This window comes from Nannobrachium achirus (assembly GCF_963921795.1).
Source record: "Nannobrachium achirus genome assembly, chromosome: 12".
NCBI lineage: Eukaryota > Metazoa > Chordata > Actinopteri > Myctophiformes > Myctophidae > Nannobrachium > Nannobrachium achirus.
The window spans coordinates 36,334,607-36,396,450 of NC_137832.1; the positions used below are offsets into that span (position 1 = coordinate 36,334,607).

Genomic DNA, 61,844 nt, shown 5'->3' on the forward strand with positions numbered 1-61,844 from the left:
TACCCAGGGATGTTAAACTTGGAAGTCAATCATAGCCAATTGGAGTGAGATATGAAAAATCAGACTGATACATCTTGACCGCATCATGACTGCAGAGATAATGTGTACCAATTTGTGTGAGTTTTGTACAAAATCTGTATAGGAGTAGTAGCGAAACATGTTGGAAAATTGTTTGGCGTTATAGGCTTGGCCTAGTATATTGGGAGTCACGGCATGAGCCAAAAATCAGGGGAAAGAACTGAATGTATGTCCTATGGCTAAAGAGGTATAGCTTGCGGAGGTTGCCCTCCTGCCTCGCAATGCAGATGCCCCAGAGCCAAAGGGGGTGTGTACTGTACCTTTAGGCTCATGTGTGACGCATCATGAACCTCTTAATGCCTCCCCCTGGCCAACCGGGGCACTTGATGGAGGGGAAAGGAACTGGTTGGAATAACGTGTTCCTTCCACTCGCTACCTCCATCCCGGGGAAATCCCCCCTGTCAGGTGAAAAGAAACAACTTGGACTACTCATGTATTGAAGGAAGCATGAGGTCAGTCCGTTGTCTCCCCAGACGCGGCAGAGGGAGAGCAGAGCCCAGGATTACATAGGCAATTGGCACTGGGTGAAAATGGGTTGCAAAATCGTGGGATAAAAATTATATATATAAGAGAAAAAAAAGGAACCTCATAACGCCTGCTTCATACTCACGATAACGTCATTGAAATAGCAGTTTAATCTATCTATAAATGCGACAAATCTCTGTCTGCGTGTCTGTCTGTCTGTCTGTAATCCGCATATCTCGAGAACCGTTCGTCCCACCGGCTTCAGATTCGGCGCAAGCGCTGACTCATTGTGACATCACTTCATAAAAGGCTCTGACATCACGTACGCCACATGAGTCAACAAAAAATCTCTGTGAGTGTGTATGTATGTATGTAATCCGCGTATCTCGAGAACCGTTCGTCCCACGGGCACGCGCGTTCTCCATATATGGGCATAAAATGAATGCCCCCATATATGGGCATAAAATGGATGCAGCCAGACAGATACAGATATCTCCATATATGGACATAAATGGACACAGGCAAACAGATGGTCAAAGATCTCCATATATGGGCATAAAATGGACGCAGACAGACAGATACAGATATCTCCATATATGGGCATAAATGGACACAGGCAAACAGATGGTCAAAACGGGTCCTATGACAACAGTATAATGGGGTTTGCATTACAGGGTGGGGCATTCATTCCCTATTTACATCGTTCCCGAGTTGGCCAGGTCGCCGACTAGACGCTTGCTTCTAGTTACTTTAATGTAACGCATCGAGCGATGACAGCAAAACGCGGTTGCAGCTAGTAAACACGCGCACCAACTTGTTCGAGGTAGCAGCCATGTTGAATAGTGAAAGAACTACAGTGCAACAGGCGCTTCTCGATGCCGTCACACCCAGTCTCGCCAAGATCCCGCCTGCAACTGCCGACGATTGGTTCGAACTGGGCTTGGGGCGGTGTCAGCGCCAATCCCTGAGCGATACCAGATGGAGGCTGCATGATGGACGGTATTTTCTATGAACATTCCTCAGTGTCACACCAGCTTTAATCACTGACATGATTGTGTCACACACACCCAATAGTTTTTGTTTGCAAGACAAATTAACATGAATAAACAAAGAACTGGCTTGCTGCACAGTCATTACAGATAGTGATCATTTGACCAGGCCATCCCACGGCTATGACAAATTAGGCCTGGGACAAAGAAAAAAGAAGAAGAATTTCCAAAATATGCTTCTGATGACAGACGCATGGCCAGGATTAGGCAAAATATTACAGACCTCTGATCTTGCATAGCTGAAAGGCGGACCGCCTAAATATCTCCCTGACTTAGAATAGCAGAAGTGGAAAACATTCTGCCTCATGCAAATAAGATGAGAATTAACTACAACTACTGGATACGTGCACTCCTTGGAGGGGAAATAACTGTATGTCCTACACTAAAGATATACTAAAAATATGAAGTGGCCGGTTATAGTGGTAGTGGAATGCCCTACCGACGGCCTAAAAGGAGTGTAAAAAAAAAATCAGAAAAGTCACATACCGGCGGCTGCAACTTGAAACTGGTAAAAAGACAAAGCCTATCCTTACCTCCCCTGACCTTTTTATCGTAAATACTTTTTTTAAAATGTTTTCTGACTGTCTTATGAGGATTGTTTTTGCATAGTGCTTTGTTTTATGTCTGTCATTTAATTTTGTATGAACTGAGTACAAAGGGACCCCAAGCCTTACAGCTTTCACGATCCTATTAGTTGACCTTGTATCAGTGTCAGTGTATACTGTCCTATACTTTTTCCTATGCAAATTTCCAATAAAGTATTGAATCAATCAATCAATCAATCACTCAATCAATCAATCAATCAATCAATCAAAAATAGCACCACCATGGGGCGTCCGCTGGCCTACCGGTCCAGGCGCATGCCAAATAGTCTCTGATGCCTTGACAGCGTATCACAGGTTTGAATCCCGATCCCGACAACACTTGCAGCGTGTCACTCCCCATCTCTCTCCCCATTTCCTGTCAGTCTACTGTCCTATCAATAAAGGCAAAAAAATAAAAAATGGCCTACTGGCCTACTGGGAGTGTACGTGCAAAGTTTCACGCCATTTGGTCCTGTGGTGTCTGAAATTAGCTGTTAAAAGGCATACAACATAATCTCTGGCCTTCAAGCCTTACGGAGATCATGTATAGGCACATGCTAAATAATAATAAAAGTATGTTAGCTATGCCATGTTGTTGCTTGGCAATACCTGTTATACCCTGATGAAGAATTCAAAGCTCTGTGTTTAGTTATGGGATGCTTGCCAAGTGTTACACTATACTGATTGATTTCTTCCATTTCTGCCATTAGTTTTTTGAACAGAAATAAAAATGCCAGAGCTAGTAATAATGAAGACAGATTTCACAGTTTGCACACAGACTATAACCCCTGATTTGTACTCGGTTGCACACAGTGTGCAACCGAGGAAATAGCTGATCTACAAGCTAACAACGCATCAAAGTGCAACAAGTTCTGAGCTTGTACATCTGCTTTTTTTCGTGCGAGACACTGGCGTGCAACTAAGAATAAATCAGGCTTAAGAAGGCTGGAATGCAGGGTGAGAGAGTGAGCTTTTAGGGAGTAGGGCTAAAAGCTAAAGGACAGGGAACTCTCTAAGCTCCAATCTCCCACATCTGCAAAACAGATTACTTCTTGTGGTGTATGGGTAAGATTAACCCCTAATAAGACTCTGCATTAACACCTCACTGCCTCCGCCATGACAAATCCACTGCCAAAAGCCGTAGAGATGACATGGCCTTATGGCACTCGCTGACACACAGCGCTGAAGGGAAGCATGGGAGATAAACTTTGGATTTACAGGCTATGCTTTAGTACTGTCCTCTTTTCACTCACTTTCACTCCATCATGACCACATACAGTATATAAACATGCACACATCACATACACTCTTCTGAACCTCCTGACAGGCACGCACGCATGCACGCACACACTAACCCTCACACACACACACGCACTCACACACACACACACACACACACACACACACGCACACACACAAACACACATGCATGCAATATCCCTTTGAGAGTTGCGTTTCTGACTGCAGCTGCATCGTATTGACTTCCAATGTGTGAATTATGAATTCATGGTGAACATCTTGGACTCCAGCAACCCATGATAAAAAAGACCCGCTAAGGCAGAATGCCACAAAGAAATAGCCAATATTGGAGGGACATACATCTCACACACACACACACACACACACACACACACACACACACACACACACACACACACACACACACACACACACACACACACACACACACACACACACACACACACAAGCATAAGAGTCCTTATCTTGCAGGCATCCACATTAACTCTTGTTTATGAATGCTCCAATGTAACAGTCATAGGCACAGTCTATTACCAAGACACAGTCACATGTACTGTACAGTCCACTTTCCTGATGGACACATGCATCTCTAACTCTCACACACGCACACGCACGCACACACACACACACACACACACACACACACACACACACAAAGACAATAACAAATCAAGAAACCCAGCCCTGAGGTTTAGTTGGACTGTGTTTCTGCAGCTATTAACACATTAACACGTCATGGGCCTTCCATCCCTCTCTCCTCTCCCCTCTCTCAGGACATGGGTTGCCTCTACTTGAGGTGGAAGTTATCCATCACCTTCTTTTCTTATTCCCTCTCCCTCCATGGAGCCCCCTCACTATCACCTCATCTTTCTTCATCACATCTGCCAAAACATTTCTCTCACGCTTCCAACACTCCGAGGCTTTCAAGCATTCCCCAAAAGTAAGGTTCTGGACCTAGTGACAAAGGCCTTGCATCATGTCAGTGCTTAACATTTTCACCATATGAACAGATTTGATTTGATAATAAGCAGGCTTTTATGTAAAACACACCGGTGGGATTCTGCTAATAGGTGTTGGCCAACTCTCAGGATGTCACTTCCTTCGTGCTGCGTGCCTCAAGCAGTTGCTCATGTAATAGTGAACATCACAGAATTGGATATGGTACAGTTCCACGAAGCTATCAATCAACATCACCGTGTCCAAATGGAGCAGCTAAATCAGAAAACAGACGTATTTATTTGAAGGAGAGCCTTTGGGACAAGTTTCATAAAAGACAGACTGTCAAAAAACTGGTTCAAGGGCTAAAGATGAGACATCATTCATATTTCAAATGGACCTGAAAAGTCACCAAGAATGCGGCAGCAGGTCTGCAGGCTGCTAGAGTATACACAACTAGAAACATAGAAGAAGAAGAAGAAGAAGAATAACGTTTCCCCAGGACTATAGTGTGGTTGGGCAACCACATTAATAAAATCCTCAGTGTTTCTTTATCCATTTGTAACTCTGCGGATTGTGCAGAGTATTGGAGAAGGCATCTGTGACCAGACATTTTGCTTTTTCACTAGCTAGTGATTCGGTTGAGAGAATTAATATGAGCTAGAAAGATTTGTCTGTCAGATTTCATTTAACCTTTTGTATTTTCCGATTCAAGAATGGAGACAATTAATTAACTAATACATTAATATAAATTAAACTATATAATGTATCTCTTAGCAAAATGTAAAAAGACAATTCCTGATGAAGGCCAATTTTACATTTGGCCCAAGTGCGTGCCACCAAAACAGTGGGAGGAGTAGTGTGGCAAAATAAAGTTTATCCGAGAAGATGGATGGAAGAAAGTGGACAAGTACTATTGTCTGGTTGCCCTGTTAGGGAACCCTCTATAGCTAAAGGTTCGACACAGGACCCATGGCCATATGGATCTGGCTCTGGACAACCTGGGTTTGTTGGTTAGGTCTGAGCCATTTAAACCTTTTATTCTGTGAAAAATATATTTGAACATTTAATTATATGATATAGCCTACTACATTTAAGTACTTTGTTTAGGGAGTTTCATTTTTTTCTTCTTTTCACAGAACCAAAATCATGGATCCTGGATGGTTTGATTCTAGGCTTAAAATAATTGATAGAAATATTTTTGTAAAAGTCTATTGGGGGAAATACAGATAACAGACTCCACCCTCCCATTAACCAATTAACCCAGCAACAAAGCCATTCTATCTTTCTCATCAATCAATAGGGTTAAGGCACAAGCATAGTAGCCAAAAGTAAGTAGGTTCTGTAATTTTTGCGAGGTCAAAATTGCCCTGAAAAACCACTTACAGGCAGCAGCCGTTCGCAACTGGTAAAAAATAAATCAAACCCAAGTTTGAAGTGAGCGGTGGTGCGTGTGTGTGTGTCTGTGTGTGCGCGTGCGTGCGTGTGTGTGTGTGAGAGAGAGAGAGTGTGAGCCATACTTGCTCACTCAGGCTGCCACTGGTATTGCAGTTGATGCTCAGGGCAGGCTAGACTCAACAGCACCTCTCTTTGGTCACCCAGAGGTACTCAGGTTACATACACTTCAGGCTACATACAGACACACATACATACACGGATACACACACGGCCACGCTATGGAGACGGTGTGACCACCGCTCAAAAACTAACCTAGCCCAACCCTACCCTCCCCTGCCCCTTCTTTGTATATACTTACTGTTTGTTTAGACTTACTGTTTTCTTTTTTTTGTTCTCTCATTTTCTTTTCTTTACTGCATAGTACTGTGTTCTATTCGTCTGTCATTCAATGTTATATGCGATACTTTAATGGTTTCCTGTGGAAATAAGCTTAGTCTTTTCATGGATGTCCTTTTAGTAGACCTTGTACCAGCGAACTGTACCGTCATGAAACTGTACCTTTTCCTATGCAAACTTCTAATAAAGTCTTCAATCAATCAATCAATCATAGGCCTAGCTTCAGTAAATAAAAAAGATTAGCAAGCCAATAATAATAATACTTTCATTGATATCTAACATATAATTTTCCGAATGTCTGTCCGTCCGTCTGTCTGAGTGTCCGTCTGTAACAGTGTTTCTCCTCAGTGGCTGGAGCAATTGATCTGAAATCGCATCACCATTAGCATATGAACACACCTGACATAACTGTGAAGCCCGTTTGTCACTTTCACAAATCGTATGCTGTATATTAGCATTTTTATGGTGTATCTATATCTATTTAGCCTACAGTACCTTTTGTGACCACACATGTTAAGGGAGGGGCGCTGTTGTTCAGGCCATGCACAATCACACACAAACACACACACACACACACACACACACTCCCCCCCCCCCGGGCGGGCTGGGGGGGGGGGACAGTATCTCTGTAGCCATTAAACGAAACGGGTTTCTTACATTGATGCTCCTACAGTACATCATGCAAGCACCAGTAGCCATTAAACGAAACGGGTTTCTTACATTGATGCTCCTACAGTACATCATGCAAGCACCAGTTAAAGTTACTTTCCATCCCTCATATACTGTGTGCACAGTGCACATCCCATAACCCACACACTGCACATCATTTTGGAGCTCATATCTTTGAACGGGTAAGGGCTAGTTGTATAATACACACTGCTACACACCGAGAGCCTGAGACTGTCATTTTAGATTAGGACTGACAGACAATGTCGGTGGTAAACACAAACTGAAGAGAAAACAGATGGACACCGGACAACATCTGTTCTTGCATTTGCTGTTCCTAACTAGTATTGTTAGACTAGGCAACTTGTGCTAACAGAACACCAAAATTGCCAACGCCATGTGTCTCGAAATTGTCAAACAAAACCAGCAAGGTGGACATTTGAAGGCCACTTGAGACGCCTTGTTAACGTTGAGCAGACCACAGCAGGCGCGACAGGCCGTTGGCAACAATTATACACTAGTGTGTAGCCATTCAAAAAGTGAAAACGTAGGTATAGAGGCCTTCAAAACATTGTCATACAGGATCTGATACATTTTAAAAACATATCTGGTCTTGCATGGTTACAATTACAAACTAAAGTAGGCTACTATTACCAATGTGGCCTCTCGCTTGCTCTAAAGGGGTGACGGTTACCATCTAGTGGCCATTCTGAGCATAACTACATCTCTAGGTTATAGAAGGGAAAAACAGAGCCTTTACAATTCGCTCTGGAAGAAACGAACTAGAAATAGATGAATTAAACGGGAGGAAAACTGCATTGACATTTGGGAAGAACTATGATGCATTTGGTTTGTACAAACCAAATGCATCATAGTCCTTCCCATTCAGCCAAGTGAGCTAACGGATAAAGGTTCAGCTTTACAAATGGAGACACTAGCAGTATCATTATACCAGCTTGTTATGGTTAATTATTAATAATCCATATTACACACACACACTTTAGTTTGTTCTTTATTGAAAAAATACAAGGCAATAATGAAAAATGGGTCAATAGCCTATATAAAAGCATGCAAGGGGGGAGGGGGGTCAAAACAAGGGTCTTGCTAAAAGATTGGAGCAAATAGATCCTAGACTGTTTTTTTAAATAACACGCTGTTCTCAGATCGGTACGGACTGATAAACAAGTTGTCAGTATCATGGTAAAAAAGGGGAGGAAAGGTGTTAAGAGAGCAGTGCTTTTTATGAGTTAATGAGCCAAGTGTGGGACATACTGTACATATACAGACCAAGCCAGATGTAGGAGCGGTTAGCACCCCTCAAAAATGGTTTCGGTACCTATCTCTAAGATGACATTGATAACAGAAAGTAAAGGGAGAGCAAGTGGGGAAAAAAGAAAGACAAAATCAACAAAATAATATCTACATATATACACAGACACTGTATGTCCATGCTATAAAATGCAATTAGCAGGTTTATAGTACTCTGTATTGGTAATCCTATAGACTATTTTCTTTGGAAATGAAGGCTGAGATCATTTCCCGGAGCTGCTGGAGGTATACTTGGTACTCTTCTCTCGCCTTAGAAGTCTCACGCTGCATTCTGCTGTGTTGATCCTCCAGGAATTTCTGTATTGGATGAGGTGGGAACACAATAACTCAGATTAGGCAAATACATTTGAACCCTGAATTAACTGCTTGCCTTTTTTCTATGTCTGAATTACTTTTACATTTTTTATAAGTCCTTCGGTAATGCTTCTTCAACCACATGAACCCCAGCATGCCTATTCTGGGCATGTTATAACCATGAATTGAAGCAAGAGAACATTCCAGAACTGAAAGTCTTGTTAACTGTGAAACAGTGTGAAAGGAGCCCCACTTTAAATCATTATTTCATTATTTACTTCCTTCTCTAAGAGATAGGTCTATAATTATACACTATAATTTAATTTAAACATGTTTGTTTCAATTTCTGTCACAGTGACATGGGGTTGTCTGTCGATTACAATTCCTGCTCAAATCTCTTTGGTGTCAACAACCTACGTAGATTGCTGGTTTAGTTAGATTAATAATTCGGAGTGACAGATGAGTTTCAAGTTATTAAAAGGATCCCTGGCTAACCTTAATCTATCTATAAATGCGACAAATCTCTGTCTGTCTGTCTGTTTGTTTGTAATCCGCGTATCTCGAGAACCGTTCGTCCCACCGGCTTCAGATTCGGCACGCGCGTTCCCCGCCGCCGCGCGGAGTGCAGTGCCGGGCCTCGACCCGACCCGACTCGCGGTTTTCCGAAACCGGCGCGAAACGTTTGGAATCTCCTTATGCGGAGCTGATTGTTGACATCAGGCTGTTCCGGAGGAAGCGCTGACTCATTGTGACATCACTTCATAAAAGGCTCTGACATCACGTACGCCACATGAGTCAACAAAAGATCTCTGTGAATGTGTATGTATGTATGTAATCCGAGTATCTCTAAACCATTCTTCCCACGTTCTCCATATATGGGCATAAAATGAATGCCCGTATGCGGAACTGATGTCTGACATCAGAGTTTTCCGCAACCGGTACTGTTTGTGCAGAGATCTCCATATATGGGCATAAGGGGACAATGGCAAACAGATGGTCAAAACGGGTCCTATGACAACAGGTATATTGGGGTTTGCATTAAAGGGTGGGGACAAAGGCTAACAGATGGTCAAAACGGGTCCTATGACAACAGGTATATTGGGGTTTGCATTAAAGGGTGGGGCAGGCATAAAATGGACGCAAATAGACAGATATCTCCATATATGGGCATATGGGCATAAAATGGACCCAGAACTATATCTGCAGTGATCTCCATATATGGACATAAAATGGACGCCGACAGACAGACAGATACAGATATCTCCATATATGGGCATAAATGGACACAGGCAAACAGATGGTCAAAACGGGTCCTATGACAACAGGTATAATGGGGTTTGCATTAAAGGGCGGGGCATTCATTCTCTATTTACATCGTTCCCGAGTTGGCCAGGTCGCCGACTAGACGCTGGGCCGCCCGAAGGGCGGCCCAGCTTCTAGTACATTATAATTGTCCTCTATAACTACAATGTAAAATTCAAAACACCTAAATATTTTATTATTATTTATATTTAATTTTGATGCATTAAGGCATATTTGTCGTATTAGCCAGGGATCCTTTTAAGTTAGCTGTTAGATAATCTTGTACAGTACCTCTATAATGAATACGTGGTTGGTAGCAGTGGTGAAGACAGAGGCCAAGTTGTTTGTTATGGTCCTTCTCTCCTCGCTGGTCTCCTGCAGCACCAGGTGGTACCTAGGGTACACAGAGGAACACACAAGTCAATGTCTCCTATTATAAACACTCCTAACTACATTTTAGACTGACAATGTTCTCTCTCTCACACACACACACACACACACACACACACACACACACACACACACACACACACACACACACACACACACACACACACACACACACACACACACACACACACACACACACACACACACACACACACACACACACACACACACACACACACACACACACACACACACAAATGCTTCCCTCCCTTCACCACAAATTTGGTTTTGAAGATATAGCACTAATGGTGAAAACCAGAGAGAAAAATACTAACTGCTGCTGTGTTGCCTTCAGTTTCTGCACAGCATCATCATAACCATGGGTAACCTTGTCCTCAAGGAGCTTCTGGTGGTTTTCAATCGAGTCCTTCTCTGTTGCCCATTTCTGCTCTTCAACTGCCATCTCCTACAAACACGCACACACGGAAACGATGAAATGAAAAAGGGATATTTACTTGTGACCATAATGTTGTGAACCACTGCTGTTTACTGTACATGATATACTTTACCTGCATGTCTTGTTCTAATCGTTCATCCAATCTGCGAATCTGCTCTCTCAGCTGTTTCAGCTGATTGTTCTTGTCCAAGATGTTAGAAGTCATCTGAGAAACAAACACATGTACTTTTGATCATTCCAACAATGTGTTGCAGTTAGTTTTGAATCAGGCAATCATAGTTGTACATAACAAGATAACAAACTTTGCCAGCCTGGACAGTTTGTTTAAACACATCCATACAAAGAGTCAAGCATACTGTACATGTGAATCGATAAAATGTTATTACTTCCAGATTAAACACCTGAAAGAGGGGGAGAGATACGAAATCAGCAGCACAATGCAACAAATTGGCAACATGATGTTACCTGCTCAATAGACTCCTGGACACAGAGCTTCTTGTTGGCCAGTCGACCACTCTGCTCCTCCATGTCAGTGATCATCTTCCTCAGGGGTATCTAAACGTGCAGCATACACAGTACACCAGTATGACTACAATAGCAAAGATCTAGCCATCTTTTAACAAAAGGCAATGCCAGTATGAGATAGGAATAGAAATAAAATAGAGGAAGTTTCTAAATGCATATATACACTCATGAGCCAAAGCACTGGCACAGTGATGTAAACCTGGGCTATGTTGCCCTGTTGTTCTAATGACTTTCAAATTTATGCTGAAATGAGTCAAGATCTATAATCAAATGATAGATACAGGTACCCATCAACTGAACAAAATCTATAATGTTATTCTTTGCTATATGTAGGAGTTCATCACAAATACCCAAGACTGGATTATATCATATTGCCAATACAATAACAGGTGACAATCAAGCAATCGTATATGTGTGTGTATGTATCAATGCATATACATTAAAGCTATGATATTAGACAAATAAATAAATACATACACAGATCTATAAAAACTACCGATCCGTACCTGTATCTGTGCTTTATACTGGAGCATTGCTCCAGGTTGATACATGGATGTGGTCTTCATCTCAAAATCATGTCCACAGGCATTCTCTGCAGATGCTGGTATGAGCTTCAGCTTACGGGCCATCTTATGGTACTCTGCCAGCTTCAGTTCAACCTGTGATGATGTGGAAGGAAGATACGAGAGGAGGCGGGAGGTATAGGTAACCATATTTTACTCATATGATTTTTCATTTGAAAAAATGAGAGAAATTAGGTCAATGCATACAAATATGAAAATGGCTTCTAGTTTTAGGAAAATGGCATGCTTGGCCTATAACCACCCAGCACAGTATTTTCTCCAAGTTCCCATCAGAGCAAGGATTCCCAAGTATTGTGTGACAAAACCATTGATGAGGATTTAGAGTTCCTAATGTGGATGAGTCTGCACTATTCTGCTCACATTGTGCAAGTTTGGCTGGAGAACCACTTCAACTGGACCCATCCTTCCTTCTCTTAACTTAATCCATTGACAGTAGAGAACACATAGCTCAGGACCTCTGCCCCATAGTATTTGAATATATTGTTTCAGGAGAACAGTATCATAATAGTCAATCCTGTCATACCACACGTTTACAAATGGAATTCATGCTACTGCTTATATACTAAATATAGAGACCTTCTCCTTGATTGTGGCCAGACCCATCTCTTCGTGCCACGCGTGTTGCTCTGCCTCCTCCTGAGCCTTGCTGAGAATGGAGATAGTCTGCTGGAGCTCTATCTTCTCCCTGTTGATCCTTTCTATGTCAGCTGGAGTGTACTTCTGATTATCCAGGAGGTGCTGCAGTCTGGCCTGCTCCTGCTTTAGAGAATCAAGATGACGGCCTGTAGAGGTAGAAGGGGACAAAAACACATCACCATGTTTTGAGATAAAGTTGAGATAAATCTATTTCAGCAGGTCTATGGAAAATACTTTATTCAGAAACTATTTTTTAGTATACATCCAGTTTAATAAATACAAGGCCATGTACTGTCAAGGTGATTGAAATACACTTTACAAATCCACAAAGGGTTCAAATAGTTATTGATGTCCATTTACCAGTGACCTCCACCTCTTCAGCCAGCCTGGTGTCCTTGGTATCCAGACTGGCTTTGTAGGTCTCTAGATTGCCGTGGTAAGTGTCCAACTTCTGGAGTTCTGTCTGCAGTTTCAATTTCTCCATCCTCTTGTTCATGAGAGGATCCTGGTGGAGAAAAGTAGAGAGATGAAAGATCTGCTTTCTGTTTCATTGCAAAATACCATGTATAATTGCAAAATTGCAATGGTACAAACCGATTGGTTCTCCTTCTCCAGCTGCTCCACCTGGTCATTCAGCAGCCTATATTTCTCCTCCACTGAAACCAGCTGGGCTTCATCCACATTGTAAAGTCGTTCTATGGGAGACAAGCAGACACACCAACCAAACTGCCATCAATGTATATTCATAAACAATTTACCTCTGTAGAACAAACAGTTCACTATATAAAAAAAAAAAAAAAAAAGTTCAATCATGAAACTCCAACAAACAAATGTTACTTTGAGGTGTGTAATATCCACTGAATACTTACTTAATCTATTTAAGTGTACATGATCCTCCTCTTCAAAAGTGTCTGCACCCTGCATAAACTTGGTGTATGTCTCACCTATGTAGTCCAGGTAGAGCTATATTGACAATGGAAAGAGAGGGAGAGAAAGAGATGCAGAGGAGAGAAAGAGGCATGAAGACTCAGAGGTAAGATACAGACAGGGTGTGATAAGACATAATCACATAGGACGGTTTGGGAATTTGGAAAGAAAAGAACCACAAAAGGAAAGAAATGAGGGGGGAAAACATCTTACAGATATATTTAGTTGTAAAACTTTGCCACATCACATGCATCGGATTACTTGTATCACAGTATAATGCTTACCTTGTTACGCTCAACCCCATCTTCAACATTAATCTTGTCTTCAGAAAAGCCCTTGAAGAGTAGGTTGTCCTCGTTCACACAGCTACAGTAGATCTGACAAACACACCATATTTTAAAAGGAATATTTATACAGGACATAATGTACAGTAGATCTGGAATTACAAGTGTTCAATACCTTACGTCAATAATAAAAAACACAAGGCTCCTACAGTACAGTACAACATTCGTCCTTACATTGACTGTGTCGATGAGCCAGATGAGAGAGCCCAGCACCTGAGGCCAGGTGTGTGGAGCTCCAACAGAATACATGGAGCTCTTAGATAGAGCAAATGGATACCTACATCACAGAGGGAGACAGAGACGGTAAGCCATGGAGTAATGAAACTGCCATTTTATTTAAATCATGAATCCTGAATACTGCGATAGTTCTATTACACATGTAAATAAAAATACAAATTTACCCAAGGTCTTTCAGGATCCGTGGCACTTCTTCCTCTACTTTGGATTTTGGCAACTGAAAGGTTGGGTCCAGCTGACTGTAAATAAACTCAAACAGTTTCAGGAACTCCTTGGTGGAGGGAGACTGGAGGGTTTTAGTAGAGACAGCTCCTGGGAAGCCCTTTTCTGACAGGAACTACAAAGAAAAAAGATAATCAAGACACGTGACAGAATCAAATAAAGGGTCAAATACATCACACTTTTGAAAGCAAAGAGAACTTTGTGTCATCCATCATGCAAACACAGTACACACATAGTCACACAGTCACTTTAATGTTGACCAGGTCCACAAAATGTAGATCAACCTTTTTTTTTAAGGCTAAGTACCTGTACCGGCCACAAATCTGTTTGGTTAAAAGTGGCCTTTAAAGTTCTGAAAGGTCGAAGGGGTTCAGACCTACAGGCTCCTGTATTTTGTGTAGTGTCCTAGTGAACTCTGAGGAGTCCAATGTAATTCACTTGTGAAGTAATATAAATACATTCATGATTCTGAATTGGAATTCAATTCTACTTTCAGAGTAGAGGCTAAAGGTGGTCAAGCCGATCCTGGTTGATACAGAACTGAAAAAGCTCTTCTCTGGTAAGAGTTTGAGGAATGTATTCTCAAAGCTTATACATGAACAAACTTACAAACACCAAATTGAAAAAGAATTAGAGGTAAGTTTAGAATTAGCAAACACTGATATAGTACCTCACATAACTTTCTGATACACTGCTGTACAAAGGATTTATCATGCAGAGGTCTGCTGTCCTTCAGTTTCTCAGTTCCTCCAAGACCTCCAAAGGTGCTGTTGCGATGCACACCCATTCCACTAGTCCTGCAGATTAAGATAAATAATATTATTCATTATTATTATCATCATTCAATATGAACTTGGATTCAACTGACAGAAAGAGCATCACCTCACTTTTTCAATGTGTAATGATATACTGTATGTTCTCATGTCTGGGATGTACATACCGAGCTCCAAAGAAGGTTGTCCGCCTGTCAGAGGTCGCCGACGGGGGTTTGGTCATATTGAGTTTGCCAAATGAAGGCTGTTTACTGTAAATAAATGAAACCACCTCATGAACAATAACAATCACACCTGTGTGAGGTGAGTGGTGCTCATTTCGCACAATATATACACTGATATCCTGTGACGTCATGTCCTGTGTACTAGTTATAATCTAACCCCATGGTAAACCCCTTAAAAAAATACAAATACAAAAGCCACTTATTGGAGCGGTTAGCACCGTTCAAAAAAGGTTGAGAATCACTGACATAGACAAATTGAGGAACAAACATCAGACTAATGGGCTGTGGCATCATGGCTGTGGCCCATTTAAAAGCAGGGTGTGGACTCTGTAGTAAATAGCTACCTCTGTGGTGTGGTATACATGCTCATCCTGTTGACATCAGCCACCCGTAGAGGCATCATATCCGATGGTCTGCTGCTGGACGCTCGGTTCATCCTCCCACTAGAAGTGATGTCATGACATCATGTTAACATATAGAGACCAGGGGTTCCTTGGGGGAATTCCAGGGAACCTTTCACTCTGTACTTAGTGTGCTCTTCTTTCCCTCTACACCAAACCTCTTTGCCGAAAATAGACGATCCACAACAACGCCTCGCAGCGCAACCATACCTCCTGTTGAAGACCCTTGTTATACAGGCTATTTGAAAACAGTAGATCCGCAAGCTCACAACGCATCACACATAGTAGATATTTACTGGTATGCTATTTTTTAAAGAAACACAACTCTTGCCTAGTTCTTCCACGCGCCAGAATGGTACCCCCAATCCCGGCAGAGTAGTTCCGGTGCAGCACATTGAGTGACCCTGTCTTTCCCTAATAGGACTGATCGTGGATAGCTACTGGGACGTAAGTCGGGACTTGATCAACCCCGGCTGGGTCACCTGGGCGAGGGTGTATGATGTTGCGAGACCCGAAACACCCGTCGACCCCAGGCTACATCACTGATGATACGTCCCAGTTGCATCCTTGTGATGTTTTTTTTTTCATTATTAGTTCTATTTATAGTGGCTCATAGGAATAGACTATGTGACAACCAGGAATAGTTTGGTGACCACCGGAGACTCGGTTGACGGCCGGAATTTAGACGGCACCCGGGAGCAGGTTGGGTTAGCGCCCCAGCCTGTGTCTTCCGTGAGGAAGAAGCCCAACAAATCCACGGTCAGGCCTTTAGGAGGGCCATTCAACTGCAGCAGCTGAATGGAATGTTTGGATTGGGGTCTGGTGCAACGCACAGGTTCTGAACCTGGTGAGAGCAGGAGAGGACCTGGTGAGACGTAGGAGGAGCCCGGCCAGGAGTCAACCCATAGAGCCTAGTTCTTCCACGCGCCAGAATGGTACCCCCAATCCCGGCAGAGTAGTTCCGGTGCAGCACATTGAGTGACCCTGTCTTTCCCTAATAGGACTGATCGTGGATAGCTACTGGGACGTAAGTCGGGACTTGATCAACCCCGGCTGGGTCACCTGGGCGAGGGTGTATGATGTTGCGAGACCCGAAACACCCGTCGACCCCAGGCTACATCACTGATGATACGTCCCAGTTGCATCCTTGTGATGTTTTCTTTTTTCTTTCTTGTATAGGCCAGGCCAGGGTCCCACTCCTGGCTGGCAAAACATTTTAAAATGGGAGTTGTTGGGAAAGAAAAGGTTTGAGAAACACTTATAGTAACCTGTCTAAGACCAAATGACACATTCAAGAGTGAATATTCGTGAATATTCCAAAGGATTAAGTAAAATGTCTGCGCTTTACATGGCCAACATGGATGCTGATCAAAAACGTCCCATGGACGTTTTTTTATCATTGTGGAAGTGTCTGTTATTGTTCAGTGGTGGAAAAAGTACCAAAATGTAATAGCTGTTACAAGTAAACGTCCAGGATTCTAAATTGACTTGAGTAAAGGAGGTACAAAAGTATTGGCATCAAAATGTACTTAAAATACCAGAAGTAAAAGCACTCATTATGCAGAATAATTAAACAAATCTTTCGGAAACAATTTGTTATAATAATCTACAAAGTAAATAGCAACTAAAGTTTTCAAATAAATGTAGTTGAGTAAAAAGTCCAAGATTTGGACAGGAAATCGGGAATACTCCAGTAAAACAAAATAAATGTATTTGAGTAGTGCTTGAGTAAACGTACTAAGTTACTTTACTTACACCACTGCCCTAACTGTACAATCACATTCAAATACAAAAATTCTGTGTATCGAGGGCTTGACATACTTAGTCCAGTTACATCATTTGCTTAAAAATAACGTTATTTACAAATGTCTGCTAGAGTACTTAGAGCAGCGTAGGCTAGCACTCAAGGCACAGTGAGGATGGCCGTTATGTTAGCATAGCATCACTAACAAAACAAAAGACTGGAATTAGTTACCGCCACAATTTCATACAGTTAATTCAAGCTAGGTTACATTTTTATCACAGTGTATATGTTTTTGTTAGCCTTATTGTTCACATACCGATCCATTTCTTCCAAATGTAAAGTAATCCGTCCTTCTTGTTTAATAACACATTCAAAAAACTCCGCCTAAACAACGGCTGTCAGGAAACGGAAGTGCTGCTTGTTGTTGGTTGGCATCTTCTTATTATAACTCTATGGTTGGCATGAAGCTTACTGGCGCATTACCGCCACCTTCTGCTCTGTGGGAAATGAGGAAAACTGCAGAAGGAATAAAATACTTTATTATTTTTCATTGAATTCTTCTCCTTATTTTTTCTACTTTACATCATTATTTGGTTGCTGGAAATACCAAATTATTTGAGCAACGGCAAGGTACTTTTGTTAAATGTGACATTGAGCGATTAGTGCTAGACCGACTGATGACCAACTGACAGGCTGGGAAAGAGGAGCATTATTGTCTCCACCAGCCGAAGGCAGGGGGAGAGTATGTTTTCGCCCCTGTCCGTCCCGTCCGTCCGTCCGTCCGTCCGTCCGTCCGTCCGTCCGTCCGTCCGTCCTCCAAGTTTGTTAACAGCTAATCTCCGGCACCGTTGGCCCGGTCGCTGCCAAAATGAGCACACACACTCCCTGGATGCCAATTCAGAACCTCTGCCCCACATCTTTCAAATGGCCCTGTTCTAGCACCACCATGAGGCCGATGTTTGCAAAACACATTTCTGTACTCTACTCCTACAGATTTTGTCCAAAAATCACGCAAATCGGTAGACAGTATCTCTACAGTCATGTGATCAACACGGATCTGTCTGATTGTCCATATTCCATCCTGATTGGCTGATATTGGCTTTCAAAGTTTGTAAGATTGGTCCATTTTGGACAAAATGCCTCAAATCACAAACGCAGAGTGCAATTATCACGAAATCGCGCACACGTTCCCACTAGGATGAGGAAGAAATGCCACATAAAATTTCGGAAATCAGCCTCATGGTGGCGCTATAACAGGCCAATTTGTGGTTTTACCTATAACTCCACCAATCAGTTTCAAACTTTGTAAGCGCACTCCCTATAGGCCAAGGAAAAACCATTTCCTTGCATTTTTCACATCAGCCTTTTATAGCGCCACCAGGAGGCCGACTTATGTAAGACACATTTTTGGATATTACTCCTTCAGATTTTACCCACAATTAACACAAATCAGTACACAGTATCTCTACAGTCGTCATATGATCAAGACGGATCTGTCCCATATTAAATATCCCATCCTGATTGGCTAAGATTGACCTCCAAACTTTGCAGGATTGATCTGTTTCGAACAACATGCCTCAAATCAAACACAGCGTGCAATTGTAATGAAATTGTGCACGCACATTCGCAAATAAAGGCCAAGGAAGAAATTACACTACAAAATGTTCAAATCAGCCTCATGGTGGCACCATGAAAGGTCTAAGATTGGTGAAGAACCCATGCCACCCTTTTTACATTTGCCTATTATAGCACCACCAGGACGCGTGGCCTGGTGGAGACATGTGCTCGGAAGAGCACTTCTTCTAGTTCATTCTCAGTCTGAACCAAAATTAATGCTGAGACCTACTTGTGAACGGAATTAGCCTGGCTCCAGCCAATAGACCCGCCCACTCTCTGAGTGAACTGCTGAAATCAGGCTACCCCCCAAGTGCTCAAAAAAATATTTTATGACCCCCCCTCTTTTTGAACCATAGCTACCTTAATTAATAAGAGTACGGTCCCTTACATTTCAGGGGGTTTGACCCCCCTCAAAACCCTTTTTTTCGGCCGCCCGGGCGTGTCCTTATTTGAGTCTCTGGAGTTGGCAACCCTACCCACTCTGAGCGGATGCTTGTCTTAGCGCTGAGTCTAATAGCATGAATCAAAACACCATCAGTAAATCAGGGTAAATTCTCCCCTAATCTCCCAGCGCCCCCGGGAGGCACATGAATGCCATTACAGTTGAATGAAGTGTACTTGGGCATGGAAGAATCTTGGCGAATGGGAATGCTGGCCAGCGGGAACCAGGCAACCGTTTTCAGGAACGGTTCAAATCAATCAGACTGCAGTGTGAATCCGCCCTTAGACTTACCTGCACCCCCAAGTCCCCACTTTATTCCTCATCTCTGCCTCACCTTGTCGCCTAGAACTGAAATTTACCCTGACGGTTTCCCCATCCAGTGCCATGCATTCGGGTCCCCATCCGGAATCAATGGGGATACATTTACTATAATCAAATTTTTTGTTTTAGGAATGCGACAAATACAAACAAATATTATTGAACTCAAGTCTCTATGGCATGAGTAATCAATTGAAAAAGAACTACTCCTTTATGGTTAAATAAGGATCTGGGAATTCCATCCTTTCTAGGATGGCCATAGAGAAAACCAGGTAGACAACTGACATTAGTCCTTTCTGAACGGAGATCCCACAATATCAGCGTAAAGACGTAATTATGCTGGCTTTGCCTTTTTACACAGACCTAAACAACACTGTAATGTGTGCTTTACATAGCATGCCAATAGCCATGGAAAATAAAAGACAGTCATGTATCAGGGCTAACTAAGCATGCTCCATGCCACCATTCTGGAATCAGAGGTGAGGAGTGATAACAAAACAGCGTCTAGCATCTGAGTGTTGCGGTGCCTTTGCCAGTCGTACAACATTAATACCACTGTTCAAATAATTAGTGTCAGTAAAATTTATATTGCTGTATATTCTGCAGCCATTATCGAATGGAAAAGATAACATTTAACACTTTCAGCAGACAAGTGACAAAGAGAAGTAGAAAATTTATTGCAGTATTTGTTCCACCAAAAGGGGTATGGATCCCCTTTCCTCTTATTTCTAGGGTGACCTAATACAACAAAATCTACATTTACAAAATATCCTCCTGCGATAGGCCACATATACTGCATGCGTAGTTCGAAATAGAATAAATTATATCCAGAACTCTGCCATTGTACAGCATGGACAAATAAAAGTGAACAAAAATAAAAATTCAATTTTCTTCCAAAGATCTAAAAGCTAAAAGGAAAAAACCATCAGGGTGCTAATAGTATAATAAACTCCAAAACACTTTTTAATAAGAACATCAAAAAGACTAATTTCCAACATTCACTTAAGGTTTTATTCTTTTTTTACAGCTTTTTTGTCTTCAGAGATATAAACATTTTTGTTTTTTGTCGTGTTAAACTATTATACAGTGGGAGTAGAAATGAGCGACTAGAATCTGCTGCACAACAGCGAAGGAGCTCCCACAACAATGTTGACATAACATTTCCCTCCGGTTCTCTTCTCTGATAGCCTTTTTAAGGGATAATTTGAGCGAATTATTCCTTTAATGCCTTCTGGATTCTATCCTCTGCACTTGTACACAAACAAAACATGAGCAGTCTCTCTAATATAGTAAGTCTTTTGTTTTTTTGTTTCATTTTCTTTTTTGCAAGAATAACGCATGTAAAAGTATGTAGTGTCAAATATTCTTGCCCTCTGTGTTTTCTTATAAAAAAAAGGAGGGAGAGGAGGAGGGTAGGAATCCAGTGAAGTTTGGCTGTGTTGTCGGAGGTGGCAGGTTGAGGAGGAGCCGAAGCAGGGAGGAGAGGTGACTTGGTAGAAACAGGGAGAAAGGGGTGGGGAAAAACGTTGGGGGTCATTAGCTAGCCCCTCCCTCCCGCGCCGCATACAGCGAGCGTAAAGTCTGTACTACTTTGTTGCTCAGTTTATGGTTGCTGGTCAAGGCAATCTTCTTGCAGATGATGTCCGACTCCTTAATAGTGTCCACCCAAGGCACAAGTTTGCGGCCATCCCGTTTCTTGGCCTCTGCCCAGGGTCCCGTGTAGGAGCCAGCCATCCAGTGGATGCTGTATCCGTTGGAGGTCTTCTGAATGACCCTGGCTATCTGCGGCCTGTCCTTGTACTTGGGGCAGCACAAGCCGATCACATCCATTGACTCGACATGTTCGCTCATGCGGCCTGGGGATCGGGAGATATGCTCGCCCGATCGCCTCGTTCTACGAGAAGACTGAGGAGAGAAACGTATTTATATTATTATTGTTATTTAATATCCTACACATACCACCTTCAGATTAACCACAAACGTAGCATCTCTATTCAGGGGTAAAAATATGCTGAACCTCAAAATGCGACGCATAGTAAGCTTGTAAATTGGATATCTTCGGCAAAGAGATATGGTGTAGAGAGTAAAAAAGAGTGGACCAAGTATCGTGTTTATAGAGTTAAGTGGTAAAATGTCTGTGTTTCTATGAAATGAACGTCTCTCACCCCAGGGGTCCTCTCATCTCCATCACTGTCATCATCATCATCCGTCTCTGGTCCCGCCTGATTCCGTGGGCTGGGTCCTGCCATTGGCCCAGGGCCCCCCAGCAGGGCGTTTATGGCTTTATTTCTGATGTTAGCACTCGCAGATCCGTCTCCTTCCTCATCCTCCTCGTCTGGGTCCAGGTGTTCCATCAGAACTTTGAACTGGAGATGAAAGAGTTGAGTTGATTAGCAAAATACTTCTCAACTCAATAAAATACAACACAACAATTGATTGTTTTAGTATTTAAACATTTTCAATCCTGGAGCCAAGTGTTAAAGTCTTACATCTAGGTACTGTTTGACTATCCGTCTTTTGATTTCCTCCGAGAGTGTAGCGTGGGCCATATCATTGTGGATGAAGTCAAGGGTCTGCCGGGGGTTGTACTGAACATTGCTTTTCCTGTTCACCGCCTTGTCATACACCTTGGCAGATTCCGTGGGAGAGTACTTCTGGATTTTACTGTGTTATGTTAAAAAAAGGGGGGGGGGGAAGAGAGAGAGAAACAAAAAGCAGTGATTATTTTTCTCACATAGCCTAGTTGTAGTGAAGGGTGAATACTTTAAATGAATATCTCGTTATCAGTTGTGGATCTCACCTATCAGAGAATCCGTACTGGTTCTTGAGGTGCTGTTTTAGTACCAGCAGCAAGAGGATGCCCTGCACGGCATTGGCAAAGTCCCGGAGTGCTGTGGGGTTCTCTGGGAGACGTCTCATCACCTTGTCCACGTCCTCCACATCCAAATCCTCCAAGTCTGAGTCTGATTCAGATTCCGAGGTCTCTGAACGTGCCACAGGTTTTCTGGCCTTCTTGGGCCGCCGTACCACATCTTCATCGTCTTCGCTGTTCTCCCCTTCGTCACTCCTGTCGGAGTCGCAGTTCATCTTCTCCTCCTCGTCCTCCTCATCAGAGCCACGGTTCTTCTCTTCTTTCTTTACCTTTTTCTCCTTGCGACCTGGCTCTTTTAGTAGAAACTGGAACAGGGAGGAAAAAGTGACAGGCTTCATTAGCAATTCCCTGGAAATTCTTCATTCCTATTATGTTTATGCCCTTCTAGACTCCATCAACATAATTATGAATGTAAGGTGCACATTGTGACCCAGACACTAACCCTAACACTACCCTACCTCTTTGAAGGTTTGCAGGAGGTTGCTGCCAGACACTGACAGGGTGATGTCTATGTGGTGCATGATGAAGAGAGGTTCGTCCTGGCTCTGGTAGGGGAAATATGCCAGGTTGTCTGCGATAAACAGCAGCATGTTCACTGCGGTCCTCTGCAGAGTGTAAGGAAGGGAGAGAGGAAAAGAAAAGAAGAAAAAGAGAAAGGGAAAGATGGACATTGGTAAGCAGAAGCAACAAACGTCAAGTCCTTGGATGGAAGCTGGGCAGAAAAAGACTGATCAACATGGAAATATTTTTCACTGAGGCTTGTTGAGCCATATAACTAGTGCCGTTTAACTCACAGAGCTGTCATCAAACAGGTTAAGCAGGGAGATGAGGAAGGCTCTCCGGTGCTGTCGGTTCCCCCTAACCATGCTGAAAAGGTGTGAGCAAAGCGCTGTGTTCGTCTCATCCTGCCTGAACCCTCTGATGATCGCCTTACGGGATGAGATGATGGCCTGCTGTACTTGGAACGACATCTTCATCCCAGCAACTGCTTTCATCTTTTTTGGAAAAGATGACAAAAAGGTTAGAGCTCACGCAAAAGTGAACATAGTCAATTTAAGGGGTCTCTATGAATTGGTAGCACTGCACATTTCAATCAGGATTTTAGTTGTGGGAAACCTGTTATGAACAGTGAGGCTAATATGTGTTTGTGTGATCAGGCGATGACCATACCCATTACCTAGGCATGTGATGGTCCATTGTTGAACAATAAACTGAAATTATGTCAAGCCAATCCGTTGGCAATTCAAGTACAAGTTGTAATAGACTGGTAACTTAGAATATTAAATGCAATCTGTAGGCAGCTTGAAATCGAACAAATAGACAACCGACAATGACTTTCAACACCAACTTACATGGATAAATCCGGTGTACTTCTTATCGATCTCCACCAGTTGCGTGTCTGCCTTGTTTCTCATGCTGGCCTCTGGGTCTGTTCCCATTGCGACGAGGTAGGGGACACACTGCGAGAGGTGACATAGGAAGATGACAGCTGTCATGCATGTTCTCCATATGCTGCACAGGGCACATAGTTGCATTTTAATTTGCATACAAAGATGTTCCGTTTTGTGGCATCCCTCCTCTTACCTGTACAGGGTGAATGAGGCCTTGGTTGAGTGTGAGCGCAATGACGCTAAGAGCATAGTGCCGCACGCTGGACTGTGTGTGGAAAAACGCCTCCAGCACCTGCTTAAGATAGAGCTGCATGATGGAGCTGCTCATCCCTGATGAGATGTCACCCATCTCCTTCAGATCCTCCGTCTTCTCCTGCTTCTTCCCTACACCGGCACAGAGCAAAACATGACTTCAAAATGTGGGACATCACCAGATGTCCCCTCCTTCTTTTTTTTCCCTCAACACAAAATCTCTAGCCAGTCTGCTCTTTTCGGCAAATGTTGGCTTATGTTTCCTTGAAGGATGGGGATGCTTGGGTTCAAGAGGTTAGTTACAAGCGAGCCTGTACGTACATTCTCGGTCAGCCTCCTGCATCCGTGTGTCCTCCTCCTGCAGGTACGTCTGCAGGTTTTTGAGGATCTGGATCTTGAGGTTGATGGAGGAGGTGCTGTCTGCCAGAATACCGTTGTACAGGTTCTTCACCTCAGGCACAAACATCTGGCTGGGATGCATGATGACGAGGAAGCCTGACAGCAGAGAATGACAATGAATATAACAGACACCATTACTAAAAGCAGGTAATTAACAGGCATACTACTACATGTGTTACAAAACAAAATATTAACGGAATTGATCGGGTTGACATTTAGCATTTTTTCCAAGAAAGATTTTAATAAAACTGAATGAAACCAAAAAGGCTGAACTGGAGTTGTTCTGGTTTAATCTGTGGCTACTGAAAAGGAGATGTTTTTTATTTACATTTCTTAAGTTATAATATGAAAAACTTAAAGACTTTAAAATTAAAAAGACAATCGTTGTCAGTTGTGTATCGGGCACCATTTCAATAATCCAGTTCAATCAGATATTTGAGGACATTCTTCTTACCTAAGCCAATGATGGCTTTGGTCTTGACTTCTTCATCCTCATGTTTGGTGAAGTAAAGCAGTAGCTCCAGTACCTTCTCTTTAATCACAACCGACCCCTGGACACAACAAGTATCACAGCCAAGTTAGACAGTGTTTCCTGTACAATCTGTAGTGCCAGTGATAGGCTGAAGGCATATTGGCATCATGCCAAAATGGCATAAATCGTCTGTGGTGGTGAGAGTTGTGTGACATGACGTGGAGCTACATGATGCTTGATAAGAAATTAGTCATCTTTGTCGAGGGACATGCCACTCTTTACGAGGAGCATAAATTAAGGACAAACTTCTGCCTCGGAATCCCTACGGTTATTGCTTAATCCGTTAGTAATAACCATAAGGATTCAGAGGCACAGATTCCTTTTAACTCACTTTTATTCACAGACAGTTCGACATTAACCACAACAACACATGCTCCCTCCATATTCACATCTGAACACAACCACAACAACACATGCTCCCTCCATATTCACATCTGAACACAGACAGGCTTACTGTGCAAGTGCATGCGTTAAACACCAGTGTGTGTAGTACCGTAAAGTGAACAATAGAGGAGCAACATAAGTTAACATCAACATCCTCCTACTTTGTTAGGGCCTTTGAACTCCTCGAGGTCAAAGTCAAAGTGTCGTCCCAGGGCACCCACAGTGAAGAGAGACCGCAGCAAGAAGCACTTGCTGGATACCAACGTGGTGCTGTTAGGATCCTCCTGATGCTGCGCCTTCAATTTGTTCAATGCAGCTAGGGGGAAAACATATTTATGTTGAAGGATAAGTGCATAAAAGAAAAGACTAAAGCCTGATTTACTCTCTTGTATGACGGTTGTTTCTAAATTAAACATATTTAAGTATGGATAGACTAAAGCACAGCGTAAACACATTCGACTATTTCAACTGGAATATTGTGGGCAGGTTTGAAGTCATAATTGAGTGGCTGTTAAGAAATGTGCAACTCACTGTAGAACTTATTGAAGCAAGCCCAGACAAATTTGTAGTTGTGAGTGACCCTGTTAACAACAGCTCCAAGACAGCTCACACAGTGCTGGACCACCTAGAAGAAAGATAGAGGTTTGAGTGTCAAGGAGCAACACACTCTTCTTGATATGCACTTGACTACCCTTTAAATATTATACAACTCCATGACAGTCTTGATGGAGAATAATATCTACACAACTGTAAAAGGTAATCAAAAGTTAAATGTGTGTGGATATAAATGTAAAAAAAAAAAGAAAATCTATGGGTCCGTAAACACGATTACTCTTGGTGCCGAGTCACCCACCGTCATGCCATATTTGATGATGAGCTTCATAAGGTCTTCTTCTATGGTGGCCATGAAGGTCTCACTAGGGTGCTCCATCAGAGGTACCACCAGCTCCAAGATCTTTGCCACGTTACAGATAACCATGAAATCATTGGCAGTCTGCAGAAAACAAATCATGTCAATCGTAAAGTCAACAAGAATGCACTCAGTGAAAAAAGAAAGAAAAGCTCCCCCAAATTTGATAATTTGGAAGCTTAGGTTTTCCTGAATGTACACAGAAGGTTTTGTGAATGACTGAGGGGATGATGTGATATGGTCTATTTAACATTTGAAGTTTGGCCTGATAGTGATTCTAAATGAAACACCATGGGCTCATTGCTAGCCTGAGGTGAAACATGGGGTTGCCAGCCATTTCTTTTCAGTGACAACATGGTGTAAATCTCCATGTGCATTTGAGACGCCATGTGTTTAAAAGGTGCCCAGCAGGTCGCTAGTGCTGTTGGTAGTATTTTGCAAATACAAACTTCCTTCCAATCAGACTACATAATTACATGTGTGGGTACAAGGTCAGAACAATTCCCATTTGTGTAAAGTATATAATCCATGTAAGGATGGATAAGGAGATGGAAACAACTTACGTTGCACTTTGTAGTCAGGTAGGGTTGCATGGTCATGGCATGTTTGACCATGAGCTGGGCCTTGATTTTGCTGAACAGGTACAAGGTTGTGATACAAGCCACCAATCTTTGTGAGTTTACACCCTTGTTGTCTATATGGGGAGGACAACAAATCAAACACGATAATAATGATAATATGATGATAATATGACACTTCATATTAACTGCCGATTACAAATTGTATTTGTAGCAGAAATCCATTTTGTATTTGGGCAATTAATTGGTCAGAACATCAAATTAAAGATGAATTCATTAAGAAAGTGTGGCAGCATTTGAGGTGGTAGTCAGGGGACAGAGCTGTGTACCTGAAAGAGTCTCTTCGTATTTGAGGATGTGCTCCACCAGATTGTCAACAAGCTGACCACAAGCCTTTTTGGCTGGCTTATAAGAAGCGTCCTCTTCAGACTTAAAGAGCTGTAATGAGACAAACATTCAATTTCAGGAGACTAAGACTTGGCGAGGAGTACTACACAGATGTGTTCTGAAACCCAAAGTACTTACGTTTTGAAGAAGCTGCTCCAACCAGTCATAGCCAGTGTCTCTGCAGGCAGAAACCTGCGAGAAATAAAGCGTGTGAATGACTAAATACCAAACACTCATGAATAACATTTTCATAACCACAGAAAAGCCTTTAAATGCACTACTCACCACGTCTGTGATGTTGAGTATCTTTCTTGTCATGGTCTCCTTGTCGTGGGCAGGCGTTGGCGTAAACCAAAGCTTCTGGAATGTCTCATTTACCAGTTTCTGCAAAGGACACAGGGCAATGCATCAGGAGACACACGGTCATGCAGGTACATAGGAATCTTCAACTGGTCACATCTACAAAAGCCTGAAAACCAAACATGTCAAAGTAAGCTCCCCCTTCTGTTTGCGTGAGTGAGCGGACATATATACCTTAATGCCCTCCTCATCGTTGACCCTGCGGATCATCCTCACACACATCTCAGTGACCTTGCTGAAGGTGGGCTGCTCCAGACAGATATCTCTCAGGATCTTGATCACACGCTTCCTAACACTGATACCAGTGTCCTGGAGATTGAAGAAAAAAAAAACATGCATTTCAGACTTACAGTATAGGGACTTAACGATACACTTAACAATAAACTCTATAATTAACTATTTAAAGATGGAGACAGAATGTTAATACAAAAACTAACTTTTCCCTCCAAGAGCTACAACAAGGTGCAATACATACATTTTACCCATAGGTGGCAGTATAAGACCATACAAAAAAACACTGAACTTTTGATGAACTCTTCAGGCCATTTCCATGACAACAGGCACAACAATTTCCATGCATTTACCACCAAGGCAGCATGTATAAAGACTAACAAAAACCACTGTGCTAGATAACGTTGGCTAAATCAAGCCATCACTGTCACAATTATCTGCATCACAATGTACCACTCTTAGACTGCAATACATATTCAGGGGTTTCCTTATCTTTAAACCCTTTCTAGGCATTTTTTAAATCACCAAAATGCAAATGTACAATAGAAAAAGCATGCATGTTCCATTTACCAGTATCCTTTCTATGAGCATGTCATAGTACTGCTCTGTGAGCTGTGGTCTGCTGAGCACGAAGCGACCCAGAAGCTCCACAGCTGCTTCTCTCACACTGGTGGAGTTGTCCATCAGTCGACCGTGGACACCACGCTGCATGTCCGACTGCATGGCAATGGAAGAGGGACAATGTAATGCTATACAATATAATACAACATCCAAGGTGTTAAATGTTCTCTTTGGCTGGTGTAAAAGTCTCCAACAACTTTGGTACAACTAGGTGACAGCATTTATGCAAAGAAAGATGAGACCAAGGCATTCTTTTTGGCTAATGCAATAAAAACATGTTTTTTTTTTCTTGCCATCATACATTAGTTGTAAAACAATTAAATTATTTTTTACTTTTGTGTCTTGGTCTCATCTTTTTTTGCATAATAAAGGAGGGGATGACATAATGAGTGTGGAATCAATGTGTAGACACAATTCAAGTAAACAATCATACCCTTGCCAGGATGCTGGGGTCCACGGCCACCACCTCAGACAGACACTTCATGGCTTTAGTCCTGACAGCAATAGCGTTCTCCCCAAGGACTCTCAGAATCTAAACACCACAATTAGGAATATCGTCATAATATAGCTGGGATTAGAGCAAAGATTAAGATAAACTAGGGCTGTAAGACATGGTAAAAATAATCTTATTGCGATTAGTTTTGACAGATATGATTGCAATGTGATTCAAATTAAATTAATTTAAATGGTCATATTGCGATTTCCTCATATTCTGTAATTTAGATAACATTTCTATTAAATATTCAGTCCTACACTTAAATGGATTTGCTTTATTTTATTTTTACACTTTTACACAAAATAGCTTAAGCTGATCTACAAGCTTACAACACGTTGTGAGCATGTAGATCGTCTATTTTCGAGTACAGACTTCTGGGGGAAGAGGTTCATGGGCGTTTAAGTGTTTAAAAGTGCCATGTCTTACCTGTGTTAAATAAATATCAAAGCTCTGGGCGAACGGCCTCATGGAGGCCAAATAACGCACGATCAGACAGGAGTCGTCGTAGTCCACAGTGTCCGAGTTCATTCTGGGAGAGAGGGTGAGAGACAATTAGGACATGTTCAGGATAACGCAACCACCCAACCCAGCATGAGATTGTAACTAACTGGAACTGAAGTAAAACTGTGATGTGCCAGTTGTGTCTAGTAGAATCAATGAGTTATCAAGTGTGTGTGTGTGTGTGTGTGTGTGTGTGTGTGTGTGTGTGTGTGTGTGTCTCTCTTACTTCAGTGTGGTGAACTGAGATGGCGTGATCTTAATGATATTGCGGAGGAACTTCTTGCGCTTCTCAGCGCGCTGCATGATCTCCCCAGTGGCCTCTATTTCCTTGGCATGGTGCGGTCCATCCGACGAGTCCTCGTCCTTCTGGTTCTGGCTCTTCATGGACTTTTCAGCCTCCGTGGTGGCGTCCCGGAACCACTGAGCGACGTAGAACTTTCTGGCAAACTGGGAAGAAAGATGGGGTTCTGGATTAATCCAAGTCAAAGGCTAACCGTTTAGCCATTATTGTTTCTGAACAAAGATCCATGCAGAAAACAAACCAAACCAAACCATAAAGCTTTAAGTGTCCTAATTTGTGCTGCAGTATGAAAAGGTGTTATAGGGACTCATTTTTACTCAAGTGGGCACAGTTTCAAGTTGGCACAGTTATAGCAGTATAGTAACAATATTTTTAACTTGACCAATCTGGGGTAAGAAAGCCCATCAATACACTCTCAACTGACCTAACAGGGTCAATAAACCTAACATAAAATGAAAAAAGTATAATAATCAAAAGGAACTGAAATGATTTAGATATATTATGTTTTACCATCTTTACACTTTATTTCATGTAGGTCAGGGTAGAGAGACAGGAAACCAAGGGCAGGGAGAGGAGAAACATGCGAGACAAGATGGGGGTTGGATTAGAAGAACCTGGGGGTTCCCAGGCTCAAAAGGAGTGCAGGCCATAGGCACATTTTTATGGGTCCCTTAATTTTTTGTTTCCTACATTTTGTTTTTAATTATTATAATTTAAAAATCCAATGGTTTCTCTAAGTAATTTCATTATAAAATAAAGAAAAATCTAAGAAATTCCATAAGTAAAAAAAAAAAAAACGCTCACAACGCGTAAATCTGGTGTTTTCACTAGTTTGGGTCCCGGGCAAATGTCTAAATTCTCTTTTGGGTCACAAGCTAAAACGTTTGGGAACCACTGCTCTAACACACTGTATGACCATGTGTGTTTTAAGACACCAGAGGACGAACTGTGCATTACATTTGTGAGTGTGATGTTCATGAGGTCAGTCCGTCTGGTAAACATACCACAAGTGAAGCATCCGTCTCGGCGTTGTCCTCCATGTAGTCCAACAGGGCCTTTTGGAGCTTCTGTGTGTCATCGCTACCAGGGCTCTATAGGAAGACAGAGAACCCAGGACATGTCAATAAACTCAATTTGAAGTACAATGTATCCTATAATAATAATAACAACAACATAAACAAATATAAATACAGATAAATACAGTGAAAAGAGAAAATAAAGCTCCAAGATGTACAGCAGCATAGTCTGAACAAAAATTCAATCTCCATGTTTCCAGGCATTCTGTACCTCCGCCAGGATACGGTCTATTGACCTCTGGTCCATCTTGCTGGTCACCGCATCCTTCCTCAGACGGGCAGCCACTGTGCCCAAGTAGTCTAGAGAAGCCACCCTCAGGGCCATTTCTGTCTGCTTATTACTGAACTGGTGCACCTGTGGACAGGCACATTAAGACAACAGGATGGTGAGAAACATGATAAACATAATATGCTACATTACCCTAAACATAGACTGAACCCTAAAACCATACATTGGGAAAAACACAAGAAAGAACTGCAACCAAAACTGCACAAATATGCATTATTCCTTTTAAAAACAATTACAAATGTCCATGCCAGAAACAGCTTCTACTCAAATTGAGTTCAGCATTTCACTGTAACAAATATAACATCATCATGTTTCTGTGCCTGGATAACTACATGCAGTATAAATGCAGATGCCATGAGTGAAACTTGACTCCAACAAAGCACATTCTTTCAGCATGCACCCGTAGTGGCCATTTGTGGAACTACAACAACAATGGCTAAAAACACACAAGGTAGTGTTTCAGTGTTTTGGACCATTATGTAACCCATCTTCACATCATCTACATTGTCCATTTATAAGCAAAATAGGTAATATGATGTGTATCTGATTCAACTACCATAGTCTAGTGCACTCAACAGCACAAGCTTAACATTGTTGTGCATTTAGTATAATCACAAATACCCACAATACTGTTCAAAGTGACATTTATTAAAAAAATGTGTCCAGTGAATGGTCTGCCAAGTAACTGCTGACACTCCAACATTTGTAATTAGAAAAGCGGTCTGAGACCACCAGACTGACCAATAGTCTGCCAAGTAGACTGAGGAGCAGCTCTGCAGCAGGCCACTCTGGTTTATTGACTGTTGACAGCAGGTCTTGGACAAAGTTCTCAAACAATGGCCGATAGTCCTCCTCTCCCTGCTTACTCCCACATCTGAGAGAAATAGAGGAGGGAGGAAGAGGAGGTGGAAGATAAGATGGAAAGAGGAAGAGAAGAGGGGAAAAGGCAGCGACGTTGAGATTAATGGTAAAGATAAGAGAGGGTCAGGTAGGAAACAGGAACGGGACATGGTACTCCCCCACTGTAAAATCTATATATGTTTTATGCATCCTAATGTAAATGTATTAGTGTTTCCTTTGTTTGATATGTTGTGTAAAGCAATTTGCACAATTGGCTTGTTGTTGAAATGTGCTATAAAAAATTGCCTTCCCTTGCCTTGCAAAGTTTTGCAAACAGAAAGAAAGGAAACAGGTTATGTGCTCTTATTTAATAAAACACAGACAAGATAATACATACATATATTCTGGTGAATCATGCAGTAGACGTTTAGGTTACTAGTGTTAGTGTTCATCAGAGTATGGGCAGCAACAGTACAAGGATATAAATGTTTAAAGTAGAAAAGACATTACTTCTTGAGGAAGACTGAAAGGAAGTTCTGAGCGGTCCGCATGGCTATCTCATAGGAGTTGGTAATCACCAAATCCTGATCCAGCTGAGGATGGGGAAAGCAACAATGGGATTCATAAATTAGCAATGCTATGCGTTTGTACATGATATACTACTGCATGTAAACCTATTTCCACTATGTATTATTTTTATTTGAAAGTATAGAATAAATTCCTTTATTTGTATATTTACATTATTTCTCATATCTGCCCTGTGCAAATGTTATTTACAAAGCCTAAAAGAAATGTACATTTTATTAATATATTCCAATGTTCAATGCCCAAAAAACGATTAAATCATAATTATTTATATGACATGTAATCATCAAGTACATTTTCATGATTCTGACTAATTGCGCGTGCTTCTCTTTACCTTGCTGTCACACTCCTCCAAGGTTTCCTTGTCACAGGCTAAGTGGACTACACACTGGATGAGCTGAAGCACCAGAGCTGTCACCATCTGGATGTACATTGGCTCTCCCTCCTGGTCCGAGCTGTTCAGCCTGGGACACAACAAACCATTTTGACATCATGATGACATGTTCACTGTGCCATCCTTTCTGAGCATCGTTCTTTAATACTTTACAATGATTCTAGACCATTGAATCTGAAACACTTTTCCCACACGTTGTGAGCTTGTAGATCGGCTACAATGTTACTACTGATGACAATATCAGTTAATTTATAATGATGCAACAGTGGCTTCTATTTAAGTGTTCCAACTTTCCAGGAAAAAAGCATTTCCATTAGCTTGCAATCACAACAAAGATCTCATTGGAAGGCACATTTCCAAACAATTGACAGCCAACCTCTGAAAAAGAGCAAGTAGCAAGTGAAATGTTGCCATCTTATAGCAATAGTGAGGACCAATTATATGAAGATAAGGTTTAAAGTAGGTGATATGTTTCTTACGATGCCCTGTGAAAAGTCATGTACTCATCAAACCAGTAACCACATACCTGAAGTTCCTGAGGGACCGTTTGCTGGTGGGCAGTCTAGCAAGAGAAGTGAAGATCTCCTCCAGGATCAGTTGCCGATGCTTCTCATAGCGCGAGAAGACCTGGAGGTGGAAGACAGATGAGGTTGGTCTTAAACTTCATAGAAACTACTTGATTATCTGTTCAACAATTCCAGGGTTTTCCCTGGCTTTTGGGGGGTCTTAGGAGCTGACCTGTGTCGCTGGTAAATATGGGGCGGCTGGGCCACTTTGGCATTCATATTCAATCTTCCCTATTATTATGGCACATTGATCAAATATATGGTACACCAGGGATAATGCTACTCTGGACTGAAAGCTAGTCCTTGCTAGCCATCAGTGGTGATGAGGGGTACATAAATAATACTCCATTGTAGAGTGGACCTATAGTCTGCTACTGGTGCAGAAGCACAGAGACATTTTCCCATCCCACATTTGAACTAGAGACCATATTCTCAATCTCAACTCTCAATTCCTTTACCAATCGATCAACTCCAAAGTAAAGCTAGCGCTAGAATGCTTGGGTTTGTTTTCTCCGAGCTGAGAGAGTGTTGCCACATTTGCCAGATTCTGTAAGTGAAACAAGCGACCATGTCTAAGAAAACAAGCTCAAAAGCGACCAGTTTCATCACTTGGGCCCTATTACATCAGCTATTTTCAAAAAATAATCTCGAAAGCAAGCCCAAATAAGCAACTACACTTCAGAAAACAAGCCCAAACCACAAGCAAGCAGCAAACATGAATATTTACAAGCAATTTTTACAGGAAAACAAGCTCAATTTCGCTTATAACAAGCAGACCTGGCAACACACTGGCACACACAGATCAGTGTTTCAGACTACTTTGCATTAACAAAACACTGTTCTTTCGGCCGATCAGAGTTTGTGCTTAGTCTGTGCCAACTAAAAGACCATGTCTAAGAAAACAAGCTCAAAAGCGACCAGTTTCATCACTTGGGCCCTATTACATCAGCTATTTTCAAAAAATAATCTCGAAAGCTAGCCCAAATAAGCAACTACACTTCAGAAAACAAGCCCAAACCACAAGCAAGCAGCAAACATGAATATTTACAAGCAATTTTTACAGGAAAACAAGCTCAATTTCGCTTATAACAAGCAGACCTGGCAACACACTGGCACACACAGATCAGTGTTTCAGACTACTTTGCATTAACAAAACACTGTTCTTTCGGCCGATCAGAGTTTGTGCTTTGTCTGTGCCAACTAAATGCAACATACTGCCAGTCTGAACGAGTTGGAAAGAGTCTCTTGTTGTCTGCTTGGTAGATAGCCACCTTTAGAAGTTATAAAACACCAAAAAAGATTGACCACCATTGGTCTGCTATTATACTTGGCACAAAAGAAATGTTTTAGAATACTTACTGCTGTAACCAGTTTGATGGCACACAACTGAAGCTCACTGACATTCTCCACAAAGAATGGAGTGATCCCCATTGAAGAAACCTGAAACAAAGCATAGGCAATAAGGGAGAAAATAAGGGAGAAAAGTGAGTTGAGGAGAGAAGTTAATAACTATTAATATTATCTTCTTTCCATTTTAAGTCTGTTTGGTCAAACAATTGATAAGTGCTATCATTGGATTGCGTCCAGTAGTTACCTGGAGGATGGTGGTATCTGTGAGCAGTTGAATCTCTAGCAGCTCAGCGATGTTGGTGACAATGTCACACACTTTGTTGTAGAGCATAATGATCACACGCTGTTTATGTGTAGAGCATTTTGCTCGCTTCGCTCTGGAACTCAATATACCACCTGTAAATGGAAGTAATTTTCAAGCTTAGTTTCTCTGGACGAACAAAGTAGAACCTTTTCTGCAATAAAACTCATGCAGACTACTCTGTAGGGAAAAAAAGGGTGGTACTGGTTATTTTGCCCTATTCTCACCTCCGTGAGGGTCAACCCTGTAGACGGGGTCATACTGTGGATACAGTGTGTTTTGCAGGTGAAACTTGGTGTACTGCAGCACGCGCTCTATAACATCTTCTATGTACACGGCCTTGGGCATGCGTGTTGAGGTCATGATGTTGAGTGCAGTCAGACAAGCGTCAGCCGACTTGGTGACTCTCTCCATGATCAGGTCTCTCCAAAGCCTCTCCTCATCTTCTCCATCGTGGTCCTGAGCAGACGTAAAAACTCAATTAAGAAATTGTTTAACCTTTCTAGTCTTTGACCCACATGCTATACGTTTTCTGTGTAAAGATCTTGCTCACTGAAGTCTGTATTTTCGTATGCATTTTTTAAATCCATCATCTGATAAAAATCTTCAGCTTCAAAACAATGCAACATTATAGACCAGATGATTGCAAAAAAAACGGGTATGACGTTTTTTTATGATGGACGATAATTTTGGGAGCAGTCTGTAAACGTGTTTGACACAATGTGAGGTTGTATTTATTTTAACGTGCAACAACTTCAGATGAAAATTCTGGCTCAGTGGGCAAGCTCCAAACTGTATGAAGAGAAGCATAGTTAAAGTAGATTAGTAAGAGGGGCTCACAGGGTTCATCATGGTGGTGAGCTTGGATCCATCCTGGATGTTCTTCTCCAGAATGTTCAGTAGCTTAACCAGTTTGTCTGACGGGATCTGCAACAATAGAGAGGAAGTTAGGAGGAGGTACCCCGACATCTGAACCACTAACCCTGGACAAGGAGAAACCAAACATCCATCTACTGGACAGTTAAACTGTCAAAAAAAAAATTTAGGACATAAACAAGTGCAATATAAGTGGATGGTAAATAAACAACCCAAAGCCCTACCAAAGCTTCGTTTTGCTTTGGAGCTAAGTTGTAAATGAAGAATTACAGTATATACTGTATATATCTACTTGGATCTAAGTAGTACCTTGCTGGAGATGCCCATAGCCTTAATCTTGGCCGACTCGCTGCCGAGCTCGCTCAACTGGTGTTTGCCTAACAACAGTTCCTGAGGGATGTCATCGTCATCTGTTGAGAGACAGAGACACACACACACACACACACACACACACACACACACACACACACACACACACACACACACACACACACACAGAGAGAGAGACACACAATATGATCAATTTTAATGTAATAAATTATTTTCTGTCAGCTCTTCAAGCGGGGCTGGCTATTTGTGAATATTATTTGGAAACTAATACTGATGCCTTTATTGAAAGCAAACAGAATTTCTTCAATAAAAGGCTATACTTATAAGCTACTTTAATGAAACATGAACCATTCAACAGAATTGTGACCAAATAACTATTAAAATGTAAAACATAATGACATTTACCTGCATTATTAAAGTCCATGTCCTCGAGATTCTCCAGTATGTTATCGATACTGTTCAAGAACCTCTTGAACGTTGAAGAGTCCATCAGTTCTTCTTGGGTCAACTTGGGTTCATAAGCTTTCCTTTTCTTCTGCTTCTGCTTCTCCTTCATCTTTCTGGCAACTGAGACATCATGACAAAAGAAAACGGCTCTAGGTTTGGTTTGGATTTATAACTTTTGTAGGTTCTGTGCATTCCATCTTGAATGGAAAGATACAAAATCCATCTGACATTCATGCCATATTAATTGCAATAGAACAAGAAGCATAGCGGTCATAAATACAGTTACAGACACTGACCTTCACTCATGCTGGGTGGCGGCGAGTCCTCATCGGAGGAATCCCGGTAGCGGCTGCCTGAGCCTCGCCGGCCGTCTCGGATGCCTCCACTTTTCCGATGTTCCCCTGAACCACGACGCTCCCTAGGCTCCTCAGTCTCCCAGGCCTTGTCCCCTTTGTCACGCCCCCGATGGCGCTTCCTTGCAGCTGCAAATACAAAAATATAAAGGTCAGGCTAAGCTTTCAATGAAGTCAACAATTAGCATTGGGAACGGCTTTGATAGAATGGACAATTAATCAAAATGAGGTTGAGACTCGAGGCTAGTGACCATTACTATAATCAACCTGCCTAATTAGTGTGGTTTATAAAAGATCACATTTCAGTGCAGATGGGCAAAAAACATTGCACACGTATTTCAGTTTCTGCCATTTTGTACTACTTGCAATGGTATCTTTTTTCTCCAATACTAGAAAGACAATAAAATCTTCAAGTTGAGAATAAAGATCCACTACTTACAGAACTCAATGTGAGAAGACCTTTTAAGCAGATACTCACATTCTCCTTCCTCATCTGAGCTGACCTCTGCATACTTGGGCTTCTCAGTGACACAGCTTCGTTTCCTCTTGTTCATCTTGACCCTTTCACAGAGTGGCATAGTGGACTCAATTTCTGCCAGCAGTTCTGGGGGAAGGTCCTTCAGAACACTTGGGTCCATACCACCTGTTGGTTAAGACAGGATGTCACGTTTTAGGTACACATACGTATACATGTCAAATTCAAAACAACTTTGTTAATCCTACGGGCAATTACTTACGAGCAGCTTGTACGAAGAGAAACAGAGTAACATACAAATACATACGGCTAAATGCAGAACAAAATCCATAATGTTAGGGTAAATAACCTTGTTAAACAATAAAGACCTGATAAAACAATCCCAACAATAACTCTTGTGAGGAAGCTGGGATAAATAGCATTTCTACAACATGTGGTGCAATCAATGCTACACATTTGTGGAGGGACTTCTGGGCAGAAGTAAAAGTGCTTGAAGCCCCTCAAAACATAATTCCAATTTGGGGTTGACAGGATGGTGTGTTTATAATAAATATGCTCTGCCCAGAAATCTCTTAAAGTAATTAGAGGCAAACAACATAAATCAAGTATCAAACCTCTGTTAGGTGGTCACACAGAGGAATGTACTTGAAAGAACATATCCAGAAGAAGCCCAAATGCTAGCTGGCTTTAGCGGACTTGCTGGTTGCATCAAGAATGCAGATATATTTATTTCACTCAGATGGTCTTAAAATAGATTTGAACAATGTTGCAGTCTATCTTTTACTGTGAGGCTGTGAAACGAGCAGATAAAACACAAGCTCACAAATGTGTTGTCGGCCAGAGGCCTTCCTTTGTTTACACTTAAAAGTCCCCAATGCATTCATGCCTGATAACAATATCACAATCATGGAGAGAGATGTCACTGTCTGAGTGACCAAGGACATGTCTTTGATTCCCCTGCAAGCTGCCAGCAGATCATCACTGCTGTACTATCACAATATTATCCATATTTTCCCAATATATTGTTTCAGCTTTTCTATAATAATTCCTAATTTCTTTCTCTGGTATTTTTTAACAGTTTGCAGAGCTGACTAGTAAACAGGCGCTGCAACTAGTACTATTCGTCACATTTCCCTCATTGGCTCAAGGTCAGCCAATGACAGTTCGCGAGTAGCTTCCCACGTCCTCTCAGAATATGGCATCTAACAAATAGGCAGCATATGGTATGTAAACATGACAGATGCGATACCATATTTGGCCACTGTATACATCTTTTTTTAATAGATATTTTTCTTTTCGTTGCAAAAACAGTGCAGGGCGAACCGTCCGGTTTGGTTTTAAACTGAAAACCGCTGCACCCCTAGTGTCCACACAGACGGATACTAAAAAGAAAGCGTGTGGCAGTTCATTAAGTCAGAGCAACTGTAAAAGACATCTCTATCTGTACAATCTAAGCAAGCTTGTAAGAGGGCAAAGTTTGTTTCGGCCAGTGTTTTTACTGTTTTCTCTCGTCACTTACAGGTGGGCTTGCTGAAATACTGTACAGTAAATGGTCACTGATTTATTGTTAGCACCGCCAGTTGCTGAATTTTTTACATTTACATTTCAACTATGAATGAAGAAGAGAGGTGCTACAGCGTAGCCACTAGCCACACACTCTCCAACACACATACGTCACAGACACTAACACGAGGGCGATACACCGCCATTACAAAAGATTGAGAGATTGGAACAGAAGTTCTATGTGTGGAACAATAATTAAATTAAGTCAATTTATCAATGTAAAATGCAACTGTGCCACACCAAATTGGCCTACCACCACTACAACACAAATGCACATTTGAAGCCAGATTTGAGTGATACAGCCATGGCTTCCTCCTGAGAGTTTAGTGGGATCTCCTGGTGCAAGATGCAGGTGGACAGCAACGCAATCAAAACACCAGATTGATCCATACACAGAGCAGTTGTTGCACATTTCAGAGAGCTCAACAACACTGCTGGATGCCACTCCAGCTGTCAGTTAATCAAGAGCCCTAGTGTCTGACAGTTTTGTTCGTTTTCGGTCACAGCACAAAAGCAACACAGGCACTTACAGAAACAGCACCACAGGCAGAAACCACATCAGCAAAACCAGCCAGAACACACAGCTTAATTGAATATGGTTGTACAAGGTTGAATTCAGTTCATGTACCGCTAGAACTGTGATGGGCAAACGCTCTTGCCAGGCTAAAGTGGTGAGAATACCCAAACAAGATTTTCCATAACAGCAGAATTTTAAAATTTGATTTGATGCACATCCCTGGGATGAATGCTGACATGGGTGAAGCAGAGCTGGAGGAATTATCTCTGCAAGTACAAGGGCAACACGAGATGGGTAATGCCCGATTTAGATTTGGTTACTTGGAAGATAGCAGTTCTACAAGCTGAGCTTGTATATCTGCCATTTCCAGTGTGTCAAACAGGTGCACAATCAGTATAAATCAGGCGTTACAGTTCAAGGTCGGAGGTACACATTTTCTCCCGGATGATTAGCATTACAGTCAGAACCTCTCACTGATGTAGAAACACACACACTCCGCCACAAAAGAAAAAGCAGATTATGTGATCCTCATTGCCACCTGCATCTCCCAGCCATGTCAAAGGCAGTATTCTTGTATCTCTAAAGTCAGGTTTACATCTGGCATGAGCATCCAGTTCATCCATCTTGTTGCAAATGCATGTCATCTGTTGCTCAGCCCATATTTATCCTCAGTCGGAGTTGTAATGCGGAGAGTATAACACTTGTTGCAGAATCAAAGGTACAATTTTGTAGCTACCAGGGGGACTGTGCATGAAAAAAATAACTTGCTGCCAGTGGTAAAAGGGCAAGAAGCGATACACAACTGTAGTTAATCCTGTGTACATCCTCGCTTCCGCCACCATGAGGTCCATAGACACACTGGGTTAAAACCTAAGAGCAGCCTAGACCCTCAAGTACACTCCCTCCCTTGTGATTAAAATCACTACCAGATAAACACCAAGGCAATGAAAGTTACAAGTTAAAGGTGAACACAAACAAACATTCTGAAGAACAAAGATAAGCCCCTAAGCAAAGATGTTTAGGAGAGCACATTGAGCAAAAATAAGAAAGACTGTGAAAGTTTGTCCTTACTTTTGCCGGACTTCCCTGAGAGCCTATTCCTTCCAGACCTGCTATGCCTGATGATCCTCTGGACCTGCTCAATGGAAAGCTTCTTCAACACCACCACAGGCTTAGGCCTCTTCTTAAAAGCCTCTATCAGACCTAGCCTCTCCAGCCTAACATTGGGTTGGGCCCAGGCTTGGGGTACTGTTGCCATTGGGGTACTGTTACCATCCTTGTCATGTTTCACCTGAGAAAAAGAGGAAAGAAATGCGGTTAAGAGGTCCATATTGTAGAAACGTTTGACTATTTTGTACAATATTTGAAAGACAGAAATAAAAGGTATTCATCTAAATGGTAAACAATGGATACAGCTGCACATTAGACAGGATATTACATGTCTAATGTGCAAAAATAGGTCAAGGTTAGTGATTATTATGTTAGTATCCAACATCTTATGGGAAGATTAAGGACAAATCACTTTTGGCTGAACTAATTTAATGTATTTCCACCTATTTCACAACAGGTGGTTAGGCTACGTGTCTGAGAAGTTAACCAAATTATCTCCCAATATGTCAATACTAACCATCCTTTCGAAAACAAAGTCGTAAAGGAGAATTTCGGACTAGCCGTTTTACCACGTTAATCTGATGTTGTGATATCCCAGAACAATCAGTAAAAAAAAACATCTCGAGTCCTCTGCACCTCCAATCGTGTGCACTGGGATTTTACGCTAAATCGCTTATTTGTATTTCTCGACAATTCCTGTTTCTTGTTTACATATGTACTTCATAATGGTGGACTGGAGATGTGTCCACGGAGTGTTGTCTATAGAGCAGTGAAGATTGACGTCATTTACACATCCTGTTCTGGTTCGTTTTCCCCCCCCCCCCCCATTCTGAATTCCCATCGACCTTTTTCACATTGCATCATATAAGAACTGTGATCCAAACATAAATAAATGATCTCAGCGATTTGACTCACATGGATGTGAAGAATCAACTGATGGTGAGAAAAGAGAAAACGCTAATGTTACTGTCGCCGAATTAGTTAAATTTTCTCTAGACTGACAGACTGACTATCATAAACCAGAGACATCTCCCCGACAATATCATGGAGACCGTTTGTTTATTTTTGGACCACAAAGCTTATGAGACGATTTTAAGATGACTCAATGTTATTCTCCATAGAGAAATTACTTCTGTGAACCGGGGGATGAGTGAGTCACGTCATGACTTCGTTGCTCTATAATGGACTGGCGTAAAGAGGCGAACTGTCGCTATATCCCACCCCCTGCGGTCAAAGCTAACTTGCTAGAAATATATATATTTTTCCCCTTTTTTTATCTCTACCACTGGTTAATGGATTGCGCAACATCAGATTACCGTATGAAAAACACTCCTCCGGAATTCCCCTTTAAAAATGTCAATGATTCAAAATGAAAACTGAAGCAAATGAGCAGTTGCATGATTTTGGTTAAATGGGTTTGCAGGCAGTAGTGGTATAATAATCAGTGAGTACGTATTTCTTTGGATCAGTCCAGATCACCTTAGGGATCTGGAAATTTTTCAACGCTCCACTCTGTCCTCCCAGGAGGTGAGCGGGAAACGAGTCTGGAATCTTGCCACTAGAACCAGAGGACGCCGGCTTAGGCCCAGGCCCGTCTGGCCTGCTGCTACCCCGGCCAGGATCTCCAGAAGAAGAGGACCGGTACCCAGGCCTGTCTCGATCATTCCGGAAGCGGTCCTCAGGCGACCGCCGATCCCGACTGTCTTTACCGGTTTCGCTTCGATGCCTTTTCTCTTTGTCAGAGTCTCTGTCCCTGTCTCGCCCGTGTTCCCCGCGGCTGGGCGGCTTGATCGGCTCCACCCTTCTTTCCGAGGAGGGCTTCCCATCATGCCGGTGCCTTGGTGTGTCTCGACTATCTCGTCTGCCATCGTGTTTATCCAATCGGTTCTTGATCACTTCTGGCCGTCCGTCTGGTTTCAGCCGCAGAACAGTGTCAGAACCTTCTGCTGCTGCGGGACCACTAGCTGGTTCTTCAGGCCAGCGCTGGGCCTCCAGGGCTGGGATAGGGGCAGCCAGACAGGGGTCTAGCTGGCCGTCAGCCCTGCCTGCATGCTGGAGGTCGATGCTCACCATGAGGGGAGGACGGCTTGCTCCATTGCCAGCAGCGGAGGCCTCTTGAGGGGTCAGCTTGCCGGCGTTACCTCCTCCTGCCGATCCACTGCCTGGGGCTCCAGTGGGGCCCCCTGGCCCTCCTGCTCCCGGTTCCAGGGGGAAATTGTCCTGCTTCCTCTTCTTTAATGGCTTGTCTGAAGAGAGAGTGGAAAAATTACCAAAGGGCAAGAAAGAATGAAATAAACAAAGAGAAATCAGATCAGACCGTTGACAACGAAACCCCCTGAAATTCTAATGCTGATCATAATAGAATAATCAGGTGGCTGGATCAGAATTACTGGTGCTTTCCCAACACAAAAAACAGGTATGCCAAAGTTTGAGCACCACTGATTGCGACCATTAGGTCGCAAGTTACTATGAAAACCTCCATTAGGTGTCTGTCTGTCCCTCCGTCAGTTCCTCTGTCTGTCCGCCACGCCACGTTACACTTTTGGCCTTACTTTTATCTTATCTGTAAAGCGATGCTACACGTTAGCTTATAGATCTGCTATTTTCACTAGTTTGGGTCACAGGGAGACATTACATTTCCCTTTTGGGTCTCGAGCTAAAAGGTTTGGGAACCACTGCTCTAACACATACCTATAAATAGTCAACTGGAGAAACTAATAATGATAATAATAACTAATAACTAATAATTTCATCCAGAGCTGTATGTGTATTCCATTGCGTGTCCTACATACCTTTGTCTTGGACCTCCTTGGAGCACTTCTCATTGGCCGACTCTCGTTCTATCCTCTCGATCTCAGCCAGGGCATCCAACTCAGTCTCATCATAAGGGGAGGAGGGAGGCTGGAGGCCACTGGCGCCCCCTGTCTGCTGGGAGGCCTGCTGCTGCCGGGCTCCCAGGTTCTGCTGGAGAACAGGTACCTGCTGAAAACCCAGCTCTGTCTCCATGTTCTCCGAGTTCTGGTCCATGCCTGGCACAGCGTCCCCTGGGGAAGATTGTAAATTACAGTCATAAGTTGCTTTGTTGGGGGCGGGGGGAGGGTACTTACTGTATGTGTTCAAGCAGTATACACTGCTTTGAACACATACTGTATCCCATTTCAATTCAATTTTATTAGAGTGTCAAATCATAACAGGTTATGAGAGTGCTCTTGGCACAAGCATTTCATTGTATGTCTATACCTGTATGGAGATGCATTTGACTAATAAACCTGAACCTGAACCTAACTCAAGAAACTTTACATAGGCTAAAGAGCGAATTCAGTAAGTGAATATTTCACTTAATGATGTTGTACATTTCCAGGAAGTTTAGGTTAGCAAAGTTGTGCCGTAATTCATTATATACTGACGTTATAGACTGGCAGCATGAAGTCTAAGATCCACATGGGAGCTAGTTGTTATAAGACTTACTTTTTTAAGGGCATTTTCTTTCATCACATAATAAACATTATGAAGTCATGGGAGGTGTGTAATAGAAGTATGGTACACATGGGACATTGGACGCCAAGCTGAGCCAAATCAAACTCTGAAATGGACTTTACATTTGAAAGTTGTTTTACAAGAAACTTACCTGGTGGGTCAGACTCATTGGACTTGACCCTGGATAGCTTGAGCGTGAGTTTGGTGGAGTCCTTGTTTGGAGAGCTTACAATGTCATACATGTCTTTCTCCTCTTTCACCGCAGGGCCTTTCTTCCTCTGTTGGAGCTGCTGTTTCTGGTCTCCTTCCCTCGGTGAAGCAGCATAGGGAGGGGGCGACTGCAGAATCAGCGGGGGACGAGAACCCGCTGAGAGAGAACAAGGACAAGGTGAAGAAGAGTCATCGTTTCAGAGGCAACATACAAAAGGGGCGCTGAGATCAGGTGAAATACTGTCACAATAATAAAAAATGTTTGTGACATACAGACCACTAAAGAAAAAAAACAAACAAAGGATGATCCAAGAACCTTGGAGAATCCTTAAGGCATGATTACATCTAACTGCTCTTTATTTGTGCACATTTTGTGATTCATGTGAACTGTAAAGAACAGATTCTGCTGTTCTTATAGTGAGAGGATAAGTCTATTTGTGCTTACATTTGGGTGTTCCATCACTCCCGGCCGGGGAACAGCCAGACTGTGGCGACCTCAGAGGAAAGGAAGCATTCCTCATAGCCGAGTCTCCCTCCTGGACACAGACCACAAACACACACACACACACACACACACACACACACACACACACACGCAAGCTGAAAGGCCTGAGCATAAAACAATTCCAACGCCCAAGACTAAAGGCAACTTTTAACCGTACATATTTTTGGACGACGTCGGTGGCAGAAAAAGTTTGCTGCCGAAGGGAGCCATCGGCAGCTTTTCGGCAAGAGACGCTTGCCGTCGATAAAGCCGTCGGGACCCACCGATGAGAAACTGGACATGTTCGGTCGTTTGCTGTCTTTTTGTAGGAGACGCAGGGGGTTGTAGAATGGACCTTTAGTTTGCTACTGCTGCAAAACCAAGCCTAAATAAGCCAGAGTAATTTTCCTGTCGCACATTTTAACTAAATAGCATATTCACAATCTCAACTCTCAATTTCCTAAACAAATCAACTCCAAAGCAACGCTAGTAATGGTGCTATGGAGAGAGAAATCACCGCATCGCACCATTTGTTTGCTACGAGGCTGAAGTGTGTTGCCACATCTCACACATTTTGCGAGTGAAACAAGCAAACTGGTTTATGAAAACAAGCCCAAAAGAAGCGACCATTTTTACCACTTTAGTCCTATTACAACAGCTTTTTATTTTAATAATCTTGAAAACAAGACCCAGATAAACAACTACACTAAGGAAAATAAACATTAACAAAAGCAACCCACAACTATGAATATTTACAAGCTACTTTACAGGAAGACCTAAAGTCGCTTATAATGAGCAGACCTGGCAACAGACTGGCAAACAGAGATCAATGCAAAAACAATGTTTTTGCATTGATTAGAGTTTGTGCTTAGTTTGTGCCACTAACTGCCACCAACTGCCAGTCTGCCATGAGTTGGAAAGAGTTTCTTGTAGGCTGTTTGGTGTGGAGACACCTTAAGAGTGACCACAGAATCGAGGCAACTCAGACGCAGGCCAAAATATCCATCCTCAATAAAGACTCAACTCTCTTACCTCGTTGCCCAGTCGGTGCACAATGTTCAGGTAGTCCTCAGTGCCATGTCTGTCTGGGTGGTGGTTGGCAGCATTGGCCATCTGACCAGACACCTTGCCCTCATGGATGTTTCTTATGCCACCAGGAACCATTGGGCTGGCCACAGATACTGGTAGATAACAGAGGATACGTGTTTATAGAGGGGATCAGAATCTCTAGGGGAGAAATCTCTTGATTATCAGAGACCCTGAGCACAGTAAAAATCCTCTCCCACATGTAATCCCCATCATTACTGAATAAAACAAAACCAGCAAAGTTTGTATGTTACCACATAAGATTAATTTGACAGGTAGAGGGTATCTAAAGCACATGAGAATAGGCATTTGGAGACAATACATTATGTTATTTGGGATGAAAAGAAATCAGAAATCCTCTACTGCACTCATACCGTCATAGCTACTGCTAACAAACCGTTCCAATCTACAACCTCACACATGCATGCTCTCTCTCCACCGGCAACTCCCTACCCACATAACCTACACACTGCACTATTCATTCAAGAGCTATGCTACTTTTATAACATCAGGAAATGCTGAGTGGAAAGTTAGTCATTAAATAGAATGTGAAATGTACTCAAGTTATTGTTTATAATCCATGCATGTAAAAACATTCATCTCTTAGTTACACCAACATTGTTCTTACAAAGCAGTTTAATGTAAGGCACTACTTGTCGGGGGCGTTTGGGATATTTCACGCAAATCATTCTAAAAGTGCCATATTTTGCACAGATGTAGCTCAGGGCATGCTCTAATGATTTAGCTAGGGCGCCCGAGTCGGCGACCTTCGGTGTCGCCACAGCGGCCAAATCAAGTTGGGCTCCCATTGACTTTCTATACAGAAAGTCAAAAATGTATACAACATTTTTTTTTCTGGGTATTTAAGTAGGATCTGAGGGGTCTAACTAGGGGTTTGTCATGATGCTGAATCCATTGCAAGCATTTGTTTTGCACAAAAAACATTCCTTGGGCTATAAATGGCCTATAAAAGGCCTAGGGTTTTTTTCTCGTGCTAATCAGTCAGTCTGCGAAATTTTGCACAAATGTAGCCCAGGGCATGCTCTAATGATTTAGCTAGGGCGCCCGAGTCGGCAACCTTCGGGGACGCCACAGCTCCAGAAAACACCCACAAAACTCTGAAAAGTGATGACTCATCACTTTTCATCACTAAACCATCGTTTTCTGGGGCCATGTATATCCCAAGGAATGTTTTTTGTGCAAAACAAATGCTTGCAATGGATTCAGCATCATGACAAACCCCTAGTTAGACCCCTCACATCCTACTTAAATACCCAGTTTTGTTTTTCTGGGTATTTTCCTCCTGTATTGAAAGTCGATGGGAGCCCAACTTGATTTGGCCACTGTGGCGACCCCGAATGTCCCAGACTCGGGCGCCCTAGCTACATCATTAGAGCATACCCTGGGCTACATCTGTGCAAAATCTGGCGCTTTTAGACTAATTAGCACGAAATTACCATGTCATCTCCCTAACGCCCCCGACTATACAGCATTCTGACACTTTCATTCCCATTCCAACAGCGAGGGAAATGTTACGTACCATTATGCAAGGTTGAGAGTGGCAAGATTGACTGAGTGAAATACAACGGCAATCAACACCTGCTATTGTTCCAAAATGACGGCAATATGGAACATCGCCAGTGGATTACCGGCTTTACATGCCAGCGGGAAATGGGCTTATTACACGGCGGACCAATTGGATCTATGCCAGAACAAACCAATCATATGCATTTTATCCTACATATTACTTAGTACTTGCAGCAGCATCTGCTTCACATGCATCCATGCCATGTCTCCATATCCAACATGCACTCACATACACATTCACACACACTCCCATCACCTTGCTGTATCTGTTGGTGCTGGTTGTAGCTGGGTGGTTGTTGGTGGGGGTACTGCTGCATGTAGCCAGTGGCGGGGCTCTGAGGAGTGTAGGGGCTGGGCACTGGACTGTTCTGCTGGCCCATGTTGTATCTGCTGCTGGAGCCGCTTTGGGGAGACACAAAACGACTGGGGAGAGTGAAGGAATGGGGAAGAGGGTGGAGGAAGAAGAGTAGTGGACATTTGTTTTTTTTATTGTTTTGGGGGAGTATTTATATCTTAAAAAAAACATGCTATAGACACCATTAAAAAAAAAATCAATAGGACTAGGTATTGAATTGGATACTGTTAAAGGGATCAGGTAAAGAGGAACTGAAAAAGTGAACTGAAAACAACTGTTGGAACAAATTAGCCCTGGGGGAAAGGTGGCACTTAAAATGATAAGTACCGTATTAGACCGAATATAACAGAATATTTTATTCTATAAAACACATCCTCAAAATATGGGGTTGTATTATATTTGAAGTCTAGACATTTTCGCCAGAGAGATACGTTATGTATCTTTCAGGACCTTTAGCGTGGAAGTTTAAACCAAACAGTAAATGAAGCTAATGCTGGCTGCCTAGTAGCCTATGGTTCCCGTTTACAAATGAGCGTCGCATCTGAATGACGAAAACGGGCCGCTGAGCTTGATGGGAAAAGTAGTGTTTTTTATTCCCCAGCAGTATGCAGTATGGACTGTATTCTATTCTGATACACATTATGAGGAGACGATTTTCAGTATGAATTGGTTAATGCAATACAATACAGCAGAATGTTATCTCTGTATGAGCTTTCCTATAATAATTTTACAATAAAAATGTTTTTCTTTATAAATAACTTATAATATATAATAATATATAATATTTTGTCTTCAACATATTTTTTTCCAAAAATGATAATTGAAAAATATGGGTCGTCTTATAATCAGAGTCGTATAATATTCAGGCTAATACGGTAAGTACGGTCATTGACCGTGCCATTCAGCATTCAACACATGCTGCCTTACCTTGATGGATTTGGAGAAACCTGCTGGAAGTTCCCAGACTGGGCCGGGCTATGCATGGAATTCTGGGACATCTTGTACGGTGGTACCAGTGGCTGCTGCATGACTTCTGCTTAGGGAAAGGAAAAACAAACTAGTTCAGATGGAGCCATTATATTGGCCAACAACAAGAAAAAAGCAGAGTTGGAAATCTATATAAAAGTGCTTCTTCTTGTCTGTGTCTTGCCATACTTTTCTCCCTGAAGATGCCAGGGTTCCTGGCCAACATGGTCTGCAGCAGCAGTGGTGCATCTCCCTCTGGCTCATCACTACCCAGGTTGTCCTTTAGCTCTCTGGAATTCCAATACAGAGTAAAGGTTTAATCGTATTGTTCAAATAGAAAGCAAAATGTGTCAAACAATGGATTAAGAATGAAAGCAATCAACAGGTGCTGCACAGTATCTGCAGTCTGTGTGCACTACATTCAACACCAAAGTTCCAGTGAAACTGTGAGGTTAATGCTGGAGATCCTAATTCATTAACTGATGGTATATAGATAAACTTTGTTGGGGAAGAGCTCTCTAGGATTGTTGCCCCTTTGTTGTGCTTTCTAATTTGTTCGCTCTCTTTCAGCAAGTTTACAGTAATCCAGTGACATCACCCGTCACACGTTTAACTTATTCTCTGCCATTCGCGGAATTTTGTGTTTTGCCAGTGGATGGTGCTGTTTGCTAGCCTATGGGTCACCAATATTTCAGATTCCACTGGATGTCACCTGACACGTCGATGATGTAACTGGAACCAAAAAAAAAGAATGGTTTCCCTTTTTTTAGGAATTAAAAGAAGGGGAGGGGGAAGCCATAGTGTATGTGTATGGGACAACGAGCTAGACGCAAGGTTGAAGCGGAAGCCTCTATCTTTCTAGTTTATCGTCGCGGCACGATTATTTTCCGAATCTAACACCCGTGGGCGTCTCTTGAGCCCACGCGTCGCGGATCAGAGCAGCACTGGATATTCAGCGATCTTTAAAGGTTTGGTGAAAAAACGCTCTGAATCCTGGCAGAGAACAAGTTCAAATAGACCGGGAAAGTTTTTATTTTAAGATATTCTTTAAAAAAATAAAATGTGGGGTCGCCAAAAGAATAAAATAAAATGGGGTTGCGGTATAAAAATGTTTGAGATCCCCTCTAGATGCACCACCATCTTTATTGTCAGTTTGATGTTTTTGCAGTTACCTCTCCCCACATAGATAAAATATATGGACTGTAACTTTAAGGCTATTATCCCAATGATTGTTACACCATGGTTTGTTTTGGTGAAACCAAAGACACAGCAGCACTTTTGGATCAGTCATTTTAATACAAGTTGTGTTCTGTAGCTCGATAAAAAGCAGTTGTTTTCAAAGGGAGATTTGGCAATTGAATCGAAGGGGAAGATAAATGCTGCGTCCGTCCATGTGTGACTACTGGCCTACCATCTTCGTCTTATGACCAAACATGAATAAACATAAATAACAAATAACCACCATTACTTATCCACCATTTCCGCCACACGTGACATGAGCCTGTACAGGGCCTTTTCTCATTAACTTCTAATTAAAGCAGCGGTTCTCAGTGGGTCCCGACCCAAAGTGAGGTCGCGGGAAGGTGCCATTGGGGTCGCCCATTGGCAAACAAAAAAACGATGAATATATTTTAATTAAGAAACGCTTAAAACAAGTGAGGTTTTTGCGACCAGCGTGAAGCTAACGGAGCAACGGACGCTCCTCTCCCTCTTAACACACACACACACAAACACACACACACACACACAGATCCGCCCCCAACAACAAGTAGACTAGCTAGCAGAACAGTTTTCCTCCTCCAAGGTGGAAAGACTGGTGGTGATGCAAGGTTAGCAGACACATTCACATTCACAAGCACTAAGCCCTTGTAAGCAGAGGCTTAGAGAGTAGACACAAACTGATTTTAACTGTTCATAAACGATCTTCCTAGAATTATTTTGGTTCCATCTGTACCCTCACAAAGTGTTAAATTTCGATCGCGACGCAATGTAACATTACCGACCGGCTCGCTCGGAGTGTGGAGATCATTCCAGACACAGACAACCAGACCAGTTATCGAGAGTTTGATCACAAAATTCTTGTTGCATTATAAGTTGCAATATGTACTACTAGCAACATATTCTGGCTAAATGCTTATGAGGGATGGTACGAAAAATCCCTCATAATATGGGGTTGTGCTAGAAAAATGTTTCAGAACCCCTGAATTAAAGCATTGGATCAGGAAATTGCCCATTCTGGCAGAGGGGCTTAAGGGGAAAGGGGTCTTTTCACCTGCAACAGAGAGCATTGCAAAGAGGACAGACCTAATTTCAGGTTCAGAATCTTTTTCCCATGGCACTGCGCTGGCCCGCCAAGTCGTGGGCACATTCAAGACAGTCATGGACGTTTCGTGAGATGAAACATCCATGGACAAATGGCACATGAGCCGAATGGCCAGTCAAGTTTGCACTTATCAATAAATGAAACTTGGCCTGGAGACAAAATGTTTTAAATCATTTGAATCTCTCAAGTCATCTGCATCTTTGCACCACAATTTTCTCAAAATCGCATTTTAGAAATCTTGTAAAGAACATCAGGGAAAGCATATATTGTATATTGCATCTATATTTACCGAAGGTAAATGCAATAATATTTTGATACCTACTTATAGCCTATAAATAAGTCATTAAGCTTGACTAAAATGGTGTGCCAATGTTAAAACAAACCAGTGTCACATTCTACCAGTTATGGACTATAGAAAAGTGTAATAGATTCAATACCATGCATAGCTTGGTGGCAGCCAATAGACCGTTTGTCAGCCTTCTGATTGGTCCCTGAGACTCCCTGACTGGCCAACCAGAAAAAAACATTCACTTTTTGCTATCGGGGGTGGAGTTTGTGCAGTGGAGAATGTTGCTTCAGCCTTTCAAAAACTGTCCGCAGTGCGCGACACGGAGATCGGCCGGTACGGTGATAGCGACGGCAAGCGTCAAGCGATCTCGCTCATCATAACGAATAAGCTTCAACAAACTAGTTCACATGTACCTTATCAATGGTCTAAGAGTCACGATTGGGTACATATAATTTAAATGGGCAGAATTACGAAAAGCCAGCCTATTATGTGAGGAGAAACATTCTCTCTGTCCTCTTCCTAGTACCCAAGATGCAATGCGCTTCTCTTTCTATCTTTGATCCAGAGGATTAAACTAATTAAAACATTTATTTTTCGGGGGAAAACTACTGTTTTGCTATGTAATTACTGTACCTTTTTCTTCCCTTTTTATTAATATCACGTAGATGTGTTTTTTGTGGTACTTTATATAGCTGTAATGAGGCTATGAAGGGAAAAAAAATCGCATCCACTACCACTATAAAAGAATCTGCAAAGAGGATTCTGTCCCACTGGGATTAAACAAATTAAAACATATATTTTCGGGTAAATCCCCTGTTTTGCAATGTAACTACTGTACCTTTGTCTTCCCTTTTTATTAATATCACCTAGGTGTTTTTCCTTTGGTACTTTATATAGCTGTAATGAGGCTTTGAAGGGAAAAAAAATCCCATCCACCTCCACTATAAAAACAATCTGCCCAGGGTTAATGTCCCATCATAGTAACAGGGCAGAATGGGGCGGGATTTGCAAAAGGGTTTATTCTCCTTCGATGAGAACAGCATTTGTTCCAAGCATCCTAATGGGCCGTACAGAAACTGGAAGCTTGATTCCTCGGACAAACCTGACAAATTTGGTACCCTATTCTACAGCTGAATAATATACTGCAACATCATATTGCTATTGTGAAATAGCAATATTTAGTCTAATACTATTGTGATAGCTTATTGTAGATATCTTTTCTAGGAGTCAAAGGCTACATTTCAGTGAAGTGATACAATTTCCTGAACTGTTCCGAGTGAATGAACAATGAATGCCTCTGTTTTGTCCTCATATCCACGTTAAACATAATTGTTACTCTAAGATCACCACCAATTGATTTGCCTTCACAGGGAGATTAATTAGTAAGATAAATTAGAGGCATCTAACTCCTGGCAAAATACTAGAGGAAATGCACGAAGAGTTATGAAACCGTTTACTACTATCCATGTTATCTCCATACCAAACCCAAACAATTTCTCAGATCAAAACACCAAAATGATGGTGTCAATTGGTTTGCTTCTTGTTGTGATACTTATATGAGGAAAATATTACATTACTATGACAACCCTAACAGAGATTCCTGCTCATATACTCACATGTGTTCTGTGGAGACCTGGTTGAGGCCGTGGGCAAGCTGAGAGGCCAGGTTCTCATCCCGACAGGCCAGCAGGCAGGTGACGTCCTCCGCGATCCTCCCATTGTACAGCAGGCTCTTAGTGGTGGTGGCCGGGAGAGGGGAGGGCAGGGGCAGCTGGTTCAACACTGAGGCAGCGAGAGAGAGAAAAGATGAATGAGATAGATGAGTGATGAGGGGGAAAGCCAGAAAGAACACAGGGAGGAAGAGAAAATTGTGAAAAGGAGGTAGACACAGACGGGAATGAATATGCAATCAAATTTGTATATTTAAATTAACCTGTTATGGCATTTTCCCGCTCATATTTTAGACCACATGTGAGGCTGGTGACTGTAAGAGTGTTTGTAAATGGGATGTTTTTGTTTCACTCACAGTCTGTGAGGCTAGCGATCCCAGCAAGAGTGGTGATGGGAACATGAGGCATATCCCCATTCATGCTGAAGGTGGGGGAGTGTGTCGATACACAGGTAGATCAGGGGGGTCGATGGACGACACACCCGTCCTCACATCTCCTGACACCTGGGAGAAAATGTCAGAGGAAAGGCAGGAATTAAGTGGGATGAGGAGGTCGCATTTAGGGGGAAAAGAATATACAAGGGATGGAAAGAGTGGGAGAAGGAAATTGTAGAGATAAAATGAATAAACAAAGTGAAGATAGTAAACAGGACACAGTGGTTGCAGATGTTAGACTGAAATATTCCACTTCTTCTAATCAACTGACCACAGACATCAGCCTAATCTCTTATATTTAAATCTGATTTAATTGAAATGTGTCTCCGGTTAACATTTAACTGGTTGCATAACATTTCAACAACAATTTTCAAACGGTATACCATCTATCAATGCAACAGCTTATTTTCTTAATCACATATTTATTCAAATAGAAAAGCTTGCTTTTTGTTTCATTTGAGATGGTCTGCTGATGCAATCACAATATTAATATAGTACATCTTAGTCTATTCCTGTTTGTTTACCTTCTGTAGTGTAGGTACATGCAACAACATTGTGCAGTTTAACATTTAAGAAAGGAGCACAACATAAGAGATTCTACACAGATGAGGGTTCTACACAGGTGAAGAGATGATATGCATTTAATTTCAATAGCAGTAGTTCGCTATAATGACACAGAAACAAGAGATAAGCAAGCCATCCTGTTTTGTCCTATAGCTGAAACCAGGCTATGCATGTGCATACCAAAATTCTACTAAAACATTAAATTAATATTTGGTTGCTGCAATGAAAGCCTGGCATCTCTGATACACATTAACTACATGAGCTACTTGTAAATAAAGTGGCATGTTAGAGCCCTATGATGCGTTCAAATTGACCTCCCACCCTGAGGGAGGGAGGTAGAAGAAAGGGGAGAATCTGGTTGCAATTTTCTAAATATCTACATGCAATGCAACCCACGCTTTAAGGAAAAGACATGAAAAACTGGGATGCTGCATGAGCCTGGTTTCCACAATGAAGCAAATGAGACTAGCTAGGAGATTTCTTATTCAATGCTTTTTTTTTTTGCATATGGTTGTCAATATAGAGGCAATGCAACAATAGGTCTAATGATATGTTACATATTCTGAATCTGCTCTCCTACATCAAAATAAGCCTTGCTCTAAAGAATCTCAATTGAGTGCTTATGGCTACCTAGATGATTGCCACAGGTTGCTGGTAGAAATACCTTTCTGAAGAACTCTGTTCAGTCTTGGTTGGACCCACTGACATTTCAGAGAAAAGTCCTACTCCTATAGAAAAGAAAATGATTTGGTTCACACGTTTCCTTTGGACAATTACCAATGCCCTGTCAGTAGCAATTAGGCTAAACATCAAACCAGTGCATTATTACAAAACACACATTACATTGATTGACAAACATGCATGGGATATCATCCGCAATATAGTGTAGTAGATGTGTTAGTGCACTGCACGTCAGATGTAAAAGGTATATGAATACTATAGAAAATGTCTGCATAAACATTAAACACATGCATGGGATTTTAATTAGCAGCAATAAAGTGTAGGAAGTCTAGATGTGATAGTGTAGTACATGTGTTCGTGCACATCAGATGCAAAAGATATTACAGAAAAAGGCATGCATAAACAACTAAATCACACACTTGGTGTAGCTTATGCTGTGTCAACAGAACATAAGCAAGCATCTTATTTCAGACTCATTCACCAAGGACACATTTGAAATGCTCAAACTCCATAAGCATGGCCATGTATACAGTAGGATGGATAATGTAAACAAAACCAGCTACAGCTAGCTTTCGGACGCCTTTCAGCCCTCTCTCTCTCTCTCTCTCTCTCTCTCTCTCTCTCTAGGCAGCGAGGGGCTTGGCTGACAGCTGTGAGACTGACAGGCAGGAGGCAGCACAAAGGAACAGATGCACTGTGATGGTGGTGGCGGTAGTGGAGGGGGGCTGCATCCTCCTGTAGCTAACAGTTACCATATTTAATTAGCACGCTGGCTATTGGCTAACATTACGGCAGTGGGCGAGCGAGCCACACGAATGTTTGTTGTGGTGGAGACGCAGCAACATTTGCGTGGCAGAGCGTCATTTCTCGTGTAAAAACATTGCCTTGCCTGCTCAGACGTAGCTCACGTTGGCTAAATGTTGCTTTGCTCAGTCAGTTGCAGTGGGAGGTCAAAACACTTCAAAACATGACACCAAAACCAAATCAAAACTACATTAGCCAAGCCAACCAATCTCGCAAATTCAAAACATAGCCTGTTTGAATCGATCACACGACAAACATACAAACCTAGAAACCCACCAACGACCATCCACCTGGTTTAAGTTGCAGAAGCAACGCGCTGCACGCTATTTTGCAAGAAAAAACGACCAGGGCTGCCATGAAGTTATCTTTGCTGTGGAGCTACCGTTAGTAGCAGCTATTAACAGTGGCGCTAACAGCAGCTAACTACGCTCCCTGCCTGGCTGCTAACAACAATAGTCGAGCTTTTGCGGCTGGGTGGTTGACACTGCACTGTTGTTGATTAGCCACTGGCGCTATCCGTCGAAAGATAAACAAGCTAACGAAAAAAACATCAACTAAGGGAACCACTGTGCAAGCGGGATATGGTTAGCTAACCTTATGTTAGCTAAAAAGAGAGGCAGGGGATCCTCGGGCTCCACAAATGACATCCAGTCTGAGGCCGCGAGCCTCGGCGCAGCTAAATCTCGCGTAGTGGCGGAAAGTAACTACAAGTACATGTACTCGAGTACAGTACTCAAGTAAACTTTTGAGTTATTTGTGCTTTATTTGAATGTTTCCAATTTCCAATACTTGTGCTTCTACTCCACTACATCTCGGATCCACATGTTGTACTTTTTTACTCCACTAAATGTATTTGAAAACTTTAGTTACTTTGTCGATTAATTATTGTTATTATTACAAAACATATATGAACCACTTCAGCATCCCTATATATACACATTTGAGCCATTTGAAAATAGCCGATCTACAAGCTCACAGTGCGTCGCGAATCGACGCATTGTGAGCTTGGAGATCTGCTTGTTTTCAAAAGATGTTTACACATTTGAAACTTGAAATGAGACATTCTGCATACTGAGCACTTTCTACTTTTGGTACTTTAAGCACATTGTTATGCCAATACTTTAGCACGTTTACACAAGTACATTATGAATTCCGGACGTTTACTCTGTAACCGTATTTTTACATTGCAGTAATTGATACTTTTACTTGAGTAAAATCATTTAGTACTTTTTCCACCACTGATCTCGCGGTAGCTAGACCCCAGGTCTATGGAAGACTCCCGGGCTAGCCAACGCGAGATTACAGCGGGGCAGCAAAAACACACCTAACGCTAGCAGCTCGGCTAGTCGGGTTAGCTTCCGTTACCCTTTCAAATCAACGGCAGAACGGCGCTATACGCTGGTACGCAGCGCCCACATTTATCCAGAAAAGCGTTAATTAGCCCGATTAGGAAGGCCCAATGCATCGAGGTGGATGGAACGGGTGATAATGTATTAATGTAGTATGTACCTTCGGATGTTGCGTTCAAAGGGAAGGAGGGGAGGGGGGGGGGTGTTTCAGCTCGATCCGTGTCCGTGTATCTCTAGCTCCCCCTTTCTTCTCTCTCGCAGCTCGCAGAAAGGAACTCGGCTGGCTCCGCCAGGCTAACAAGCTAGCCTGTCAGCTAGCTCGCTAAGCTATCAACAATAATCCGGGTCGCTCCGATTCGCTCTTCTGCCGCCACGCAAAGGGTGAACGTTTCGGCGTAGACGCACAAGGGAACATTCGTTCTTCGGTGTCTTAGCCGGTCCACGGCGACATAAATAAAGAGCGTGGCCAATTTCTCCTCCCAGCTAGATGATAATATGTGACGATTGTTGCGATGATCGAGAGGCTCTCCTCCTCTCGCACAGAACAAAATGCCGACCGGAAGTCGGGCCGTCTGACTGGAGCGAACATCTCAGGAGTGACTCCCTCCATCGGCGCCAAACGAAATGCCATGCCGCGCACGTGCCTGTTATGGACACTAGAGGGCGCTGTAACATAACATTCAGATAGGGGTCTTCAACGTTTTCAGGGATAGTTTTGATTGATTGAAGACTTTATTAGAAGTTTGCATAGGAAAAGGTACAGTTTCATGACGGTACAGTTCACTGGTACAAGGTCTACTAAAAGGAGATCCATGAAAAGACTAAGCTTATTTCCACAGGAAACCATTAAAGTATATCATATAACATTGAAGTATGGACGTTGGGGCTCAACCAGCGAGAGCCATATGACTCTGGCTTATAACTCCAGGAGAGACATAACCTCCGCATATTAGCATCCTCTCCTGGTAGTTATAATTTATGGCTAACACCGCACCACATAAAAATATTTACATTTTCCATTACACAAAAGTACCCCTCTATCGGTATGAAACAAATTGACCCTTTTAACTGTGATTATAATACAATATAAATTTGTATTACTATCCTAAATTATAATACACTATAGTGGATTATAACTGTGATTATAATACACTATATAGTATTAATGTATTACTATGATAATATAATACACTATAATAGATTATAATAGTGGTTATAACACAATATAATCTATTATCATGTATTACAACTATATCCTGGTGGTCTAAATGAAAAGTCAATGAGTGATCAGTCATTATGAAGTGTTTGGCCCTGTTTGGCCTAGCTCAGACCTACTCTAGATTAGATACTTTTTAGTACCACGTTTAGTACCACTTTCACACCACTCTACCCAGGTCCTTGTAGTGGAAAACCTGGCACAAGTGGGCGGTGTGGTGTGGAGTGATGTGGTGTTGGGCCTGTGGAAAAGGGGCTTATAACTATATACTTTTATAAAACTTTTATAAATAGCTATATCCCTTTAATAATGTGGAAAACACATTTTGTGAAAAGAAGTGTGTTGACCTTGTACTTTTCCTATGCAAACTTCTAAATAAAAACTTTGATCAATCAATCCCTGCACAGCAAGGTCTGCAGCAGGTGCTTGAATGAGTAGCCTAGAGGCTTGGGCAAACACCTCCCATGGACTGTGTATAATAAGTCCAAGTCACCTTGTCCTAATGGCTGGTTGGTCTCTCCCGGGCCTTCCCTCTTTTGGCTTCCTTTCCCAGCACCTGCACCCCCATAGACAGATCCGCTATGGGCAGACAGGACAGACAGGACACCCTGCCTGGTTAACCCTTTCTCTCCACGGGTGTCCCTGTCCTGACCTCGGCCCCGGCACCTGTCCATTATCGCTTTCCTCTCTCGCCGGCCAGGTCTCTCTCCTCTGCCCCCAATCTCTCTAACTCAGCTCCTTTCTGGCTTGGTTAAATGGTCGTCCCATAGCTTGACAACAAGACCTCGGTGTATATATGTGATATTACGTTTTGTCAAATCATATATATTGACGGTGATGTCCAGGGACGTGCTGGCCATTGGGAAAAGCGGGACAACTCCCGAACGGCCGGTTCATTCCCGGCCGGTCCAGGCCGGCCATTAGGAAAAAAAATCAAAATAAAATGTCGGCCTTCGTTCCATTTTGGGGGCTGTGCAGCCAACAAAGTAAATCGTCACTGTCGGGCAGAAACCTCGTATCTCTCGTAAGTTTCAAATGTATAATTTTTTTCGCAAAGCCCTGCTTCATCATACAAGGCTGTTGCACAAAAGTAGTGAAAACAGCAGATCTACAAGCACACAACGCCTCGCGGTGCGAGGCGTCCCTGGTGATGTCATAGTTTGTCAACTCATAGAGGACATCTGTCGTCGTGTTTACACCGCTCACTTCGCACGGGTGAGATTTTTTGTATTATTATCTTGTCAGATTGTATTGTGTTAGCACTGTCTCTGCAGAACATGTCCCTGTCCCAACAACATTTTGGTGCTTACTGCTTGTACCTATGAGGTAGCCTATGAATAAGTGACTATAATAAATCCCTCTGATTCTTGATTCTGTCCTCCCCTCTTGCAGTGTCCTAAATTATAAATAGCGTAATCACATCATGGCCCTGCCACTCATAGGGCCTACTATAGGTAAAACTATAGCCTAATTAGATTCTCCATACATACATTCCAGTAAATCAACAATGTGAGATAGTCCAGAAGTTTTTATACAGTAGTGTTGAAGCTTTTGAGTTAAAGTCCTTTAAGTGACCTCCAGGTGTCAGCAGAGGTAGGTACTATTGCACATTTGGTCCTCATTCTGCAAACAAACACACACACCTCACCTGTTGTCTGTTGTCTGTATGCAATATTCTCACACCAACTCACCAACTGCAGGCATTTTGGAAATTCAAATCACCTCCTTATTTGCATTTTAATATTACTGGATGCAGTTCCTAACCATAAATTGAAATAATCAAATCAAGTGTAGAACTTTGGAATATAGCCACTGTGTGTGTTTATGTTAAAATCTTCTATTTCAGTGTTGCTTCGATCTTTACCTACCTTTACCATGAGCCGCAATTACACTAGTGTGAATGTGAGAATGCCAGGGGAGAATACTTGTCCCAAGTCCATTCACCCTGAACAATATTTATAAATGTGCCTGGGGCAAGGCACTGAACCTTCAGCTGTTATAACAGCATATTGGTTTTGAACAGAATAAGATTATGGTAGTGCTGGGTAATAATTAGTCCTGTTTATTTTGCACACAATGCCAGGATTTCCCAAAGTGGGTGCCGTGATGCCAGTCCAGGGGTGCCGTAGAATAATCTGATAATATGTGGAATTCATCAGTGTCTTTGGCTTTGTTAAACAGACCTGATTTGCACTGTACTTAATGAGTTCTTTTTCCAATTACAGCCAACTCTCTTCACCAGAAATAGCAAAACAAATGTAGATCTGCTATTTTTGATCAACCTCCCCCCCAGAATAGGGATGCTGGGTTTGATTTTTATTTTAAGGACTTCCATAACTTTGAGAGTGTTGAAATGTTCCATTTGTACACTGTCAGGAGTTACAGACCTGTAAGCCGGGCCATTTGGACCCCTTTGAGGATCCCTGAAGATCCCTGGACCCACATTTGAGAACCTAAACCAAAACAGACTGCCTAAATGTCTAATACTGTATATTCATTACTGTCAAAATCCAAAAACCTTATTGTATATATAATAGACACAGACATTTGATTTGAATTTTTATTAAAAAAGAAAAGAGTCTATACAAGGGGTGGAAAAAACTATTCATGTCATGTAGTGCGTGTGTGTGTGTGTGTGTGTGTGTGTGTGTGTGTGTGTGTGTGTGTGTGTGTGTGTGTGTGTGTGTGTGTGTGTGTGTGTGTGTGTGTGTGTGTGTGTGTGTGTGTGTGTGAATTCACGAGAGCAAGTCATACAAAACTATACCAGCAACAACTGTAAACAAGGGAACTATGACATTTTCTCAAGTGTTTGTATAATAGAGCATTTGGGCCATTAAACCAGCCAATATTGCCTTTGTAAAAGGAAATGAGAGGATTGTTAGTTTGGTTCTCAAGTTCAAAAGACAGGTTTTTACAGCATCTTCAAAAAAGACATTCTCAAGTCAATTGTACACTTCAAATCTACACACATATCTACATTTCTCTATATAAATATATTCAGCAACATATTCTATACAAAGTCATGCCTAAGATAATAAAAAAAAATGAATTAGTTCACCTAGGAACAACACAACAAAACTGGACTTGGAAAATAAGATGGCGAGGCAAAGAAGTTAAATCCAGTACTTACAGGATTAATTCATATTAAACCATATACAATACGTATTATTATACCTATATCAGATGGTTTAGTCAAGCTAAAACTAATTTTGGAAAATGTAATGGCCCTAAAAGACATTTTCTTTTTTAATGTTATAATTGAAAAAATATATATAAAACGAGCTGACTACAAGAATGCATCAACAATATTATTTGACCTCTATGGCCAAGTTAGAAGGTGTGTTTCCTTAAGAGTTTAGTGCAGTGAGTCAAGGGACAGTGCACTCCTCAGCAAGTATTATAAATTGCTACTATACTCTTTTCAAAACTGGATTTGGCTATTATTTATTCAGTCTATTTTCTTT

At 42.1% G+C, this 61,844-nt stretch overlaps 2 protein-coding genes across 3 annotated transcripts; both read right to left on the reverse strand.

Annotated features, from left to right (window-relative positions):
• Positions 1-8,295: 8,295 nt before the first annotated feature.
• On the reverse strand, positions 8,296-17,570 carry ndc80 (NDC80 kinetochore complex component). The gene is made up of 17 exons (XM_080738616.1): positions 17,538-17,570; positions 15,421-15,519; positions 15,020-15,103; positions 14,750-14,876; positions 14,022-14,194; positions 13,795-13,897; positions 13,561-13,653; positions 13,219-13,312; positions 12,944-13,044; positions 12,710-12,854; positions 12,290-12,495; positions 11,636-11,788; positions 11,070-11,159; positions 10,717-10,809; positions 10,483-10,613; positions 10,049-10,151; positions 8,296-8,458 (listed from the first exon to the last, which is right to left on the reverse strand). Exons 1-17 carry the CDS (start codon positions 17,543-17,545, stop codon positions 8,330-8,332), a joined length of 1,932 nt encoding a protein of 643 aa, XP_080594742.1. The 5' UTR covers positions 17,546-17,570; the 3' UTR covers positions 8,296-8,329.
• Positions 17,571-20,294: 2,724 nt separating this feature from the next.
• LOC308295054 (nipped-B-like protein A) lies at positions 20,295-57,652 on the reverse strand. Of its 2 annotated transcripts, none has more exons than XM_080738000.1 (49): positions 57,325-57,652; positions 54,995-55,058; positions 53,689-53,835; positions 53,279-53,444; positions 49,240-49,340; positions 49,012-49,117; positions 47,986-48,152; positions 46,089-46,237; positions 45,018-45,108; positions 44,514-44,729; positions 43,678-43,929; positions 42,365-43,131; positions 40,847-41,066; positions 37,699-37,863; positions 37,164-37,349; positions 36,826-36,987; positions 36,400-36,500; positions 36,055-36,141; positions 35,442-35,673; positions 35,158-35,309; positions 34,923-35,003; positions 33,524-33,624; positions 32,938-33,067; positions 32,529-32,611; positions 31,920-32,052; positions 31,101-31,244; positions 30,818-30,904; positions 29,739-29,959; positions 29,438-29,540; positions 28,949-29,047; positions 28,465-28,611; positions 27,838-27,972; positions 27,589-27,687; positions 27,442-27,495; positions 27,246-27,354; positions 26,902-27,032; positions 26,282-26,422; positions 25,960-26,053; positions 25,590-25,744; positions 24,967-25,063; positions 24,435-24,608; positions 24,055-24,245; positions 23,823-23,930; positions 23,265-23,465; positions 22,929-23,075; positions 22,399-22,775; positions 22,088-22,262; positions 21,764-21,964; positions 20,295-21,503 (listed from the first exon to the last, which is right to left on the reverse strand). In XM_080738000.1, the coding sequence occupies exons 3-49, from the start codon at positions 53,750-53,752 to the stop codon at positions 21,135-21,137; spliced, it is 7,671 nt and encodes a 2,556-aa protein (XP_080594126.1). In that variant the 5' UTR covers positions 53,753-53,835; positions 54,995-55,058; positions 57,325-57,652; the 3' UTR covers positions 20,295-21,134. The 2 variants fall into 2 exon arrangements, with proteins under 2 accessions (XP_080594126.1, XP_080594125.1); XM_080737999.1 differs by having other exon boundaries at positions 49,012-49,120.
• Between the last annotated feature and the right edge of the window lie 4,192 nt (positions 57,653-61,844).

What these genes read in the sequence shown, in the direction of transcription:
- ndc80 (XM_080738616.1), bottom strand. An exon ending in TGGCCACAATCAAGGAGAAG is followed by an intron (nt 11,789 to 12,289) that starts GTCTCTATATTT and finishes ACATCATCACAG; the next exon opens with GTTGAACTGAAGCTGGCAGA. An exon ending in CTGAAGGCAACACAGCAGCA is followed by an intron (nt 10,152 to 10,482) that starts GTTAGTATTTTT and finishes TGTGTACCCTAG; the next exon opens with GTACCACCTGGTGCTGCAGG.
- LOC308295054 (XM_080737999.1), bottom strand. Translation starts at nt 53,752, where the DNA reads ATGAATGGGGATATGCCTCATGTTCCCATCACCACTCTTGCTGGGATC. An exon ending in ACGATGAGGAGGGCATTAAG is followed by an intron (nt 27,688 to 27,837) that starts GTATATATGTCC and finishes TGTCCTTTGCAG; the next exon opens with AAACTGGTAAATGAGACATT. An exon ending in CAAAGCCATCATTGGCTTAG is followed by an intron (nt 24,609 to 24,966) that starts GTAAGAAGAATG and finishes CTCTGCTGTCAG; the next exon opens with GCTTCCTCGTCATCATGCAT.